Source organism: Bidens hawaiensis, unplaced genomic scaffold (assembly GCF_021521415.1).
Source record: "Bidens hawaiensis isolate Kalapana, Puna unplaced genomic scaffold, B.hawaiensis_p1.1 tig00038002_1, whole genome shotgun sequence".
NCBI lineage: Eukaryota > Viridiplantae > Streptophyta > Magnoliopsida > Asterales > Asteraceae > Bidens > Bidens hawaiensis.
This window is the reverse complement of record NW_027505511.1, coordinates 258-72,346: the sequence shown is the minus strand read 5'-3', so window position 1 is coordinate 72,346 and position 72,089 is coordinate 258. Positions and strand designations below refer to the sequence as shown.

Here is a 72,089-nt window from a genome sequence, read left to right as displayed (position 1 = left end):
ACCATTTTTGGCCAAAACGGAGCATTAAATTCACCAAATATTCATCCTTTATCCAAAAATTACCAAAAATTCACAGATCTCATATTTTCATGTGTAGATCATCTCTGTGAAATTTCGTGACCCAACTCTATGTCTATCACAATCTGTCCAAATTATCTAAATCATACGAAAACCAAACTACCTTGTGTTTTCTAGCGTTAGATCGCAAAGATCTTGGTTTCTAGCCTTTGCTAGCCACTAGATACAACACCTACAAGCACAAAAACACCACACCAAGCAAGTTATACCCACAATCAAGCCATTTCTTTCATGGTTTCGATTAAAACATCAAAACAAAGATTTTGACCGTAAAAATTCGTTTTTGACTCTTTTAACTACTTTCTTGGACCAAGATCCTTTGTATAACTTGTATACATCACTTGATCCTCCAAGAATTGGTTTCATCTCGGGTTTTCACCCATTTTTCATTTGAAACCTCATTTTCTCAAGATTTGGAATTAAAAACCAAGATTAAACCATGACAACAAGTTTATACCTTGTGATTCTTGCTTAAAAAGTTGAATTTAGGATGGATGTGTAAAAGGGTTGAAAGGATTTGGAGAGTTGAGATGTAGAAAAAAGAAAAATGAATGTGTAATGTGGATGCATAGGACCGATCGGTCCATAATGGAGGGTGGGGTGGGACCCACATCTTCATTCTTGGCCACAAACTTGGATTGTGTAATCCGGATAATGTTGTGGATAATCTGGTTCAGTTCGTTTTTCAGTTAAACGTTTAATTCGGCTTAAAACGAGGCTAAAACGGTCGTTTTTCGGCTTAAAATTTAAATTTATATAAAACCGATTTAAAGACTTTAAAAACTTAAACCATGACATTTGTTGACTCAACACATCATATTGTCGGTAATTGTGCATCTTTTTCGGCTTGATCGATCGTCTCTTGCTTGGTTTGATGTTAAAGGTTTCGTTTATCGTACCGACGTACTAATAAATCGAAATCCTTTTTCTGTGCTATAATTCACTTATCCCGAAGCTTTAATACTTCGTAAACATCACTAAACATTATATATTTCGTCTATAATGTAATTCCCGATTCGTTCGGGTTTCAATAGCCGTTCATCGATTAATCGTAATTTCAATACGACTAGCTGTATATTCGAGTATAATTCTTACTGTGAATCTTATATACTCGTATAAACACATTATAATTCATATATTCAGTATTGAATAACACGTAAATAGTATATTCCGGCTAGGGTATACCTGAATTTGCCGGAATCGTTACACGAACTTTGGCAATTGCCATTGGGTGCACCTCTGTCAGATGAACACCGTGTTTCTCCAAAACACGGTATACGAACTTCGTTAATGGGAATCTTAGATTCCCATATACAAAGAACGAAGCGTAAACCCCTATCTTGCCCTTAGGGGCGTCGTATACCGTCTGGTCGGCCTCCGGGAACTCTGGCTCATATGGCTTCAGCATGAACTTCTTGACGATGTAATGGTATACATCGACAGAAAGAGTACACTGACACTCGCCAGCAGTACTCTTATCGTCCTTATCGGACGTGGACGTCGGGTTCTCGGGGTAAACGTCGGACTCCTCGACGTTAACCTCTGGGTCATGAGAAGAAGACATTTTTTAATGTTGAGGAAAGAAAGCGGATTCAGGAGAATGCTCGCCGGAAAAGATGAGTATTCGCCGGAAATCGCTTAAAAGGAAAAGGAGAGTGAAGTGAAGATAATGGACGAAATACACCCTCTCCCCCTTATATACTCATCGCAATGAATGCGATGAATTTAATGCGGATAAGAGAGAAAGCGCAGGCGCAATGACACGGCGACACGTGTGGATAAAGCAAGCTGGCAACAGGTGTTGGAATGGCGCGTGTCATGAAACTCGCGCCCACGCGCCTGAAAAAGCGTCCTGATTGACCACATGCTGTCACGTCGTCATAACTTCCTGCACATCCTGAAACCGTCAGAAGACGCCAACGTCCCTTCAACCGTTTGGACTGTCCTTATCCTTTCACCAACTCTTCGAATTTCAAAAAGATTCAAAAAGATTCAAAAATAAGAGGGAATATACCCCCTTACCTTGGAAAGCAAGAAACCATAAGACAAGTGCGGGTACAGTGTCAAGGCGAAACCCTTCACATACTTAGCACTTGCAGGGAATTGAAGCCAAGAAGATCGATCTTATGGGCCATGCTTGCGGAAAGAGAAATAACACCCCCGCATGGCGGGAACGTTGAGAACTAGATTGTTTGAAGCTCCAAGGTGGAATTGGTTGTTTAACATAACTGATCACTATGTCTAAAACTACCAAAACCTCGTGGAGAATCTACACAAGTGAAACTCAACGCTCCCGACTTGCGAAGAGGTTACACCTACCCGCATCATACCCAAAGATCGGGCAGAAAAGTCGGGAATTTTCTGCAAGTGACATTAGGAAAACCGCGGGAAGAATCCCCACGGAGAACCTTAAAAAACAAAAACCCCTCTTTAAAACCCCTTGCTTAAAGTCCAAAAGTTCCCCTCAATTATTAACAATTCATGAGAAGAACAATGGACTGGGGGGACTTGAAGAGGTAGGTCCCCGCAAAGCCCAGTTGGACCCGCAAGACTCACCTTGAAGAGGTACGTCTGCGCAAAAACCAACTGGATCCGCAGGACCCACCATGCTCAGAGATGAAGACCTTACACGCAGTAAGCCAGCTGTTCCCGCAGGAAAGCCTCCCTTGGTACAGTACCCTGCCTGTCCCCGCAGCTGTGGGTACAAACCAAGAAGGAAGGCTACCCGCACTAATAGTAAGGCTACACGCATAAGGCGCTAACTCTTATACTTCAGTAATGTCACCTGAAGAAGGAATGAGCAGGGCGGGAATATTCCCGCCCAAAAGAGTCAGTCCGTACGCTTCTAGAAGATCTTTTGTACTATACCTACCAAGGTATGGACAAATAGACAAGATCTGACAAAAGCAACCCATGAACCAATCACAGGGTGACAGCTCACCGACAATAGTACGAGGAGGAGCACGCTCCAGTACAAAATGTCACTATCAGCCGCTGCCTACCCACCAACTCCCATCGTGGCACGAACGTAGCCCATAGTTGGTGGAAAAGGAATATTATATACAGCTGGCCGTACCTGCTTGGAAACCTACCTTCGGCTATAAATTCTCCAACACCTTGGAACGGTATCATCATCTTCTCTCTAGCTATTTCTCTCTATATACACATATTCAGAGCAACCTAGTCTGATTCTCACGCCGGAGGATGGTCACAAGGAGGAACCCCCCCCCCCCCCCCTTCTCAGTGACGAGCTTACGGTGTCTGTTTTGCAGGTTGAGAAGAATAACCATCTTTGCCGGACCTAACCCTCGTGGGAAACATCTACTTAACCCTAAGATTATCCTTAATCTGTCGGGGTCACTTAGTGTTTCTTTAAGACCCAAAATTTAATTGCACAAAAAAAAATAAACATGTAATAATAGCTTCTAGGATGCTAGAAGTTGTTTGATAGCCTTTAAATGATTATATTAATATGCTATCTCCGAATCAATAAGACGCTGAATATGTTAGGTTATACTATTCAATGGTTTTTTGGCTTTTTAATGGTTAAGTTTTAAATACATATTAAATGATTCGAATATTACCACTTAATTAGTTAGACTTCATGTTAGTTCAATCTTTAATTGCCAAACATGTCCTTACCCACATATACTAAAGAAACAACTAAAAGTCGAATTAGACCTAAAATTAAATTGCACAAGAAAAATCGAACAGAGTCGTGAATAAATTTATTTATTTTAACAACTAATATTTTCTTAATGTCTCAAATGATATTATAATCCGTGATTTTTCAGTTAAGGGTCATACAACTTTGCTATTTGACCAAGATAATGGTTGTTTGTATAAATTCTTCTAAATAGTGGTGTGGAAATAACTTATTAGAAAACTAGAAAATATTTAGGGAAAATTCCCAAAATAACTCATTTAAAGAATGTGTTTCCAAGATTATCCCAACTAATTCAAGTTTTCAACTTTGTCCCTTTGTTATTTCGTCGCCGACGACATGATAGTGAACACCGACGATGCGTTACTGAAACAAATAGGATAACGACATGTGGCCGGAATAGGTCGTCGACGATGCGTTAGTGGATAACGCATCGCTGCTACCCTACGTTAGCACCATAACGCATCGCTGCTACCCTACGTTACGTATAACATAGGGTTGACGATGCGTTATATTGCTAACGTAGGGTAGCGACGATGCGTTATGTTGCTACTACCTTGTTATGACAACACAAGGATTCCACGATGCGTTAGTGATAACGCATCGCTGCTACCCTACGTTAGTAACATAACGCATCGCCGCTACCCTATGTTAGCAACATAACGCATCGCCGCTACCCTACGTTAGCAACATACCGCATCGTCAACACAAATTCCGGCCATGTGTCGTTATCATGTCGTCGGCGACGAGATACCAAAGGGACAAAGCTGGAAACTTGAATTAGTGGGGATATACTTGAAAACACATTCTATGAATGGGTCATTTTAGGAATTTTCCCAAATATTTAATATTGTAGCATAACACGACAAACAAAGAGACTTGTAGCATTTAAAAAAGAAGCTGAAACCATGACCATCATAATTACTCTCGGTGATAAAGAGTTGTGTGTATCTTGGGTTTATTTGACATCTAAAAAGGTATGATTTTAATGATCTGGTTAGGTGTTGGAGCAAAGTCAAAAGACCAAGACCAAACTTTAATGTCCTTTTCGCTTTGATACATTGAGGTTGCTCGCATTGATAATGTTGCTTGCCGTTCAAAAAAAAAAAGAAAAAAGGAAATGAAAAGCAGTTCATATTTAAAGGTCAAAACTCAAAACTTATCACTTATCGACTTACCGATATGTAAAAGCATTTAGATAAATATTTGAAGTAACTTTATTGCCATTTACTTATTACATATTTACGTTAGATCAAAAGAATTTTAGGTTAAGGTATAATACATATTTACTTTACATGTTAGATTTTAGGTTAACTTATAATACGTTTCACAGTTAGAAATCAGTGATGAAGGCCATCTTTACTCTGGTGGGTGTCACGGAGGTTTCCTTAAGTGGGTGACTTGGTTTGAGTCTATGAGGACAAAAATTTGCCAAAAGTAACCTTCATTGGTCTCTCAGGTATTTACGGTTAAAAAAAATAAGAAAAAGAAATCCGTGATGGAGAAGTTTGAATCCAATCAAAACTTCACATGAAAATCAAACATTTTATTATTCTGAGGATAAAATTACACTTTCAATGTTGGATTTTGTAATCAAAGGACATCTTTGAAAATTTATCGGCCGCTCCGGTCATGTTTTATATGATTGGTTTTCTATATAAACTGCAACGAACTGTTTGCTATTGTTTGACAATTTAGAAACCCCATGACAAAAAGTTAAAGGAAAAAACCAACAATGCATGAAACCAAACTGATGATTGGTAGTTTAAACGGTTTCAAAGTTTCAAATAAACCATGAACATCTAGGTAGCGTTTGTTATGCAGTAATGACAGACGGAATGGAATGATTCATTACGTGGGAATGAAATAAGAGGTGTTTGGTTGCACAATGGAATTGAATCATCCATTACACATGAAATCTCATTCCATCAAAAACATTCCTTCCCACCCCTCTTCTTTTTTTTTCATTTCATTCCTCCTTCAACCTACTTTCTCAACAACACCATCATCTAACAACCACCACCACCACCACCATAGCCACCACCATCATCTGACCACCACAGCCACCGTCACCACCACCACCTCCGTCACCACCACCGTCGTCGCCGCCACCACCTGACCGTCACCGTCGCCATCACCACCTCCACCACCACCACCTTACCACCAAAGCTACCACTGCCACCATCGTCGCCATAACCACGGCAACCACTATCGCCGTCGCCACCCGGCCATAACCGCCACCACCGCTATCACTGCCTGGCCGCCATCACTGTCATCACCACCCTACCACCGCCATCACGACTAATGCTACCATCGCTTGACCACCACAACCACCACCCTCGTGGCTTGACCGCTACCACCACCATTTTCATCTCCAGAGCTACCACCACCGTCACCATTTCAGTTTTTTTTTTTTTAAATATATATATTTTGGGATAGGAATATTTTTATTATTTCTATTTCATTCCTAAAATTTTTTTCGGATACCAAACAACATAAATTAATTATTCATTTCATTCCCATATGTTAACCAAACAAGACAAAGGAATGGTAATGATTCATTTCATTCCTTTGTCCATTCCATTCCTTCTCTCATTCCATTCCCCCTTCACCATTCCTTTCAACCAAACATACCCCTATAATTGTTACGTGATTACTAGAATTTTGGTGTTACCGGCTACATTGTGCGAACACCGGTCTGGTACACTTAAAAATGGTTTGGATGGCCTAATATCAATTTCAACGTGTGTGCCAACTTGTGTGACCCATTTCTAGTTTTAAGTTACGCAGCGCAAATTAGTGTCTACCAACCCACCTCTTTGGCTATCAAATACTTTTTTAGTAACATCAAATATTCATATTCGAGATTTTTTTAGATTTTCTGTATTACTGATAAAATAAAAATAACATGGTGAAAATGAAGTGGCTAGACAATGAAGTTGATGGTACGCATCTTCCTTTGAGTTGATCCATTGAATGTGCCTTACAAAAAGACAAAACGTATAATATCTTTCTTTCATCATTGTTTTCCCAAGTTGAATAAATCGTGAAATAGATATTATACATTAGGCTATTACGGTATTTCCTTAACTATGCTAAGGTTGTTTATATTTTCACAAAACTAAATTGTCTACTTGAATACTTTGAATTTGGCTATTTGGTTTGGATTCTTAGTTTTTGGATCGGTAGTAAGACAACTGAATTATATGTTTGGTTTGGATTGGATTTAAGTAGTGTTTAGTATAAGGTAAAGAACGAGGAAATGAAATAACACATTTAAACGTAGTGATTCATTTTCCCCTCTTTTTTATTTTTATTATTCATCCTACCTTTATTGATTATGCCCTCTTATTCTATACCTTCTTCATTGAGTGGATGATTTTTTAAATTTTGTTTAGTTGGCAAAATAGAGACACGTAAGGAAACCGAACTCTGATCCAAAACCGGTTCTTAAACCTGCTAAAAAACCGGGTTGGAAACACTGGCACGCCACATGTTGACCACCGGGGTTGACCGAACCCCGGTCTTTTTCGGTTTTACACATAACATATGGTAACAAATTAACAAGCGAACACAGTGTCATTACAAAATAAAAAGTTCGAACCCATGGATTATGAAAAATATAGTAAACTTTTTTTTTAGAAATGAATGTATTCTTTATAAAATATAAAAAGCTTTGAAAAACTATAAAAATTACTAACAAACATCATAAATTGACAAATAATAACTCGTATTTAAATTATAAAAAAACTCAAAGTTATTAATAGAATTGGTCAATAAGCCCAACTCAAGTAACATTCTTAAACATAACACAAAAAATAAAAACTAAATATAAATGATGCGTAATCGGATGGGTGATGAACTGACGATTATATGGATGATGCTTTCATTTGCTATATTGAAAATGAGTTTTTTTTAAAGTCACAATTGAATATGTTATGAATCGTTTTTAAAACATGAAAACACGTATGAAACAATTATAATATGTTATATACATATCATTTTTTATTTGATGAGTTTGTATTTTATTAAATGTTGACGATATACTTTTGTTATAATAATGATATTGCATTTTATTTATTCAACATAATGATTGACCTGACCCGACCCGATACATTCGTGTCTGAAAACTTTGACGTCCGGAAAAAATCAAGCACCGAAAAATCCCGAACCCATAGGATAAAATTTTTGGCTCTGTCACTGGTTGGAAAAGACTGTTAAATTGCTGATACATAAGTTTGAATCCATATGAGAATATATAAGTTGAAACCAGCCGAATTGAACATGAATAAAAACGGCTTTGAAGAAACACGGATCTACTCCATTTAACGGGTCCTAGATCCAATGAATGCACAAGGTAGGATACGGATAGCAACCAACAACGATATGAGCCCAATCTCCCAAAGTCCAGTGACAAGAACCAACAAAACAGACATCGTGAGCTCGTTACAGGAAGGACAAGAGGGGGGTCTTCCCGTAACCACCCTCCGGCGTGAGAATAAGTACAATTCTGATAGAGAGGAAGCACTTAAGTATTTAGAGTAGATAGTGTGGAGTGAATGAATACCTCATGGAGATTGAGAGGGTATTTATAACCGAAGAGTGTGAGAATGTAATTGGGCCAGTTGTCCCTTTCTAGAAGATGCTCTCGTAACCACCTAGACACGTGCCCTCATATGATAGGTTGAGTTATACGTTGCATATGCATGGGCATAACAACCTGGACACGTGTCCTAATATGATAGGACGCTATGTAACCCTGGCCATGTGCGCGGTTATAACAACCTGGACAACTGTCCTTTATTTATTGGCTGAGATATCACGTATTGCCCCCGAAAGCATCTTGGTAAATTTTCTAGAAGACAATTGGTTAATTACAGCTGTCCTGTTGGCATTGCCTCCTTGTCATTTTGGCGGGTGAATGTGTTATCACGCGGATGACGTCTGAGGGTGCCTGGATGCTTTCGCGTGATATAGGAATGTTCTTCCTTTACAAAGTTATGTGGGCGATCCATATGTTCCGCAGGTGCCTTGTGAGGAGTGTTCCTCTGACCCGCGGGTATCATTTAAGGGTATTTGGGTCTTTTTAGTACCCTACCTCTATAGGCTTCAAATCGAACCCAATTATATTCTTTAAAAGCCGGTTCAAATCCGAATAGGTTTGGACCCAAAATCTGATTTTGTCCACCTCTACAGCTGTACCAAGAACTTTTGTTCATAATTAGCCCATAAATGAAACAACAAAAAAATATTTGACCGAAAGGAATGACCCAAACACTCCGCGGGTATCATCTTTTGATCCATCGCGTAGCACGATGGGTCAGGAAATCAGAATTTATATTTTTGTCCATTGTGTTTGGAAATTGACGAATTTGGACCATTGACTTTTGAAACTTGGCATTTTTTGCTCGAAATTCCCGTGATGTTACATTTTTCTTTGTCGTTCAAGTTATATACAAGTTATGAAGTTATTAAATTTGTATTTTTGGTATGTTTTCTACATGTCTTAGGCTATGGTCTGCCGTCACGTGGCTGACATGTGACATCTGCCCCGATCCGACCCGACCCAGGTACCCGTTTCCCTTATCCGATCTCTTTCTTTTATGATTTAATATATATTTATACTTATATTTTACTTTTAATAATAATATATATTTTCCTTCCCGCCTCTTTCTCTCTCTTTCTTTCCGCCGTCCCGTCCCTCTTCTCTCTTTCCGCCTTCTTTTCCCTCTTGTCGCCGTCCCGCCCTTACGCCTTGTTTCCCTCTTTTTCTTCTAACTCTTTGCTTGTCCTTTGTTCCTTCCCGCCTAAGGTTGTTTGCGCAGCTCCACGCGCCAGACCCCTTACAAGGAATCCTGCGTGAAGACCACCTGTTTCAGCGATACGCGAGACGAACTCTTCTCGCAGCGCGCTAAGAATTGTAATTCTTCTCGCAGCGCGCTAAGAACGGTAGTTCTTCCCGCGACGCGCTAAGGATTTGTAGTTCTTCTCGCAGCGCGCTAAGAATCGTAGTTCATCCCTCGACGCGCGAAGAATTATAGTTCTTCCCGCGGCGCGCTAGGAATCTTAGTCCCTCCCGCGGCGCGCTAAGAAATGTGATTCTTCCCGCGGCGCGCTTAGAAATGTAGTTCTTTCCGCGACGCGTTAAGGTTGGTTCTGTCTGCCTTCGCGCTCGCGCTCTCTTGACCTTCTGTGTCTGCCTTCGCGCTCGAGCTTTCTCGCGCTGAACCCTTTGAGTTTTCTTCTGTTTAATCTAGCTGTTTGCTTTTGTGTTGTCTTATCTTTTGTGCTGTTGACCTAATCTGCTTTATGTCTGAAAAGTTACTTTCGGCGCAGCATGCGCACCAACCCCATTGGTTGGCAGAAAAAGTGACTGACATTATCTTTTGAGATCTGCTTTTTCCATGCTTGACCAGTACCTTTTTCTGAACTGCCCATGCCTTTTTACTGTTCCCTGTCAGCTTTTCCTTGTTCCCTGCAGCTGCCATATCTTTTGATATCTTTTGCTTTTGGAATCTTTTACTTTTTGGAGATCTTTTCCCCTTTTCTAGGGATTGTGTTCCCTAGGGTTTCTCTATAAATAATAATGTTATTTTCCTAACACTACACACACAAAGCACTTAAACACTCCTGTTCTCTCTTGCTCCTTGCTCTCTCTGCCGCCTCCCTCTCTTCCTCCGTCTTCCTCCCTGTTCTGCCCTACTTTTCCGGTAATATATATTATATATAATAATTTACTTATTAATTATGCTAACTTATAATCAAGACTTAAAACCGATCATTAAAACAATAATCTTATTTATAGGTTAACTTGTGCTTGTTTAAAGTTGGTTCTTGCTTTATCTTACACCGCATCGTTTATCAAGTGAGTAATCTCGTATCTAATCCCTTTTTGCTTTTAATGTTTTGGGATGTTCATGTGTTCATACAAACTTAGAGTCTTAAACTGTTTATGAACTTTAGTCGCGCAGTATCCCATGTGTTGAGGACGTAGACTTGGCTGTTATTTGTATGTGTGGATCATTAACCGTCTTGTCGGTCTATTCCGCAGTTCTCATGGTACCATTAGATGAACACGGGAGAACTATCGTTTATGATTTTCTCTTTTGTTTGCACATGCACAGTTTGTCTTGTTTGTGAGCTCAATTGTGAGCACTGGCAGTCTATGAATCTTAGAGTTGGTCCCGATCAGATTACACCCTTGTTGAAAACCAGACATACACATGTTGCGCGCAGATTTATTGTTATCTATGTATTGTATTAAACTTGATTTCTCACCAACACGCAAGTGTTTGACGTTTATTTTAACACATGTTCAGGTTTGCTGTAGCTACATTTGGAGCTTGTGGACACGTAGGACGTTTTTACTTTTGGACCTAGATTAAAATGTATCAAGACAAGTTATTGTTGTTCGAATATTTTGCCTTATAATATATTGAATTATGTTGCTTTATGTTATCTTGTGTTTACTCTGCGCGTGCGCGAATGAATGTATTTATTAAATATTGACACCCAATAGTGTCACGAGTAATGAAACAATATGTGGCGCCCCGATGTATAATCCGCCTTTGGTCGGGGTGTTACAGATTGGTATCAGAGCTCGTTGACTTTAGGGTAGGTGGTTAGACGTAACGGCCTAGAATACCTAAGAGTCCCTTCTCGCGCATGAGAGAAATCTCATGTTTGCGCGCTTATTGTTAATTACTCGTTATTTATAAATATGCTTGCGCAGACGCAGTATATGATTTTATGTTTTATTTCGCGATATTTCGATTTTTGCTGAATTTCGATTTTTATTGATTTTACTTACATATTCGTTTGTTGGGATTGAAAATCCGAAAAGTCATGGTGATACATGAATAGTTGATTTTCAAATTCCATTTACGATTATGTTCTGAGGTTGGAGACTTGAAAAGTCATGGTGATACATGAATTGTCAACCTCCAATACTCATTTTCTTGTATATTTTATATTGAGGATTGAAAAGTCATGGTGATACATGAATCGTCAATCTCCAATACTCGTTTACTAGTCATTTTAAATTGAGAATTCGGAAAGTCATGGTGATACATGAATTGTCGATTCTCGATTCGAATTTGTTATCTTTATTAAGTTTGCATTCAAATTCATGTTTTACTTTAACTGTTGATGGTATCTAACCCCGCGAAACCAAGCTTTATAAGATTATACTTTGCGCTAAGATATTAACTAAAACTAAAACTTTTATAGAATGCCTCCGCTATCTCGCCGCCATCTGAGGAGAGAAGCCTCGCGCAGACGTTCGCAGCAACGTTCCCAGGAAATGGCCGCCGCAATAGCCCAAGCTTTGAGCCAAAACAATACCAACACCTCTGGTTACAACATTAAATCCTTTAACGCGGGTAACCCTCCAAAGTTCACAGGTCTTGAAGGAGCCACCGTGATGCTCCAGTGGCTTGAGAAAATAGAAAACACTTTCCTCCACACCCAATGCCCCTCAGACAGACGAACCCTGTATGCTTCCAGTGTCCTGGAATCTAGAGCGCTTACATGGTGGAATGGAGTAGCTCATGCGCGTGGCGCAGAAACTGCTTCTAGCTTGCCCTGGGAGGAATTCAAAGAAATTCTGACGCGAGAATTCTGCCCTCCCAACGAAGTTAAGCGCCTGGAGGAAGAATTTTGGAATCTTAAGCAGTACAGCGGTGAAGCGCGCGAGTACGCGACGCGTTTCCATGAACTAAGCCTGCTTGTCCCTCACCTTGTTACCCCTTCCCGCCGAGCCATAGAGAAATTCCTTGGGGGTCTCCCCATGGAAATTCAAGATTCTGTATGGGCCAGAAACCCAGTTACCCTCTCTGACGCCATCGAATTGGCCGCTGTGCTCAGCGACAACCATGTCAGAGCAGGAACCCTGTTCCTGCGGGGAACTGAGAAGACCAAACTCACCAAAACTGTCCCTGAACCCGCAGAAACCAAACCAGAACCCTCAAACCATAACAAGAAACGTAGGCGCAGACAAGTTTACGCGCTTACCAACCCGCCCATTGTCCAGCAACCCATCTACCAACCTCCAGTTTACGCGCCTAACCCACTGTCAACCTACCCAACACCTCCTGTAGTCCACAACTATGCCTTAACCAATCCCGCACTCCCTGCCCCGCCACCTAAGAAACCTTACACAGGAAATCAACCCTTTTGTCCAACCTGTAGACTCCACCACCCAACCCAAACCCCGTGTCGACAATGTAACCGATGTGGCCGCGTTGGTCACTCTGCCGAATACTGTAGAGTCCCTCTCGCCAACCCAATTGCGCCAACACCACCAGTCTACCCGCAGAATCCACAACCAACCTACCAAAACCCACGACCCAGATCGTGCTATAACTGCGGTGATCCCAGTCATTTCCGGAACGCGTGCCCAAGACTACAAGTGCAAATCACACAAGCGAATCCGGTGAACCAGATTTCGAACCAAGTGACGCGTGGACGAGCTTTTAACATAACCGCGCACCAAGCGCAAGCAAATAATGACGTAGTTAATGGTACATTTTTGCTTAACGGATTTTATGCTTCTGTACTTTTTGATACTGGCGCCGATCGAAGTTTTATTTCTCGCGCGTTTGAGCAGAAGCTTGCGCGACCGCGCGATAACTTAAAAGAAAATTTTTCAGTTGAATTGGCTAATGGCGAAACTGTTTTAATTAACTCTGTGGTTAAAGATTGCACGCTTAACCTTAACGAAAACGATTTTCTGATCGACCTCATCCCCATGCCTCTTGGAAGCTTTGATGTTATCATTGGTATGGACTGGCTTACGCATAATCGCGCCGAAGTTATTTGCGCCAAGAAGATGATTCGCATACCTCGAGAAAATGGTGATCTTCATATCTACGGCGAAAAACCCTCCAGTGGTCTTAAACTTATGTCTTGCGCCGAAGCCCGTAGGCTCATGCGGAAAAGGTGTATTGCATTCTTAGCCCATGTGGTCAAACCTGCTGAAGAGAAGAAGCTTCGCGATATCCCTGTTGTGCGTGATTTTCCTGAAATTTTTCCTGATGATCTTCCTGGTATTCCTCCCGCTCGGGAAGTCGAGTTTCGTATTGATCTTGTCCCTGGTGCTTCCCCCGTAGCTAAATCTCCTTACCGTCTTGCGCCCGCTGAGATGCAAGAATTGGCAAGCCAACTTCAAGAGTTGACAGCTAAAGGATTTATTCGCCCTAGCTCTTCGCCCTGGGGTGCTCCGGTGTTGTTCGTTAAAAAGAAAGATGGATCGTTTCGCATGTGTATAGATTACCGCGAGTTGAACAAACTCACCATTAAAAACCGGTATCCCTTACCGCGTATTGACGACCTCTTCGATCAACTCCAAGGTGCCTCTTATTTCTCGAAGATTGATCTCCGCTCTGGCTATCACCAGTTGCGCATCCGCGATGAAGATGTTCCGAAGACTGCTTTTCGAACTCGTTATGGCCATTTTGAATTCTTGGTCATGTCCTTCGGTTTAACCAACGCACCCGCCGTTTTCATGGATCTAATGAATCGGGTGTGTAGGCCTTTCTTGGATAAATTCGTGATTGTGTTTATCGATGACGTTCTGATTTATTCTAAGACCAAGGCCGAGCATGAGCAACATCTCCGATTGGTATTGCAAAAGCTTCGAACCGAGCAGCTATTTGCTAAGCTTTCCAAGTGTGAATTCTGGTCTGATGAAGTACAGTTTCTTGGTCATGTTGTAAACAAGATGGGTATTCATGTCGACCCATCCAAAATTGAAGCAATCAAGAACTGGATTACGCCATCTACTCCTTCTGAGATCCGTTCCTTTCTGGGCTTAGCTGGTTACTACCGGCGATTTATTTCGAACTTCTCAAAGATCGCTTTGCCTTTAACAGCTCTAACGCACAAAGGTAAACCGTATATTTGGGGCTCGAAGCAAGAAGAAGCCTTTCTGACGCTCAAGCGTTTGTTGTGTGAAGCTCCTGTTCTTGCGCTACCTGAGGGTAATGAAGATTTTGTCGTGTATTGCGATGCATCCAACCAAGGTCTCGGTTGTGTTCTTATGCAACGAGGCAAGGTTATCGCTTACGCATCAAGGCAACTTAAGGTTCATGAAAAGAATTATACAACTCACGACCTCGAACTTGGTGCAGTTGTTTTTGCCTTGAAGATCTGGAGACACTACCTTTATGGTACTAAGTGTATCCTCTACACTGACCATAAAAGCCTTCAGCATATCTTTGATCAAAAGGAACTCAACATGAGGCAACGCCGATGGAACGAACTCATCAGCGATTACAATTGTGAGATCCGGTATCATCCTGGTAAGGCTAATGTGGTAGCCGATGCGCTCAGCCGAAAACCCTGCCAACTTAACTGTATCTTGCCGCGCACGCAGCTTCACTTCGCGCCGATCCAAAGCAACCTTGAATCGCGCATTCGTGACGCGCAGCGCGCATCCATCAGTAACGGTAACCTTCGCGCCGAGTTAGCGTGTGGCGCGGAAGCGCATTTTGTGCCCAATCTGAGTAGAATTCTCTGCTACCTTAATCGCATCTGGATTCCCTGTGATGAGAATCTTCGCGCTGATATCCTGAGTGAAGCGCACAAATCTCGGTATTCTATTCATCCTGGCACTGATAAGATGTACAAGGATTTGCGCATTACTTATTGGTGGCCCGGTATGAAAAAGGATATTGCTGTGTTCGTAGCTAAATGCCTGACTTGTTCTAAAGTAAAAGCTGAACACCAACGCCCATCTGGTTTGCTCGAACAACCAGAAATTCCTACGTGGAAATGGGAATGTGTAGCGATGGACTTTATTACCAAGTTACCTTTGACAGCAAGCAAACATGATAGCATTTGGGTAATAGTGGATCGTTTGACTAAGTCTGCTCACTTTCTGCCCATTCGTGAAAGCTACCGTGTTGAGCAACTCGCGCAGCTTTATGTCAAGGAAATTGTCTGCCGCCATGGTACTCCTTTGAGCATCATATCCGATCGCGATGGCCGTTTTATATCTCGCTTTTGGAAATCTCTCCAATCTGCGCTAGGAACTCGCTTGGACATGAGTACGGCATATCATCCCCAGACTGACGGTCAGTCTGAGCGAACTATTCAAACTCTTGAGGATATGCTCCGATCTTGTGTTCTTGATTTTGGAGGTAATTGGGATTCGCACCTGCCTTTGATCGAGTTCTCTTATAATAACAGCTATCATTCCAGTATCGGTATGGCCCCATTTGAAGCACTTTACGGTCGTAAATGCCGCTCCCCGATTTGTTGGAGCGAAGTGGGTGAAACTCAAATCACAGGACCCGAACTTGTTCAAGAGACAACCGATAAAATCGCCAAGATCCGTGATCATCTGCTGACTGCCAGAAGCCGACAGAAGAGTTACGCAGATCGTAGGCGGAAGCCTCTCGAATTTCAAGTTGGTGATCTTGTTCTCCTCAAAGTGTCGCCCTGGAAGGGTGTTGTCCGCTTTGGGAAGAAAGGTAAGCTTGCTCCTCGATATGTTGGACCATTTAAGATTCTCGCGCGTGTAGGAAAAGTTGCCTACAGACTTGACCTGCCGCCCGCGCTCAGTAATGTGCATCCAACGTTCCATGTATCCAATCTCAAGAAGTGTTTAGCTGACGAGAACCTTCACATACCACTTGATGAAGTTCAAGTTGATGAAACTATGCATTTCGTGGAGAAGCCTGTTGAGATTATGGATCGCGAGGTAAAGCAAACCAAGCGCAGTCGTATCCCTATCGTGAAAGTTCGCTGGGAGTCCAAGCGCGGAGCCGAGTTTACATGGGAAAGGGAAGATCAAATGAAGATCAAGTACCCGCACCTGTTCTCTGCGCAACCTACTTCGAGATAAATTTCGGGACGAAATTTCTTAAAGTAGGGGAGACTGTGACATCTGCCCCGATCCGACCCGACCCAGGTACCCGTTTCCCTTATCCGATCTCTTTCTTTTATGATTTAATATATATTTATACTTATATTTTACTTTTAATAATAATATATATTTTCCTTCCCGCCTCTTTCTCTCTCTTTCTTTCCGCCGTCCCGTCCCTCTTCTCTCTTTCCGCCTTCTTTTCCCTCTTGTCGCCGTCCCGCCCTTACGCCTTGTTTCCCTCTTTTTCTTCTAACTCTTTGCTTGTCCTTTGTTCCTTCCCGCCTAAGGTTGTCTGCGCAGCTCCACGCGCCAGACCCCTTACAAGGAATCCTGCGTGAAGACCACCTGTTTCAGCGATACGCGAGACGAACTCTTCTCGCAGCGCGCTAAGAATTGTAATTCTTCTCGCAGCGCGCTAAGAACGGTAGTTCTTCCCGCGACGCGCTAAGGATTTGTAGTTCTTCTCGCAGCGCGCTAAGAATCGTAGTTCATCCCTCGACGCGCGAAGAATTATAGTTCTTCCCGCGGCGCGCTAGGAATCTTAGTCCCTCCCGCGGCGCGCTAAGAAATGTGATTCTTCCCGCGGCGCGCTTAGAAATGTAGTTCTTTCCGCGACGCGTTAAGGTTGGTTCTGTCTGCCTTCGCGCTCGCGCTCTCTTGACCTTCTGTGTCTGCCTTCGCGCTCGAGCTTTCTCGCGCTGAACCCTTTGAGTTTTCTTCTGTATAATCTAGCCGTTTGCTTTTGTGTTGTCTTATCTTTTGTGCTGTTGACCTAATCTGCTTTATGTCTGAAAAGTTACTTTCGGCGCAGCATGCGCACCAACCCCATTGGTTGGCAGAAAAAGTGACTGACATTATCTTTTGAGATCTGCTTTTTCCATGCTTGACCAGTACCTTTTTCTGAACTGCCCATGCCTTTTTACTGTTCCCTGTCAGCTTTTCCTTGTTCCCTGCAGCTGCCATATCTTTTGATATCTTTTGCTTTTGGAATCTTTTACTTTTTGGAGATCTTTTCCCCTTTTCTAGGGATTGTGTTCCCTAGGGTTTCTCTATAAATAATAATGTTATTTTCCTAACACTACACACACAAAGCACTTAAACACTCCTGTTCTCTCTTGCTCCTTGCTCTCTCTGCCGCCTCCCTCTCTGCCTCCGTCTTCCTCCCTGTTCTGCCCTACTTTTCCGGTAATATATATTATATATAATAATTTACTTATTAATTATGCTAACTTATAATCAAGACTTAAAACCGATCATTAAAACAATAATCTTATTTATAGGTTAACTTGTGCTTGTTTAAAGTTGGTTCTTGCTTTATCTTACACCGCATCGTTTATCAAGTGAGTAATCTCGTATCTAATCCCTTTTTGCTTTTAATGTTTTGGGATGTTCATGTGTTCATACAAACTTAGAGTCTTAAACTGTTTATGAACTTTAGTCGCGCAGTATCCCATGTGTTGAGGACGTAGACTTGGCTGTTATTTGTATGTGTGGATCATTAACCGTCTTGTCGGTCTATTCCGCAGTTCTCATGGTACCATTAGATGAACACGGGAGAACTATCGTTTATGATTTTCTCTTTTGTATGCACATGCACAGTTTGTCTTGTTTGTGAGCTCAATTGTGAGCACTGGCAGTCTATGAATCTTAGAGTTGGTCCCGATCAGATTACACCCTTGTTGAAAACCAGACATACACATGTTGCGCGCAGATTTATTGTTATCTATGTATTGTATTAAACTTGATTTCTCACCAACACGCAAGTGTTTGACGTTTATTTTAACACATGTTCAGGTTTGCTGTAGCTACATTTGGAGCTTGTGGACACGTAGGACATTTTTACTTTTGGACCTAGATTAAAATGTATCAAGACAAGTTATTGTTGTTCGAATATTTTGCCTTATAATATATTGAATTATGTTGCTTTATGTTATCTTGTGTTTACTCTGCGCGTGCGCGAATGAATGTATTTATTAAATATTGACACCCAATAGTGTCACGAGTAATGAAACAATATGTGGCGCCCCGATGTATAATCCGCCTTTGGTCGGGGTGTTACATGACACGTTGTGACACGTGTCTGACACGTTGTGACACGTGTGCCACGCGGCACACGGTGGCATGGTCTGCCGTCACGTGGCAACACGTTCGCCACGTGTCGCCACGTGGCGCGACGCCTGCCACATGTCGTCATGTGGCAGGTCTACCCTCTGACTCAGCAAGCCTATATCGCGCTACGCGATGGGCTTGCCAGGGAACCCATTGCTTAGCGCGATGGGATCCAATTTCATGTCTATAAATAGAAAGGTCTGGGTTCTCCATTCCACACACGAAAATTCACACATTACTCTCTCTCTCTAAACATCTCACTACACCTCGAAAAGCGTGCCCTCGATACACCTCGATAAACGTGCCCGAATCCTCGTTTTCCGTGCCATACCTCAATATTCGTGCCACTCCTCGACGACATTACAAACAAGAAGGAGGTGCTGCCCCGACGTCCCGATGATCAACTCGAAGTGCGTGCCGTGAAGAGTTGGTGTCTCGATTCGTGTGCCCAAGAGAAAGTGTTGATCAAGAAAGATTGATAAAGAAAATAGAGTCGAAGGGATGCCCGAGTGTGTAGGGTATATTGAGCCAAGAAAGGTAGGCATAGTGCCCGAATAAAATAATAATAAAATATCTTAAAGGCTTAATACCCCAAGTCAAAGTTATTCTCGATAAACAAAGAAATATATAACAAAGAAAATAAAGAAAAAGGAAAAAGGAAATATATATGTGATTATATATATATATATATGATTATTCTTTGTTATAAAATATATTATTTAAGTATAATGAGTATACTTAGATAATAAAGAAAGGAATACGTTTCTTAAAAAAGAAGAAACGTAGGGTTTTTATAAATATACTAAAGGTTTCTAAAGATTACTTTTTAACTAAAGGTTTTAAAGTAAAAAGAGATATTGAACTAAAGGTTCATCGAGATAAATAAGATTAAAAGTCTTAAGCCGGATCGTGTATCCGACTAACAAAAGTTATACTCGTACTGTAGGTGCACGGTGTTGGAAGCCGATCCCATTGAAAAGGTGAATACGCCCCACTGTTACAAACTTGTTTTCAAAACAAACAAACGTGTTATGTGTAAAACTTTACATGAGACTAAGTGTCTCTAAAAACATTGTAAATAAGAGTATAAGCCTGACCATCAGACTGTGGTATACGTTTGTCTGGATCCTTACATATGTGGAATGCGGTGGGCACATCGCACCACGCTTGGTCACGACCTCCAGCCATGATGGGCCGGACCTAAGTTACGTCCGAGTGAGACTGACCATGTGTATATTTATGGTACCTAAGTTATGTCGAAACAATACGGTGTTTTGCTGAGGTGACCTAGTGTAGAGACTCGAGTTTATGATGATTGTTTAACTTGATTATTCCTAAGCCAAGATGGGCCGAGGCTTACGTGGTCTCGAGGGGTGATTAAGTAAAGAAAATATTTTTAGCGTCAGCATATTCACCAGCATTCGTTGCTGACGTATTTATAACATTTTGCAGGTAACCAATAATAGAGCTTGAAAGACGAAGGGCTGAAGAATCCGATGGCTCGGATAATTTTGTTTGAATATTAAAATATGATCTTTTTGTTAAACATACAAACAAGTAAATACTAGACGAGACTTTCGTCTCGTCTTTTGTAATGTAAAAAGTTATAATTTGATCCTCATGTTATATAAAGTCTTCCGCTAATAACCATAACTCTGATTTATTTACAAATGTGGTACCAACTAGTGATCACACTCCTAGGCCTAAGATGGGGGTGTGACAGTTTGGTATCATAGCCATCGATCTTAGCGAATTGGGTATCATAAAACAATACCCAAGCTTCGATTCAAGCATAGGAAATATTTACTTGTTTATTTGAATAGGGATAAGATTGGTTGGTAACCCTTTCTTTCCCTCTCCTCAATTTAAACCACCCAAAGATGTCTTTCGAGAAATTAATGGAGTATTATGATAATGAAGCAAGAAGAGCAAGGAAATATTACAAATTCCCAAAGGACATCATGAGTAAGGATTACTTCGAATCATTCTTCAATTCCAACGAAGGACACGACCAACACCCCAATTTGATCTAAGTCCAATTTACAACACTCCACATCAAGTGTACCAAGCACCAAGACACTCAAGTTATCATCCGACAAGTCTACCTATGTACCAACCATCCGAAGTCCCGACATATTATCCTTCCGAGATTCCGACTTACCAACCAACTGAAGTTCCGCCATATTACCCATCCGGAGGTTAAACACAGTTACCACCAAATCCTCATCCTTCATACGCTTTCCTCTCCAATTTACCCATTAAGGAGGAACCAAAATCATCTTCATCCGACTGGATGCAATGCCACTCCGATCAACGAAGATGGCATACCGGCACTTCAACTATGGATTCTGCCGATTCCCGCATCAATAAAGAAGGGCCATCCCGCAAGCCCAAGATGAGAGTAGCAATGCCATACGAGAAGATTTACATGCCGACAATGACCGAAAATGAACCAGAAGAGGAACCGGAAGAGGAAACCGACCCCGAGGAGGAATATCCTGACAATCCAAATGAAGTAACCACACCAATGGAAGAACAAAACTCAACTCCAAGCTATGGTTCTGTCGACCCGTGTATGCAATTCCTCCATGAACTCAAGGGTAAGGCGTCATCAAGTTTTCCACTATACCAAGGTGAGATTCCATCCATTGAAGAACAGGCCTATGAAATCCGTGAGCAAAACGAAGCAGCCGATGCATTCTTCAACTATCCCTCCGATGTGCAACGTCCCCGTATCCAAACCCGAAGAATCATTATGACATAGTGATGATGGGTTACCGCGACCCACCTCCAAGGTACGGGTATCCTAATGACATTTCACAGTCACAGGAAGAACATCTAGATCGAGCCTTACATGAGACGGATGAACTAAGAAAGAAGATTTCTATTGATGGGAAGAAAAAGAATAAGATAGGAGAGACGCTTCTTCGCAAATGCAACAAGCTAACGAAGGTGGTGAAGAAATTCATGAAGGATTGAGAGGATGATGATGATGATGATGATGATGATGATGGAATGTTTTCAAGAGATGAAGTTTATATGTTAAGATAGTCTGTGTGATATGTGTAACATATAATGTAATAAGAATAGGAATTTATATATCGCTTAAACGATATATAAGTATGTTGTAATAATATATATATATATCATTTTATGATATATATATATGTATGTGAAATAAATAAAATTGTGTATTAAGAAGAGAAATATGTTAAAATTTCAGATAAAAAGTAAAAGATTGAAAAAGAATAAAAGATAAGAATGTCTAGACAAAGTGATAACCGAGAGGTTTCCCGAAAGGAAGCCGCGAAACGAAAAGAAAAGGGGAAAGGTCCCGAAAAAGAACAAGTGGAACCAATCCCCGATAAATATATGAATCAAATCCAACAAATGATCAAAAAGGCTGTTAGGGAAGAATCTGAATTCAGATCACAATCTAGACAAACCAAACATTCCCAATCTGTTCACCCTTCCCAAAAATCTGTAAAGTCTCGTCCGAAACCATCTCATTTAGAAGAAAGTGTTCATGAGTCGAATGCCGATGGAGGCATTAGACAATAATTTAAGAAACTTAAGATCGGTGGGTGTTCATTTAAAGATTTCAAGTACTATGGGCCGAAAGAATTCCATGTTAATAAGGGAGCCATCACAACCGTGAGGTGGCTTGAAGAGATGGAGACGATTGTGATTACAAGCGAATGTTCGGACGAAGTGAAGATTCAATATTCTGCCTTGATGTTCAAAAGCGAAGCGCTCGAGTGGTGGAACACGTTAATCATGAGTAAAGGAAGGGAGGTGATGTACAACCTGACTTGGAACAAATTCAAAGAGTTATTGATGTCAAAATTCTGTCCGATGCACGAGACGGACCAAATTTAAACCAAATTCTTGGTTCACAAGGTAGTTGGAACGAACCTTCGTGAGTACAACATAAAATTTCACGAATACTGTCGTTTGGTTCCCCAGCTGGTTATCCCTGAATCCAGCAAAGTTACACGCTATATTTGGGGACTACCATGAGAAATTCGTGACATGATGAGGTCACACTTGCCACAAACCGCTGACTCCGCGACGGAGTTGGCTGGATACTTGATGGGCGGAATGATCCGCAATAAGGAAGAGGATAAGAAGGTCGTAACAACACACGACTCAAGGAAATGAGGAGACACCCGCTTCAAGGGTAAGGGGGTTGACCAACGAAGGTCTGGCTCCAACCTCGTCATCCCTCAATGTAAAATTTGTAATAAATATCATAGGGGTAGATGCAACTTTGCTCCTCGAGTCTGTGAATCGTGCAATAGACCCGGTAACGCAACGGCCGATTGTTGGAAGAAGATGACCTGCTACAACTGCAAAGAAATGGGACATCTCAGCTTTGAATGCCCCAAGAACAAACCCGCGACTGGTGGTGCGGGTGGTAGCGGTCAAAAGAACGAGCCCAAAAAGGGCAACGCAAGGGTCTTAGTCCTAGACACAAAGAAAGCGGCCGACATGCCGGAAACCATTACCGGTACGTTCCTAGTTAACAATACTTACGCTAGGGTTTTGTTTGATTCGGGTGCCAACTTAAGTTTTATAGATTATAATTTTTGTAGTCTATTAAACGAACCTTTAATCAAACTTAATAAAACTCTAAGCGTCGAGACCGCTAATGGCGAAATCGTTAAAATCTCCGAAGCTTTAGAAAACGGAAAGATCTTATTAGCCGGTTATGTTTTGCCTATTCAATTGCTACCTATGACTCTTGCTGGTTTTGATGTTGTATTGGGTATGGATTGGTTATCCGACAACCATGCTCGTATCCTCTGCAATAGCAAAACTGTTGAACTTCTAGCCCCTGATAAACGAACTATTCGAATTGAAGGGGATAAAGACGCTGGCCGAGTTAGGCTAATCTCAATGATAAGGGCTAACAAATGTTTAAATCAAGGATGATTAGCATTCATGGCCTACGTCACCGAAGAATCTAAACCCAAAGAAATCAAAAACGTTCCTGTTGTTTCCGATTATGCCGATGTCTTTCCCGACGAACTTCCTGGCATTCCTCCCGATTGTGAAGTAGAGTTTAAGATCGATCTTATTCCCGGTACTGCTCCGATCGCAAAAGCTCCGCATCGCCTCGCGCCAACTGAGATGAAGGAACTGAAGAAACAACTTGACGAGCTTCTTGAGAAAGGTTTCATACGACCAAGTTCATCGCCATGGGGAGCGCCGATATTATTTGTCAAAAAGAAGGACAGATCCATGCATATGTGCATCGACTACCGAGCTCTCAACAAAGTCACAATCAAGAATCGTTATCCACTCCCTCGAATCGATGATCTTTTTGACCAACTTCAAGGTGCTAGCTTCTTTTCTAAAATTGATCTTCGTTCCGGCTATCACCAACTCAAGGTTCAATCCAAAGATATCCCGAAAACCGCCTTTCAAACAAGGTATGGTCATTATGAGTTCACCGTTATGCCATTCGAACTTACTAATGCGCCAGCTGCGTTCATGGACATGATAAATCGAATTTGTAAGCCTTACTTGGATAAATTTGTTATCGTTTTCATCGACGACATACTTATTTACTCTAAGTCTAAGGACAATCATGAAAATCATATTCGAACCTTACTTGAAATCCTTAGGACCGAGAAGTTGTACGCCAAGTTCTCGAAATGCGAGTTCTGGTTGCATGAGGTACAATTTCTTGGTCACATCCTCAATATCAATGGTATTCAAGTGGACCCCGCTAAGATTGAAGCTATCTCTAAGTGGGAGATTCCAAAGTCGCCAACCGAAATCCGAAGTTTCTTAGGATTGGCTGGCTACTATCGAAGGTTCATTGAAAACTTTTCCCGAATCGTTGTTCCCTTAACTTCTTTGACTCGTAAGAATATCAAGTATGAATGGGGAACAAAGCAACAAGAGGCGTTCAATACACTCAAACAAAAGCTTACCCAAGCACCTATACTGGCCTTGCCAAAAGGTACCGAAGACTTTGTTGTGTTTAGTGATGCATCTCATTCCGGATTGGGATGTGTACTAATGCAACGAAAGAAAGTAATCGCCTACGCCTCTCGTCAACTCAAAGTGTACGAAAAGAATTATACAACTCATGATCTAGAGTTAGGCGCCATAATCTTTGCACTTAATATATGGAGGCACTATCTCTATGGAGTAAAATTTATCGTGTACATTGATCATAAAAGCTTGAAACACATCTTCGATCAAAAAGAGCTTAATATGCGCCAACGACGCTGGATGGAAACTCTTAATGACTACGACTGTGAGATCGTTTATCATGAAGATAAAGCCAACGTTGTGGCTGAAGCCTTAAGTCGTAAAGAGCACGAAAAGCCAAAAAGAGTCAGAGCGTTAAGGCTAGAACTTCAAATCGATCTTATTGACCAAATCAAATCTGCTCAAATTTAAGCGATCAATGAAAACAAGATCTCCGATGAAAAACGTAACGGCACCATTGACTCGCTAGTCAAAGGTGACGATGGTATCCTTAGAATGGGAAACCGAATTTGGGTACCAATAATTGGGGATTTACGTGAAAAGATTATGAACGAAGCTCATAAATCCAAGTACATGATGCACCCCGGTAGTGACAAAATGTATCAAAATCCTAAACCCAACTACTGGTGGAATGAGATGAAAAAGGACATCGCTTTGCATGTTGCGAAATGCTTAACTTGTTTAAAAGTCAAGGCTGAACACCAAAAGCCTTCGGGATTGCTTCAGCAACCCGAACTTCCCGTATGGAAGTGGGAATTAATAACCATGGATTTCATAACCAAACTACCAAAGACGACTCGACAACATAATGCTATATGGGTGATTGTGGACCGTTTAACAAAGTCTGCACATTTCATACCTATCAACGAGTCATACTCAATGGATAGATTAGCGCGTATTTATGTGAACAACATTGTTGCTTTGCATGGAGTACTGCTTTCTATAATCTCTGATTGGGACAGTCGTTTTACGTCTCACTTTTGGAAAAGCTTCCATCAAGCCTTAGGCACCAAGCTAAACCTTAGCACCGCCTATCATCCACAAACCGATGGGCAAAGCGAAAGGACAATTCAAACGTTGGAAGATATGCTCCGCGCTTGTGTGATAGACTTAGGTGGAAGTTGGGATGACCACTTACCCCTAATGGAATTTTCATATAACAATAGTTATCACACGAGCATTCAAGTCGCACCATTCGACTGAACACCAAAAGCCTTCGGGATTGCTTCAGCAACCCGAACTTCCCGTATGGAAGTGGGAGTTAATCACTATGAATTTCATTACTAAACTCCCAAAGACAACTCGACAACATAATGCTATATGGGTGATTGTGGATCGTTTAACAAAATACGCACACTTCATTCCTATTAATGAGTCGTACTCAATGGATAGATTAGCACGTATCTATGTGAACAACATCGTTGCTTTGCATGGAGTACCGCTATCTATAATCTCCGATCGAGACAGTCGTTTCACGTCTCATTTTTGGAAAAGCTTCCAACAAGCACTCGGTACAAAGTTAAACCTTAGCACTGCCTATCATCCGCAAACCGATGGGCAAAGCGAAAGGACAATTCAAACGTTGGAAGATATGCTCCGCGCTTGTGTGATAGACTTAAGTGGAAGTTGGGATGACCACTTACCCCTAATGGAATTTTCATATAACAATAGCCATCACTCGAGCATTCAATTCGCACCATTCGAGGCGTTATATGGTCAAAAATGTAGAACGCCAGTGTGCTGGTCTGAAACCAGAGATAATCAATTTTCTGGACCCGAGATAGTCCAAGAAACCACCGACAAAATTCTTCAAATCCGCGAACGACTTAAGACGGCACGTGATCGCCCAAAGAGTTACGCCGATGTCCGTCGTAAGCCGTTAGAATTCAATGTTGGTGACAAAGTTCTATTGAAAGTCTCGCCATGGAAAGGCGTCGTTCGTTTTGGCAAGAAAGGAAAGCTAAGTTCTCGATTCGTTGGACCCTTCGAGGTACTTGAACGAATCGGCACTGTTGCATATCGTTTGCGACTGCCCGAGGAAATGCAAGGGATACATGACGTATTCCATGTTTCGAATCTGCGTAAGTGTCTAGCCGACGAATCTCTTTCGATGCCATTAAAAGATGTAGAAATTAACGAGAACTTAAAATTCATTGGAAGACCATTTCAAGTCGAAGATTCAAAGTTAAGAAAATGAAAAAACGAACATTGAAAATCGTGAAAGTAAAATGGGATTCCCGAAGAGGACCTGAGTACACATGGGAACTCGAGTCTGAAATAAGAAAGAAATATCCCCACTTATTCTCGTGAAGCAATCTCGAGGACGAGATTTATTTCAAGGTGGGGAGGATGTAACATCACGGGAATTTCGAGCCAAAAATGCCCAAGTTTCAAAAGTCAAGGGACCAAATTCGTCAATTTCCAAACACAAGGGACTAAAATATAAATTCTGATTTCCTGACCCATCGCGCTACGCGATGGATCATAAGAGACCTCCATCGCGTATCGCGATCGGGTGTCTGACACGTTGTGACACGTGTGCCACGTGGCACACGGTGGCATGGTCTGCCACCACGTGTAAACCACGTGGCAACCCGTTCGCCACGTGGTGCGACGCCTGCCACGTATTGCCACGTGGCAGGTCTACCCTCTGACTCAGCAAGCCTATATCGCGCTACGCGAGGGGCTTGCCAAGGAACCCATCGCGTAGCGCGATGGGATCCAATTTCATGTCTATAAATAGCAAGGTCCGGGTTCTCCATTCCACACACCAAAATTCACACATTACTCTCTCTCTAAACATCTCACTACACCTCGAAAAGCGTTCCCTCGATACACCTCGATAAACGTGCCCGAATCCTCGTTTTCCGTGCCATACCTCAATATTCGTGCCACTCCTCGACGACATTACAAACAAGAAGGAGGTGCTGCCCCGACGTCCCGATGATCATCTCGAAGTGCGTGTCGTGAAGAGTTGGTGTCTCGATTCGCGTGCCCAAGAGAAAGTGTTGATCAAGAAAGGTTGATAAAGAAAATAGAGTCGAAGTGCTACCCGAGTGTGTAGCGTATAAGGGTGGCAAACCCAACTCAAATGGATTGCTTTGGGTCAAGATGGATAAACTTAAAAAGTAAAATGGGTTAGGATGGATCATAAAACTTTTTCAAGTGGGTCAGGATGGGTTGAAAATATACAAGTGACTTTCATTAATAGGTTAGAATGGGTCAAAACAAAATATCCAAGTTATCCAAAATTTATCTAATTCAAAATACCCAAACTATCACGTGTGAAATAAAACTCATCCGAAACCCAAAAAAACGATCAAAACAAAACAAAAACCCCGAGCCGACTAAAACGAAACAAATAAACAAAAACGAAACTGAACCGAAATAGAAAAACGACCAAAACGAAACAAAAAAAATTGGAATGAAACCAAAAAACTGACCAAAACGAAACAAAAAAAGCGAAATGCAACCGAAAAGCTAAACAAAACTAAACAAATACACCGAATCGACCAAACCAAAACAAAACTGAATCGAAATAGAAAAACGACCAAAACGAAACAAAAAAACCGATATGAAACCGAAAAGTTGACCAAAACGAAACAAAAAAAAAGCGAAATGCAACTGAAAAGTTGACCAAAACAAAAAACAAAAACACCGAACCGACCAAAACGAAACAAAAAAACGAAACGAAACTGAAATGAAATAGAAAAACGATCAAAACGAAACAAAAAAACGACATGAAACCGAAAAGCTGACTAAAATGAAACAAAAAAAACCGAAGTGCAGCTGAAAAGCTGATCAATACATAACAAAAACACCAAATCGACCGAAACGAAACAAAAAAACCAAAACGAAACTGAACCGAAATAGAAAAACGACCAAAACGAAACAAAAAAAAAGCAAAATGCAACTAAAAAGCTGACCAAAACAAAACAAAAACACTGAACCGACCAAAACGAAACAAAAAAACCGAAACGAAACTGAATCGAAATAGATAAACGACCGAAACGAAACAAAAAAACTGAATTGAAACTGAAAACTGACCAAAAGGAAAACATAAAAAAACTAAATGCAATTTAAAAACCGGACAAAAACGAATCAAAAACACCGAACCGACCAAAACGAAACAAAAAAACTGAAATGAAACTGAAACGAAATAGAAAAAAGACCAAAACGATAAAAAACCAATATGACACCGAAAAACTGACCAAAACGAAACAAAAAAAACAAAATGCAATCAAAAATCTTATCAAAACGAAACAAAAAAACTGAAACGTAGCCGACCAAAATAAAACAAAATGAATCGAAACGAAAAAAAAAAAAGAAATGAAACCGAAAAAACTGACTAAAACAAAACAACACTGAAACCTAAAAAACCGGGAAATCGAAACCGAGCAGATACCGAAACCGACCGAAATGAAAAAAAACAAAAACGAACCGAAAAAAAAACTTGAAAACTCGAACCTAAACCGGTACAAAACGTTTTTTTTAATGAACAAGGATGACGTGGGAAACATTTTAGTTATTTTACATTTTGCATTTCTTATTTATATTTTGAGTTATTATTTTTTAATAGTTTTTTTGAATATTTTTTTGAGGGGTTTTTAAAACCCTTTGTATGTCAATCTTTACTTGGGTCAAGATGGGTTAGCTTTACCCATCTTGACTCATATCCATCCTAACCCTCTATTTTAAAACCCATCCTAACCCGTACCCATCCTGACCCATCACCCAAATCCAACCCAACCCACTCACATTGCCACCTCTAGTAGGGTATATTGAGCCAAGAAAGGTAGACATAGTGCCCGAATAAAATAATAATAAAATATCTTTAAAGCTTAATACCCCAAGTCAAAGTTATTCTCGATAAATAAATAAATATATAACAAAGATAATAAAGAAAAAGGAAAAAAGGAAATATATATGTGATTATATATATATATGATTATTCTTTGTTATAAAATATATTATTTAAGTATAATGAGTATACTTAGATAATAAAGAAAGGAATACGTTTCTTAAAAAAGAAGAAACGTAGGGTTTTTATAAATAAACTAAAGGTTTATAAAGATTACTTTTTAACTAAAGGTTTTAAAGTAAAAAGAGATATTGAACTAAAGGTTCATAGAGATAAATAAGACTAAAGGTCTTAAGCCGGATCGTGTATCCGACTAACAAAAATTATACTCGTACTGTAGGTGCGAGATAGCAAGAGAAAGACTCACAGACGGTGTTGGAAGCCGATCCCATTGAAAAGGTGAATACGCCCCACTTTTACAAACTTGTTTTCAAAACAAACAAACGTGTTATGTGTAAAACTTTACATGAGACTAAGTGTCTCTAAAAACATTGTAAATAAGAGTATAAGCCTGGCCCTCATGTTGTGGTATACGTTTGCCTGGATCCTTACATATGTGGAATGCGGTGGGCACATCGCACCACGCTTGGTCACGACCTCCAGCCACGATGGGCCGGACCTAAGTTACGTCCGAGTGAGACTGATCATGTGTATATTTATGGTACCTAAGTTATGTTGAAACGCTGCGGTGTTTTGCTGAGGTGACCTAGTGTAGAGACTCGAGTTTATGATGATTGTTTAACTTGATTATTCCTAAGCCAAGATGGGCCGAGGCTTACGTGGTCTCGAGGGGTGATTAAGTAAAGAAAATATTTTTAGCGTAAGCATATTCACCAGCATTCGTTGCTAACGTATTTTATAACATTTTGCAGGTAACAAAGAATAGAGCTTTAAGGATGAAGGGCTCAAGAATCCGATGGCTCGGATAATTTTGTTTGAATATTAAAATATGATCTTTTTGTAAAACATATAAACAAGTAAATACTAAACGAGACTTTCGTCTCGTCTTTTGTAATGTAAAAAGTTATAATTTGATCCTCATGTTATATAAAGTCTTCCGCTAATAACCGTAACTCTGATTTATTTACAAATGTGGTACCAACTAGTGATCACATTCCTAGGCCTAAGATGGGGGTGTAACAAAAAAACATGATAAATCACATTGGCGGAGCTACACTTGTGGGATCAAGTTCGCCAAATCCCGGTCTATTTTCGGTTTTATATATACTTATAGTTCATATTAACGTACGAACCTATTCTTTTCCGGCAAGCAACCCCATTATCAATAAAAAATCTTTGACAGAATAATTTGATCATCCTAAACGATTAATGGTAGAGATCGAAACTATCTAAGGTGAAAAAAAGAAAAGTGAAACCAATATAGTTGAGTTTATCTTTTATATTTGGAGTGACTCTGTTTAAAAATGTTATCGGGTAAAGAAAAATGGAAAAGAATTAAAGATGACCTAATCATAGTAGGCCTTCTTTTATAAATTCTATAATCTAGGCCAAGGTCCATGGACCCATTGTAAATAAAAAGTTACAAAGAGTTTTCTAGGTGTAAAGTTTAAAAAAGGAAGGTAAAAATTTAATTTTTTTTCATCATCAAATTAGAGTTTGAAATAGCTTGAATTATGTGATTTAAATCGCTTGAATTACGTGTTAAAAATATAAAAGGAAAGGATTTTGAAATAATCTATTTACATAATAAAATTAGGGATCTATGAAATATAGTAATTGAGTATTTTTAATTTTTTGTTACTAACCATTTAATTAGAATTTAATTTGATTTGTATGTGATTTAAATCGTGATTCACTAATGTTTTTAACACGATTAATTACAATATAATTAAAATTGATATGCTGAAATCTACGATTAATTACAATAATAAATTAGAAAATTCGGAAATATACTAATTGAGGATTTTTAATGTTTTGTTTTTAACACATTTAATTAGAATTTAATTTGATTTGTATGTTAATTATATTTATATTTGGGTGATATAATGTTTTAAACACGATTAATTACAATATAATTAAAATTGATATGTTTAAATCTACACCATATTTCAAGTTAGAGCATAAAGTTAGTAATGTACAAGAATAAGTTAGTAATTGATATTTATTACCATTAATATAATTAACCATATGAATTAAATAATCCCGTAACTGATATGAATTTTGGTAAATGGTATGAATTATCAATTCCTATACATCTAAAATTAGACCCAATTAAAATAACATAAATAATTAAGCCTAGTATATAGCTTTGTTTACCTTTATACAAAAATAATGTATACTAATTAAGCCTGCATATTAAAATAATTTTTACTAGAGACATGATATGGAATTGAAATTTTTAATTGGGTCAACTAATTAAAAATAAATGTATAAACTAACTTCAAATGATATTTATTATACGGGATATGGTACAACTAAGTAAGCCTATATACACACACACTATATTCTTTTTATTAATATGATACTAAAGACGAGATAATATAACATTCCTGTATAACATAAGATAATAATAAACAAACAAAAATATAAGATTTTTAGTTTAAGGAATACAATATATTTTATTATGTTGTACCATATTTTGAATCTCCAAGTATTTGATTTAATAAACAATTCAGTAATTAAGCATATATATTAAAATTATGTTTACTAATGTCAATTAAACTAAAATACTTACGTAATAATAAATGTAGAATAATATAAATTAATTAATAGAAATTAATAATCATTTAATAGAATTAATTGTATAGTATTTTAATTTATTTTAGAATTATTTTATTCACATAAAAAGTAGAGAAATGCTATATACATAGAAAAGTTAAGAATACACAAATAGAAAAAGATCATGTTGAGTTAAACTCTATTATTTTAATAATATAGTTAGATTAGATTTTTAATATACTCGACTCACCTTTTATATTTCGTTACTGTTTTACTTAATATAGATGGAACACTTAGCAATTTTATTTTTATTATATTTTCAGTTTATCTTTTTATTATTTTATTCAGTTTAATGCTAATTAAATATCAATTAGATTTCTAGATTTATATTGAATAACATTTTTTTATTAGATGAAGATATCCTTTTGTTATTTATTTTTTAAATTAAAATATTATTTATCTAATCGTTTAATACCAATTATTTCAACTTTCTAAAAACGACCCGCGCCCGAAAATTTTAATGCCTAAAAATAATGATTTCAAACACAAAAATTATAAACCCGTATGATATAAATTTTGGCTCCATAACACTTTAGAAACGAAGAAAAATAAAATCATGTAACATGGAATTCAACAATTATGTTCTCATTCACCTACCCAAATAAATGCTTAGTTGAATAACAAGACTCGATTTCAAATTAAAACTACACACAAAATCACTAGTTTACATTATTTAATTAACAAAATAATACTCTCACATCCAACTAAACATTTGGATGTTAACTCAAATGTCTTTGTTAAGTTAGGCCAAAATAGCACAATCTAGTGAGTAACCACACTCTCTCTTTCATCAATTCAATTTCAATTGGGGGAAAGAGAAAGAAAGAAGGCAAGCAGTTGGGACAATAATCTTGACATGGTGATCCAAGTGCTCAGTTTCAACATTCTACTACAATGGTAACATTCAATTTCATAATATCTTTTTTACCTATTATTATTGCTAAAGTTTCGAACTTTATGTTTTTTACCCTAATTTTTTGCTCTGTTTTTGGTAGAATCTTAATCAAATTATGTTCAAGATCCTCCCTTTATTGTTGTTCTTGAGGATTCGGGGTCTCATAATTATAATTGATGATTATGCTTGTAATTGAGTTCAGTTTCTTGGATGATTTCTCGGTTCATCATCTTCATTGGTTTCTGTGGATTCTTTGAATTGTTTAAGGTCAGATTTTTGACACCCAGAAATATTGTTTATTTATTTACTTATCCTCATGCTGACGTCATAAATGAAAAAAAAAAATTATCCGGAAGATTCTTGGTTTATTTCACTTTTCAAAGTTGTTGTTGACCCATTTTAATACTTGATGGTGTTGGTGGAAGTTGAGATCAATTATGGATTTTTTTTATCATAAAGTTCTAAATGTGTCCAAAAAGAGTTTAGTTAATTTGATTTTAAGCACTATTATGTTCATGTTGTTCATCTTTTACGGGCTTTTGAAATCACACGCGGTAAAGGTGTTAGCTTTATCAAATTTTTATTTGTGCAACTGGAAATCTTTAGACCTTATAACTTGTTACACAATTTTTGTGTAATTACTGAAGAATGATATGGTTTGCAGAAAACGGTTAACAAGCCCGATTCTATACAATCTTTTGTGGTATGGGTTGGTTAACTAAGATATTCAAAGGGTCAGGCTTGGGCTCGAGTCATAGAGTCACCGAAGGGCGGTATCGTGAGAGATATGAAAGTGATGGAGTTTGGGAGGACCCGCCTACCACAACGGTATTTTATGCTTTTTTTTATTTGTTAAGGAATTTACGATTAGGGAGTGTTTGGCATTATGTTTTGAAAGTGTTTATGTGATATGGAGTGATCAGAATTAGATAACCAGATAATCACTTTTAAAATGAAATGCAAAACACTCCCTTCCGAAAACATTCTGTAATAATATTGTACTTTATTTCTCTACTTCATGTAGGATGAATTGTTGGACTTTGATAATGAAGAAATTGATCGAGCTATTGCACTTTCACTTGTTGAAGAAGATGAAAGAAGTATGTGTTCTGTTGTAGAAGATGATACAAAAAGTGCGTGTTCAAGTTTAGAAGAAGACGAAGACGAAGAGAAAGAAGAAGAAGAAGAAGATCAAAAGGATGAAGTTCCATCTCATACTGAAGAAGATCACAAAGGAAAAAGAGTAATTGGTAGGTTGTATTTTCTGATGAATTCTCATTCGTTTACAATATATTAATATTACTGCATGTATTTTAATTGAGAGTGCGTTTTATTAGATGACGATTCTTATCTCAAGGAAGATGAAGAGCTCGCGAAGGCTATTCAGTTAAGCTTAAACGCGGATTCGCCACCGAGGAATAATAACTATGGAAGCCTGTTTCCTCGTTTGCCAAGCTTCTTTCAAGGTGTACAAAGGTAGATAATCTTGTATTATAACCTTTTATTTTCTTATAAATAATTGAAATAATGTTTTAAAATATGCGATTGTAGGACATGTGCTGGTTGCAATGGTAGAATAGGTCACGGGCGGTTTTTGAGTTGCATGGGAGGAGTTTGGCATCCTGAATGTTTCCGTTGTCATGCTTGCAATTTACCGATATCTGATTTTGAGGTCAAACTCTAATCCAAGTTAAACTTATTATAAACAAGTCAAACAAACTTACCTTCAATTTTGTAACCTTAACCGCTTTAGAAAGATTCATATTTTGAAAAAAGATGTCAGCTTTAGATTCAGAATACAGATCACATATCACTCTTCATCCATGAAAAATATGGCATTTATTTGTATTGTTACTTTGATTTTGACTTTGACTTTGACTTCCCTGTTTATCTGTGTAGTTCTCCATGTCTGAAAACCGCCCCTTCCACAAATCCTGCTATAAAGAACACCATCACCCGAAATGTGATGTTTGCAAGAACTTTGTAAGTTCATGTTTTTATATCACACAGATACTACTTTATATACGATTGTAGATAAAGCTAGTATATTTTACCTTTTCTCATTTTATACGCAGATACCAACAAATAGAGGCGGTCTAATCGAGTATCGGGCCCACCCGTTTTGGCTACAAAAGTACTGCCCAGCCCACGAGCATGATGGAACTCCTAGATGTTGCAGCTGTGAAAGAATGGAACCTAGAGATACAAGATATTTATTGCTAGATGATGGTCGAAAGCTATGCCTTCAGTGTCTTGACTCTGCAATAATGGATACTCATGAATGTCAACCTCTTTATCTTGAAATTCAGGATTTTTATGAAGGATTAAACATGAAAATTGAGCAACAAGTTCCCCTGTTGTTGGTTGAAAGACAAGCGCTAAATGAAGCCATGGAGGGCGAAAAACACGTAAGAATAAATACATTTGTAGTATTACCGAAACTATATTATAAATTTATAATTGTCATGTTAGTTTCAAGATTTAGTATTTAATTTAATTATTGGCAGGGTCATCATCACATGCCTGAAACTAGAGGACTTTGTCTTTCAGAAGAACAAACCATCAGCACTGTATGAATTTTGAATCTTTTTTACTTGAAGTAGTGAAAGTTTGCAGCTTTCATTAAAAGTTTTTTTTTATTATTTTAATGAAAATACCAGATAATAAGGAGGCCGAGAGTTGGTGCGGGACGGATAATAGACATGTTTACAGAGCCTTATAAGCTAGTTCGTAGATGTGAAGTGACGGCTATTCTCATATTATATAGTCTCCCTAGGTAAATTCTTCATATATGATTTTTATATACTTATAAATAATGCTTTTATATACAATTAAAGATGTAAAACTTAATAAATTCAGGTTGTTAACGGGCTCAATTCTGGCTCATGAGATGATGCATGCGTGGCTCCGGCTTAAAGGTTCTTACTTTTTTCTCTCTATTTTGGAACACATTGACGAAAATGTCCTCTATCTTCCAACTTTCTTGTTTCATAACTGAGGTTAACTTATTACAACAGGGTACTCTAATTTGCCGCCCGATGTTGAAGAAGGTATCTGTCAAGTTCTAGCTCATATGTGGTTGGACTCGGAGATTATGGCTGGAGCTAGTGGTACTAGCGCTGCTTCATCTTCATCTGCACCCGCACCTGCATCATCAAAAAAAGGCAAAAGGTCGGAGTTTGAGAAGCAACTCGGTGAGTTCTTTAAACACCAGATCGAGTCAGATACATCTGCAGCTTATGGTGATGGATTCAGAGAAGGAAACAAGGCTGTGCTAAAGTATGGTCTCAGAAGCACTCTTGATCATATTCGGCTTACTGGAAGATTTCCTTGCTAGTTAAACTTCACCATCAACGAATCTTGATTATTATTTTAAAAAAAACATAGTATTTATAATCAACTATTTATAATGGTGGCATTACAGTATGTGTTCTGTAACTGTTGATATATAGGGAAAAGAATAATCAACATAGTATTTTCATTACAGAAAAACATTGGTTCTTTTTTTACATACCAGACTAGGGTTTACTGCTCTAAATCCTACTGCTTTTAAATTTCTTGAAATGCTCTTTCAATTCTCTAGCAATCTTGGCATGTACAAATATAACACATCAAGATTATTTTTCTTATACCATTTTGATGTATTTGTTGCCATAAATATTATCTTTAAGAAAACCGGGTGGGGAACCATACCCGGTCGGCCGGTCCTCAACCCGAACTGAAACGAACCCGAGTTTGAACCCGCTTTGAACCCAACTCAAACTAAACCATAGGGTTGAAACCGGTTTGTGATCCTATACATTGAAACTTGAAAGTGGTTTGAATCTGTCAAATCTGAATATAACTAGTTCAAACCCGGCTTTAACCTGGTCAAACTCGATCATCCCCCCTTCAAAAAACCAAGTTGGAACTTGAAACCTTTTCACCAAAAATGGGGGTGCCTTCTCGTCAAAAACGGATTTGACATTCTTTGACACAACACGACCCAATTTTAACTCGAACCAATTTGGGCTATAAAGTAGAAGCCCGATTTGTGCACCTTTACGGGACAGCCTTTTTCTCTACAGGTTTAATCGTTTTTAAGTCCCTTTTACAAGAATAATGTGGGTCAAACCTTAATGGATCCACTTGGAGTGGGTCGGGGCACACTAGTCCTGTAATATTATTCCAAAGTTGGCTTTTTCTGGTTAACTTGTGCAAATACGTTAACACTTTATTTATGGTGTTTTGAAAGCTTCTAACCATTACCAGACAGCCTTTAGTTAAGATGTTGCAGATAATGTCATATTAAGCCGGCTAGACTTGGTTTATTGGTCAATTGAATGAATATTTTATATGGTTTTTGGAGTTATCTTAGTTAATAAATCAAAATGGCATAAAGGTATGTACATATTTTATTTAGGCACACTTTTATATTAAGGACTGAAAGCTACATAATACTAGTTATAAGTAGTAACAATATAATAGCACCTGTGAATGAAGGTCATTTGCATGGCATTCTCATTTCTTCCATTGCTAGCTCTTTCTGTATTCTTAATCTCTCCAAATAATGTCTATGCAACAACACCTGCAGACACTAACTTCACGTGTTCTGCTGACTCACCGCCTTCCTGTCAAACCTACGTCACATATCGTGCCAGGTCGCCTTACATGACTCTCGGCAACATATCTGATCTGTTTGGTGTCAGCCGTTTGAGTATAGCAGAAGCTAGCAATCTCACTTCAGAAAATGAAAATATGCTTTATGATCAGCTTTTGTTGATACCCGTTACATGTAGCTGTAAAGGGAGTCATTATTTTTCTAATGTCACATATGAAACACAAAAAGGTGATAGCTTTTATGTTGTTGCATCTTCTGTGTTTCAGAATCTGACAAATTATCATGTTGTTGAAGATATGAACCCTTATTTAAACCCGACCAATTTGACGGTTGGTGATCAAGTGGTTTTCCCTTTGTTCTGTAAGTGTCCTAAACCGTTACAAAATCAAGAAAGATATCTTATAACTTATGTATGGCAACCAGAAGATAATATCTTGAATGTGAGCACTATGTTTAACACAAGTTCTTATGATGTTGCTAACGAGAATAACTTCCGAAATTTCACTGCTGCTTCGTGTCTTCCGGTTATTATACCTGTCTCTAAATTACCGACCTTCCCGCCACCTCATCATCTCCCCGGTCCTGAAACTCAAAAGCCAAAAAAGGTTCAGATAGTCTTTGTTATCTTTGGCACAACTGGATCTTTCTTAGTTATTATTCTGTTATGGTTTCTGACTTACAAATACCGTTCACGCAAATTGAAAAGAATATTGGCTCGTAACGAGTCGTCTTTTGAGTTCACTGATCTTCTTTACATGAAGAAAGCTGCAAAACTTGAACCGATCGCGCCCATGAAGAAGAATCAAGACAAACTGCTTCCAGGGGTTTCAGGCTATTTAAGCAGACCAGTCATGTATGACACGAAAGAGATAATGGAAGCAACTATGAATCTCAGTGAACGGTACAGAATTGGTGGGGCGGTTTACAAGGCCATGATCCATGGTCAGACTTTGGCTGTGAAAAAAACCCGAGATGCAACCGAAGAACTCAAGATTTTACAAAGAGTACACCACACAAATTTAGTGAAATTAATGGGAATTTCATCTGGTAATGGTGGGAATTGTTTTCTGGTTTATGAGTATGCCGAAAAAGGCTCACTCGATAAATGGCTGTTTTCAAAACATATATCTTCTTCTTTGGGTTCACATGTTAACGTTACTCTCTCATGGTCTCAAAGATTGAATCTAGCATTAGATATTGCTAACGGTCTTCAGTATATGCATGAACATAGTCAACCGAGTATTGCACATAGAGACCTCAGGACAAGTAATATACTTCTAGACTCAAATTTCAAGGGCAAAATTGGAAATTTCTCAGCAGCTAGACCTGCTATAAGCTCCATCATGTTAAAAGTTGATGTGTTTGCGTTCGGCGTTATTCTATTAGAATTGCTTTCAGGCAAGAAAGCCATAGAAACTAGAGATGATGGAGAGATTTGTATGGCGTGGAAGGAAATTAAAAAGATACTTGAAGTTGAAGATAAAAGAGAAGAAAGTTTAAGGTTATGGATGGATCCAAATCTCGGTAGCTTTTACCCGATTGATGCTGCTTTGTGTATGGCTGCGTTAGCTAGAGCTTGCACATCTGAGAAATCTGCAGATAGACCAGGAATGACAGAAATTGTGTTTAATTTATCGGTTCTTAGTCAATCATATTCTGAAATGTACGAAAGATCTTCGACTTCTTCAGGTTTAGAAACCGAAGATGTTCATATAATTGGTGCAGTTATAGGTCGTTAAAACATTTAAATCTCATAGGCCACATCATGTTTATTGAATATACTTTTAGTCTATTTGTATATTCTTTGAAATCCTTACACTTTTTATTGATGAAAAATAGATTACAGCATAAGACTATATTATATACATAACAAAGATACACTGTGAAACATTTTACAAAATTATTTCGTTTGAACTGAAATGGCCAGTGAAAGATCTCCAGCCTGTGAGGTGGTCAGAACTCTGGTAAGACATTGCGAAACATCATTCATATCCGGGCGAGCTGATGGATCTTTATCGAGGCAGCCGTCAATCAATTTGATCACAGACATGGCGAGTTGCGGAGGATAATTCCCTCGGAGGCGTTGGTCAATGAAACCGGTCAACTTTTCGTTTTTGTCAGCGTTTTCTTCCTCAAGGACATCATATAAAACCTCAGACAAATTCTTGTTCACCTTCTCGTATAGATCAGAAACATGTTTTCCTGTAACTATTTCAAGCAACAAAACGCCAAATCCGTAGACATCAAGCTTTGTGGAGATCAAACCGTTTTCCAAATACTCGGGTGACATGTAACCTCTAGTACCAACAATGTGTCGGGTCAGTGCGAATTAACCTTCTTGCCCTTCAGCAGACCTTGCAAGATCAAAATTTGTAATCTTGGCTCTGAAATCACCATCAAGAAGAATATTGCTGCTTTCTAGATTCTTGTAAACATACGGAGGCGTGGTATAACTGTGGAGGTAATCAAGCCCGTTTGCCACATCTAAACCGATTTGCATTCTCTGCATCCAGTTTAACAATTTGTTGCTGCCTTGTGCATTATAATAGATCCAGTCGCTTAACGGTCCATTAACAGCAAACTCATAAACAAGGTACCAATGACCGTCACTAAAACAAACGCCCAATAGGCTAACGAGATTATGATGGTGAATAGTGTTGAGTAAGCGAATCTCGTTTGACACGTCACCATGCATTTTCTTGATAGCAACAAATCCTCCTCTGATTGTACCTTGGTAAACAGACCCTTTAATTAAACATTTAGAGCTAAAATCTTGTGTGGCTAATTCAAGTTCTTCAACTTTGTACACTTTAAGGGATTGAGCTATGCTACTTAAACTCTCCATAAATTCCGAGTCTTCATCAACATCCAACTTCTTATCCTTATCCTACGGTTTCTCAACGGCTTCAAAGCTCTGAGAAGCAGAAGGAACAACCACCACGGGTGGAAGCACTTTCTTTTTCTTGAAAAAGACAACGCACAACCCGATAGCAAATGCAAGAAAAACCCCTCCAAGGACTCCTACAAGCACATACACCCATTTATGATCACTGGCAGGCGTACCAGGCGATGGCTCTAACGGTGATGGTGGAGGCGGTGTGGACGGTGGAGGCGGTGGTGCTATGGTTTGAAATTTTGAAGGCGGATTCGAAAGCGGGATTAAAAGAGTGGTAAAGGGGTAGATCATATCATCCTGTTCTGATAATCCATTAGCTTCAAGAGTCATCTCAGTATCAACACCGAAACTATCACTTATAGCCGAAACCCATTGTCCCCAAGTGACCAAGTAAGATAACAAATACTTAACACCATCAGCAGCTTGTTTTTGAGTTGGACAAGCACATCTTAATGGCACAGTTAGTTTAGAACCAGGATAAATATTAACAGTCTTACTGTTTCTTTCAGTTTCAATAGCTTGACAAGTGGACAGCCCTCCGAACATGTCGTTAGCGATCAAAAAGACCGTGTCTCCAGACCGGATAACATACGTTGCGTTCGCTTGGTACATCTGGCCTAAACACGAACACCGGGTGGGTACAAGCACGGTTCACCGGTTGCAAAAGTGTAGGTTTGTGAGACAGAGTTGAGTTGTGAAAGCTGAGTTTGGTTTGCATTTAACAGACTGGAGATGGATGCAACAGTGTTGTAAGGCGGGTTGGACCGGAAAGTGAGGTAAGCTTGACATGTGTGATTACAACCGTTACAAGTATAACCATAAACAGAAGTTGAATAGCGGCGAGGAACCAAGGATTTATATTTAATAGAATAGGCTTTGCGATTCAAAAGGGGATAGCGGCGCAGCTTGTTACTCGCTTACCCATTATCCAGACGTAGTTCGGTCTGTGTTATATATAAAAGGATCAATATTTTCTAAAAAAAAAAAAAGAAGTTGAAGTGTTTCTGGTTTCACAGTCTGTGTTGAACTCCTTGATGTATGGTTGTTGGGCTTGGATTAAAACATGTGGATTGAGTGAGAGGAAACAACAAATGAAGAGGAAACGCAGGGATGACATGTTTGGATGAGTTGACTTTGGGTGGATGAAGTGGTGGTGATAAAGATGAAAGATATATATATTGTTTTGAGGGAGTTGAAGGTTTTGAATTGAAATGGTCAACGTGATTTGATTGGAGTGAATACGATAATTGGTGGTCAATGGAGAAGTTTGTTGGGGTCAATGGTTCAAATGCTAGTGGGAAAAGTTAATTCAGCGTGCTGGCATCTTGTTACCAAGGCCCACGCAAGTTGGATCCCCCCTCTACTTTACGTTTTGAAGGGGTGTGCATATTCGTAATATAATTTAAACGTTTTTAAAGGTTTGAGTAACGACTCGTGTTAGTAAGGATAAAAATGTATATATGAATTATTATTGATATTTAATGAAGCGAATAGTATAATATGATTATGTGAAGGTTTAATAATTATATGATAATGTAAGTATAGGAAAGATTTATATGAAAGATATGAGGGATGACCTTGGCTTGCCAAGGTTTGAGTCCTGATCTCATCCGGTTTTACCGACTCCTTGCTGTCGTGTCGTTTGGCGGGCGTGGGGGTCGGATTTAATCCGAGGAATCCCTCAATAGGTGGACCACTATGGGCTCCGTCCGTCCGGACTCGTGGCCGGCTCGGGCTACCTTTAGCCAATGAGGGTCGTGTACGGAATACCCGGCGTTACTTAGTTGGCTGTTCAAAAAAAAAAGCATCGGGAAGATGTTGACCATGTATGTATTACTAATTGGTCTTACGTGACAAATGAAATGATGAAGACGATGGTCATTGCCCGATGGGCTGCATCGGCTTACACGACAATGGAATGGTTAAAGCGTCACTCATCGTTCAAACGAGGCTGAATGGTCTTACATAATAAATGAAATAATGATTACATCTGTCATTGTCTGAAGGCTAAACTGTCTTACGTGACAAATAGAACACATAAATTAACACCAACGTCTCATCGTCGTCCGTTACAAATTTGCCTCTAATTTACAAAAAAAACAACTCGTATTTTTCCAATCACATTTTTATTACTTGGTAATTTCCAATTTAATTACTTGTATACGGTATCGATACTGGTTGTTTGGCAGGTAAAATACCGGTACGGTAGCCGTACCATTTGCTAACCCATGGCTTATATTATTTGTTCAAACCACAACCACACTCGATGATTTAATAATAATGGAAGTTTCTATTCCGTTTGAACCGGGAAGGAATGGAAATTGGTTGCTATGATCTGGCAGTTGTTCGTTTTGTCGCATGGAGGCGATAACATCACTGTGAGTTCTCTTTCTATGAATTGTGCATGTGTTTTTGTTAGATTTAAATTATGTTATTTGATATAGAATTAGGGCTCAATCGTTCATATGTACTAGCAAGTTAACAGTTACAAGTTTCTAGGTTACGATATCTGCACATTATACACGCAAATACATAGGGCTGTAAATGAAGCCTTGTTAATGTTTGTTTGTTTAGCATTTAACTTGTTCACGAACGCCAACCGAACGGAAAATCTTCTTCGTGTTCGTTCGTTAAGGAATTGAACTTGTTCATGTTCTATATAAGAAAAAAGAGCAAAAATTCTTAATCCAAAACATTTGACCTAATTACCTTAATTACATTTAAAGTTAAGCACTTGAGATAATAATAATAATAATAATAATCATAAGCATAATCATCCACTTATAATGTCAAGTTAGATTTGTTGTAAGTTCAAGTAAATAAAACAAATCATTAATGAAACGAACTTAACATAATCAATAAAATTATAAATTTAAATGTCAGGCTGGCTATTACAAAAAAAATATTAACAAACCTTTAACTAACGAACATAAACGAACATAAATGAACACATTACCGAACGTTCACGAACACAAATGAACGAACGCAACCTATGTCCATGTTCCTTCATTTAACTAAATGAACAAAATTTCTTTTTTGTTTTCGTTCGTTTATTAAACGAACAAACTTAAAAGAACTTCCCTCCGAACGGTTCACGAATTGTTCACTGAACATTTGGTTTGTTTACTGTTTACTGTAAACAGTACGGGGCATTGGTAATCAAATAAAAAAAATAGAAATCGACGGTTTACGCAGATTTACTTCGTCGTCTCGAACACCTCTCTCGGTTTTCCGGCGATGGAGCTGTTCTTCGTCACCATCTCCTTTGTTGTGCCTGAAAACGTGAAGATCGCCTCTGTTTGCGTTGTGGTGGTGCCGTCCATGGCTGTTTGGTGGTAGAGGAGTTGTGTTGGTGGTGAAGAGGATGAAGATGATGGCGGTGGTGGTCATAGGAGGTGGTGTGACGGTGAAGATGGATTGGGGAAGTGGTGGTTGTGGGCCCCACTATCATCCACGTCAACAAAAACTTACGGAGTCAAGATTCCGTTAGCAAAAACGCTCGGTGGAGAAAAATAGGTTGAAAGTTGGAACTGTTCTGGTACATTTCTTAAGTTGGGCTTAGCAATGAGTCAAGTTGGGATTATTAAATTTCAATATCCCTTTATAATAATGTCATTGTTTGGTTTTAGAACATTGATTAGTTCTCATAAGCCAACTTTACGATAGGTGTTAGCGTTCATTAGAGGTGCACAAATCGGTTTTTTTGAAAAAACCGGTTCGGTTTTTAACCGGACCGGTTTTTTTTATCCAGAAAAAAACCGGTTCGGTTAATAACCGGACCGGTTATTAACCGGTTATTATTGCTGAAAACTCAAACCGGCCAAACCGGTTTGGACCGGTTTAGAAACCGGTTAGAACCGGTTATTAAACCGGTTTTTTTATAACCGGTTTTTAAAAACCGGTCTAACCGGTTAACCGGTTTTTTTTTTTTTTTTTTTTTTTTTTTTTTTTTTTTTTTTTTTTTTTGCTTTAGGGTTTAGGGTTTCGTTGTTAGCATTCTTTGCTTGGAAGATTAAAAACACATAACTTTCATTTATAGCTTTTACATTAAAAATACAAACATTAAATCGTTATCGCATATTCGTAACTCAAAAATACAAACATTAAAGAATGTTTAGACACGATTACATTAACAAGTTGATGTTTGTTACTCATTTTCTTCGCTACCTGTAAGGCCCCGAACCCGGTAGCCCTACTTTAACGTCGGATTTACTCATAAACACAGTCCTTCAAATCAGAGTTTATTAAAAACTTTTCGCGGAATATAAAACGTCAATCATTTGTTACAAAACATTAAATCTTTTCTTTGATACCATAACACAAAACTTTATATTTAAAACATCTTTACTTCTTTCTTCAGATGCCAGCCGTTCAATCCATGCCGTGTGTCATCCTCATGCTAGCTCTATAATCAGCTCACCTGCGTGCATACTAAAAGTCAGCTACGCTGAGTGAGTTCTAGTTAATCATACAATATCATACAATACCTTCTTACATACATTCGTACTTAACCTCATAACTTTCTTTCATACACACATAAGTACTCATACCTTCATTCTTACTTACATACTTTCTTTCTTACTTACATACTTTCTTTACATTCATAATCATACGTTTTAAAGAGCCTTTCGCCCTATAACCTCACAGATATTATAAGGGTCTGGTCCCTAGTTTTCGAATATTAGAAGGGTTCGATTCCCTAACATCACAGATATTATAAGGGTCTGGTCCCTATCATCACAGATATTATAAGGGTCTGGTCCCTATCATCACAGATATTATAAGGGTCTGGTCCCTAACATCACAGATATTATAAGGGTCTGGTCCCTAACATCACAGATATTATAAGGGTCTGGTCCCTAGTTTTCGAATATTAGAAGGGTTCGATTCCCTCTTCGTCACCATACAACCATACATCATACCTCGAGTATTAGTAGGGCTCGGTACCCTTTTCGTAACCATACATTATCATTTCTTTCTTCTATTATCTCTATCATGTTCATACACATAAACATACATATCATACTTACCTTACACATAGTGTTACAACCTGACAGTACGTGCAATATCCGAAGATCGTTCACGTACCATCAAGCAATCATTCCTATATATCATATCATTCACATAAGGCATACACTTATCTCTTAGGATAAGCGTATTAACAAACATATCGAGTATGCACACAGCCCCGAAAACATAACACATAAATGGGGCTAGAAACTCACCTGAACACGGTTACGTTCTCCGTTGATTGTAATTCCTTTCTTTAACTGGGCTCGGCTAACTGTATAATATTTACACATATCAATTAACTACTACTACTCGTTTTCGATAACTGCCTTAACACATTTTCCATTAGGTTTTTAATTCATTTTATAAACGAACTTCACTTCAGGCGAAGTTAAACCTTAGGCGAACTTGGAAACAACTTGGTTCTGGCTTGATTCGATCGAATAGGGACATATTCGATCGAATCTGAGGCACACTCGATCGAACTAGACACACACTCGATCGAACCAGCTGGGAAAACTCGTTCGATCGAACATGGCACTCGTTCGATCGGATAGATACTCGTTCGATCGAATACGGATCTCATTCGGTCGAATGAGGCGGAGACCATTCGGTTGCTTTCTTATTCGATCGAATGGACTGGTTCGATTGACTCATTCGATCGAATGGACTGGTTCGATTGACTCATTCGATCGAATGGACTGATTCGACTCCTTCAAGCTGGGCGACGGAGAAACCTACGGGTTTTTCCGGATTTTCCAGATTTCGACCCAAAATCGAAGTTTTTGACATGGAAATGCTCGGGATTGAAAGGGCTATCGATTCCTAGTACTTTTAAACACAAAAGCTTGCATTTTGACACCAAAACAAGGCGGTTTTTGACCCGAAAACTCAAGTTACGAAAATGGGAGTTTTTGCTCGATTTGAGGTCGAAAATGGTTATGAAAACGGATGATTCTCGAGAGGGACTTACCAAAAACGATTAGGAACAAGATTGTGGACTCGGATTTGTGATTTGAGAACTTTCTCTCTCTAGCTTCTCTCTCTAGAAATGAGAGTGTTTGGGTGGGTGTAAGTGAAGGAAGATGGTGAAAATGGTGGAAGTGTCAAGAACTTTCGTTTATATACTACGGGTTTGGTTAGGCTCGGGTTGGCTTCCTACGGGTCGAGACAGGCCGAGTTCATAAAATAACTAAGCCCAAGACCCGTTCCTTACTCGACATTAAATAACTAAACATAACTTTCTTTTATTTATTTCCTGATAACCCGAGTAAACTTCCCATCTATTAATAAGTAATATAATTAATATTACCTTTGAAATTTCCGGATGTTACAAGTCTTCCCTCCTTAAAGAGGTTTCGTCCCCGAAACCTAACTTATTCCCTATAAAAGGAAAAACTTCTTACATTTACACGTTTTATAGAATTGCCTTCGCTTTCTGAGTTACCCTTCCTACTTCCGACTTTACAGCCATCGAATGGTGGTCATGTGTTTTAGCTATTTAAGGTAGCTTGTCCATGAGACCCTCGATGCACCAAGACTCATCTCATCCTTCTAAGGGTTTCGATTAGTACTTTTAACACTATTGTCTAAATCAACATTTCACCATAACATGATAATCATTCTTAACCAAACTCAAAATAATTACACACCACAGATAAACATAAGTTTTAAACCTTAACACAAAACAAGTTCTTAAGCAAATGTAATTTAATAGAACCATTGCATGAGCAATTATTCCTTCATCAGGTGTTCCTCTCTGCAGTTTCCCAAAGTCTTCATCCTTTCGCACCTACCGCCCCTGATTCCTTGCAATCCCTAGCCATGTGGTCAGCTTTTCCGCATTTGAAGCACTTTGGACGATCAGGGCATTCTCGAGAATAATGCCCACTCTTTCCACACCGATAGCACCTGTCTGTCCCAGTCTTACATTCTCCCAGGTGCACTTGCCCACACGTCTTACATGCATCCTTGTTCCCAACTTTGGCCTTCCTCTCATCAGTTGTTGTCACCATCTCGCCAGACCGCTTAGCAGAGGTAGCCCATTTCTTCTCCTTCTTTTCTCCTTCATGTCCTTCCTTTGGCTTCTTGCAATCCCTTGCTAGGTGCCCACGTCCTCCACAGTTGTGACACCTATGGTAATCATTACATTCCCCAGAGGAATGTCCTGCTCTTCCACACCTGTAGCAAACACCTAATCCCTTTCTGCACTCTCCGGGGTGTCTCTTCCCACATTTTTCACAAGCAGTGAACCCCTCTTGCCTTGCCTTCTTTTTGCGTGGATCCACCTCATCGGCTTCCTCTGGTTCTGGAGTTGGGTTCTTTTTCTTCTTTTCCCCCACCGTTCTTGCTCCCCCACAATCCCTAGCTAAGTGACCCGACTTACCACACTTATAACATTTCTGGTTCTCGGTGCAATCACGAGTTATGTGTCCCTTCTTCCCACATCGGTAGCACTGATTTGGACCAGCCTTGCATTCTCCTAGGTGCATCTTCCCGCACACTTTGCATGTTTCCCTTCCCGCGACCTTTAGTATCTTCTTCCCCGCATACTCCACGACATCTACAGATCCTTTGGTTCCTTTCGCTCCTCCCTTATAATCATCACCCTTCTTTCCGTCTCCTCCTGCCTTCTCAGTGGCCCTTGCATGGTTTTCGGCAGACTTGTCAGTACGAAATTTCTTCTCTGCAGCAGCTACAGCGTAAGAAATGGCAAATTGAGTAACAGGATCCAGCTGATACCCTTCATTGCTGCTTGGTCCTTGCAAAGTTTCACTTTTATCCTTTTTCGTGGTAGTAACTAGTTCTTCAGAAGGTTCTCGGACAACGCGTATTCCAAGAGGACGTCCAGTGTGACCTCCCTTACCAACAAACCTTTTTGCTCCAGCCATCGTAATCTAAAAGGGAAAACACAAACATCATCACTCAAGGAACTATCTAGTACAAGGATAGTAAGGCTAACAGGTAATAACAGTGGCCAGTTGTGATTAGCTGATCACGTTACTTTCCGTGTCCTATACACTTCCCTTTATGAGTCTATTTGTGCTGGTTCTACTTAAGCAGTTTGTCAAATCAAACAATCAATTATTCCTATCCCTGACGTTCTCATATCTTTCCTTTCTCATTAACATATATCATTTAATCATACACCTTACCTTTACTGATCTTGCTTGAGCGACACATGGCATTCTTGAACTGGCATCTTCTTTCCTTTCTTACTTAAATCCCATTTTCTGTTCGAGTCTAAGCATGTAGGATGCTTAAATCTCTCGAACTTATGCTCTGATACCAACTTGTAAGGCCCCGAACCCGGTAGCCCTACTTTAACGTCGGATTTACTCATAAACACAGTCCTTCAAATCAGAGTTTATTAAAAACTTTTCGCGGAATATAAAACGTCAATCATTTGTTACAAAACATTAAATCTTTTCTTTGATACCATAACACAAAACTTTATATTTAAAACATCTTTACTTCTTTCTTCAGATGCCAGCCGTTCAATCCATGCCGTGTGTCATCCTCATGCTAGCTCTATAATCAGCTCACCTGCGTGCATACTAAAAGTCAGCTACGCTGAGTGAGTTCTAGTTAATCATACAATATCATACAATACCTTCTTACATACATTCGTACTTAACCTCATAACTTTCTTTCATACACACATAAGTACTCATACCTTCATTCTTACTTACATACTTTCTTTCTTACTTACATACTTTCTTTACATTCATAATCATACGTTTTAAAGAGCCTTTCGCCCTATAACCTCACAGATATTATAAGGGTCTGGTCCCTAGTTTTCGAATATTAGAAGGGTTCGATTCCCTAACATCACAGATATTATAAGGGTCTGGTCCCTATCATCACAGATATTATAAGGGTCTGGTCCCTATCATCACAGATATTATAAGGGTCTGGTCCCTAACATCACAGATATTATAAGGGTCTGGTCCCTAACATCACAGATATTATAAGGGTCTGGTCCCTAGTTTTCGAATATTAGAAGGGTTCGATTCCCTCTTCGTCACCATACAACCATACATCATACCTCGAGTATTAGTAGGGCTCGGTACCCTTTTCGTAACCATACATTATCATTTCTTTCTTCTATTATCTCTATCATGTTCATACACATAAACATACATATCATACTTACCTTACACATAGTGTTACAACCTGACAGTACGTGCAATATCCGAAGATCGTTCACGTACCATCAAGCAATCATTCCTATATATCATATCATTCACATAAGGCATACACTTATCTCTTAGGATAAGCGTATTAACAAACATATCGAGTATGCACACAGCCCCGAAAACATAACACATAAATGGGGCTAGAAACTCACCTGAACACGGTTACGTTCTCCGTTGATTGTAATTCCTTTCTTTAACTGGGCTCGGCTAACTGTATAATATTTACACATATCAATTAACTACTACTACTCGTTTTCGATAACTGCCTTAACACATTTTCCATTAGGTTTTTAATTCATTTTATAAACGAACTTCACTTCAGGCGAAGTTAAACCTTAGGCGAACTTGGAAACAACTTGGTTCTGGCTTGATTCGATCGAATAGGGACATATTCGATCGAATCTGAGGCACACTCGATCGAACTAGACACACACTCGATCGAACCAGCTGGGAAAACTCGTTCGATCGAACATGGCACTCGTTCGATCGGATAGATACTCGTTCGATCGAATACGGATCTCATTCGGTCGAATGAGGCGGAGACCATTCGGTTGCTTTCTTATTCGATCGAATGGACTGGTTCGATTTGACTCATTCGATCGAATGGACTGGTTCGATTGACTCATTCGATCGAATGGACTGATTCGACTCCTTCAAGCTGGGCGACGGAGAAACCTACGGGTTTTTCCGGATTTTCCAGATTTCGACCCAAAATCGAAGTTTTTGACATGGAAATGCTCGGGATTGAAAGGGCTATCGATTCCTAGTACTTTTAAACACAAAAGCTTGCATTTTGACACCAAAACAAGGCGGTTTTTGACCCGAAAACTCAAGTTACGAAAATGGGAGTTTTTGCTCGATTTGAGGTCGAAAATGGTTATGAAAACGGATGATTCTCGAGAGGGACTTACCAAAAACGATTAGGAACAAGATTGTGGACTCGGATTTGTGATTTGAGAACTTTCTCTCTCTAGCTTCTCTCTCTAGAAATGAGAGTGTTTGGGTGGGTGTAAGTGAAGGAAGATGGTGAAAATGGTGGAAGTGTCAAGAACTTTCGTTTATATACTACGGGTTTGGTTAGGCTCGGGTTGGCTTCCTACGGGTCGAGACAGGCCGAGTTCATAAAATAACTAAGCCCAAGACCCGTTCCTTACTCGACATTAAATAACTAAACATAACTTTCTTTTATTTATTTCCTGATAACCCGAGTAAACTTCCCATCTATTAATAAGTAATATAATTAATATTACCTTTGAAATTTCCGGATGTTACACTACCCGATCCCGAGCTATTCCTTAGGTAATCGTCGTACGCGGCTTCTTCATCGGTCATTGGTTGAGTGTGTCCTTGATTGACCTCGTCTTCATACAAGGCCGCCTCATAGTCCATTTCCCCCTCGAGTGAGCGTTGATGTTGTGCCCTGTCTAAAGAGTCCAAGTAATCCTTGTAGCAAATCGACATCTCTACAGCTGGTGGAGTGAGTCGAGTCCTCCTAATCGATATAACCCTGCCAGAAACAGAAAAAGCAGACTCCGAAGCTACCGTGGAAGCTTGGACCGTTAGTAAATCTTTGGCCATGGCGGCGAGGATCGGAAACTCATCCTCCTTACCTCTCCACCAAGCCAGCAAATCAAGACTTCTAAATTCATCCGGAGTCATGTGTTTCACAAAGTTGGTACCACCATACCTTCCAAGTTCACTGCTTGGGGTGTTTACCCTTTGACGTTTACCGGCGTCTTCCCAAATCATGTAGTACATCCCCATTTCAAGGTCGGTTTGGGATTGGGATTGGGCAACAGCTCTTAACGAGTCATGAATTTGGGAAGACGACCCGTATCTTGTAAGGTAAACATCATACATGTTTGCCAAGGTGGTGTTGAAATCATTCTTTAAAGTTTGGCTATAATAGGGGTTTTGATCGTCGTTTAACCCTAGCTCATCACAAATTTTTTCTATTAAAGCTTCAACACCACCAACATTGATGCAAGGGTTTAACGCAGCAGCACAGGTCAAAACAGCGGGTAGTTCTTGAAAATATTTTTTAAATTTTTCTTTCATTTTTACACCCATATCAAAATAAGGTGCACCCCTACAATGAAGGTCACTCAACTTTGTGCACATGACAGCAATTTTTGGTAAAGCAATGGGGCTTGTTGGATAGTAAACCCCGGATAAACTACTTGTGCAAGATTTAAAAATTTGAAGAACCTCCGTAACGATCTCAATCAATAACCAGTTTCTAGGATCGTACGGTGCACATTTACCCCTATTTGACAAAATTTGATGAAACGCAATTAACGATTGTTTTTGTTGGATGGCTTTCTCAAACATTTCACAAGTCGAGTTCCATCTTGTTGGACAATCCCAGTTAGGCCCCAACCATTGACAGTTAGCTTCTTCACAAAATTTTTTGTATCTTGAAAATGTTGAATTGTTGCTAAAAACATCTCGTAACATTCTTTTAAAATTGTTTCTTTGCGTTTCGATCACGTTTAACCCATCTTGCACGGCCAAGTTGATAATATGTGCAATGCATCGGCTATGAAAAAACGCTCCATCACAGATAGGTTTATACTTTAATTTTAAATGGCCAACCGCGGCCGTATTGTTGGACGCGTTATCAAACGATATTGAAAAGATTTTATCTTCAATCTTGTATTGTCGAATGACTTTATCCAAGAGTTTAAAAATATTTCTACCCGTGTGCGGGTAATCAAACAATTGAAACGCAACGGTTCGTTTCATCATTTGCCACGACCGGGGGTCAACCCAATGAGCCGTCACACAAATGTATGAGTCGGGCGAACCATTAGGTACCGACCACACATCCGTGGTTAAGTTCACACCAGTTTGTAAGTTTGAAAAGTATGAAATTAGTTCGGATTTAGCGTTTTTCCATGCTTTAAGCATATCTCTTCTAAGGGTCGAACGACTTACGTGTTGGTAGCGTGGTTGAACATACGTTTGCATCATCTGCGTGAATTGAGGGTTGTCGAAGTGGTTGAAAGGAAGTGATTGTTGAATCACAAAGTTGCCAAACTGTTGACGTACCGCTTCAAGGTCGTACGTAAACACCGTTCCTTGATTCGTCATCTCCGGCTGCGAACTACTTCCGGATTCGTCCTTCAAGACCTTGCAAGAGGGCTTTTCTACATGAGCTCTTAAACTGGAGTTTGCTTCTTTGTTATAAAACTTCAAACAATGTTTGCATCTAGCTTTTTGGGTTCCGTTAGACATTTCGCATAGGTCGAAATGTTGCCAAATATCTTGGTTTCGTTTCGTGGGGATGACCCGAACGACGGTTTCTCCCGTGTTCGAGGCACCCATGTTGACCGATGAAGCAGCACTTTGGGAGGCCATGATAATCGACTACGAATTAAGAGTGGTATACTCGAGTATGAAATAAACGACTACGAAAGAAGAGCGTTTGGAGTTGTATAATCGCGTATGAAATAAACGTTTAGAGCTTTTGGAGTTGTATAATCAAGTGTGATCTAACCAATACCCAACCTAAACTATATATAGATGTTTGTGGGGGTAAAATGGTAAAAAAACCAAAAAAAAACGGCTAAAAAACGGTCAAAAACACAAAAAAAACGGCTATAAGGCCGTTTGGTAACGTTCGAAAACCGGTTAAACCGGTTAACCGGTTATTAAAAAACCGGTTAACCGGTTTTTTTTATAACGGTAATAACCGGTTATTTTAAAAACCGGTTAACCGGTTTTTTAATAACCGGTTATTAAAAAAAACCGGTTTTTTTTATAACCGGTTATAAAACCGGTTTTGGGTCCAAAACTTATAACCGATACGTAAACCGGTTACGTAAACCGGTCAAACCGGTTTTTAAAAAAACCGGTTTTTAAAAAACCGGTTTTCGGTTAAACCGGCCAAACCGGTTCCGTAACCGGTTTTTTTGACCACCTCTAGCGTTCATGAATATACGATCCAGTCAATTTCCGGATATAATAAATGCGTACTTATTTTTTAAATCGACCACGTAGATCTGCCCCTATATATTGTAACCTAGAATTAGGATTTAAAATAGAGCTAGAGGGTAATCTACTCACTGTTGGTTGTATTCCTTCTTCACACAGGTTTTAGGATATTATACATCTAAAGAAGTAAGAAGACATACCCAAGACCAACTTAGTAAATAGAATTAGAGATGTCTGTCATATTGTATATCATAAATTTGTCTTGTTATATTAGGTAGAGTAGCATATTTACAGATTTCAGTATTAGAAATTGTTGGTTAAAACAGGCAGCTATGATTAGACATGATATTATTCTTGTAAATTTCTTTGTTATTATGTTTTTTTAATATACTTTTTGTCTATTTGATAATACCTTACCGTTAGATGAAAAACAAATGAAAGTACAAGAAGATATATATGTCGAGATCATATAATAAAATACACAATCTAACATTTTACCAAATCATCTCCCTTGAACTGAAATGCTCTGCGAAAATTCTCCAGCCTGTGAGGCGGTTAGAACCCTAGAAAGGCATTGTGAAACCTCATTCATATCCGGCGAGCTGATGGATCTTTATCGAGGCAATCGTCAATCAATTTGATCACAGACCTGGAGAGCTGCGGAGGATAATTCCCTTGGAGGCGTTGGTCAATGAAAGCGGTCAACTTTTCGTTTTTGTCAGTGTTTTCTTCCTCAAGGACATCATATAAAACCTCAGACAAATTTTTGTTCACCTTCTCGTATAGTTCAGAAATATGTTTTCCTGTAACTATTTCAAGCAACAGAACACCTAATCCGTAGACATCAAGCTTTGTGGAGATCAAACCGTTTTCCAAATACTCGGGGGACATGTAACCTCTAGTACCAACAATGTGTCGGGTCAGTGCGAATTGACCTTCTTGTCCTTCAGCAGACCTTGCAAGATCAAAATTTGTAATCTTGGCTCTGAAATCACCATCAAGAAGAATGTTGCTGCTTTCTAGATTCTTGTAAACATACGGAGGCGTGGTATAACTGTGGAGGTAATCAAGCCCATTTGCTACGTCTAAACCGATTTGCATTCTCTGCATCCAGTTTAACAATTTGTTGCTGCCTTGTGCATTATAATAGATCCAATCGCTTAATGGCCCATTAACAGCAAACTCATAAACAAGGTACCAATAACCTTCACTAAAACAAACACCTGATAAACTTATAAGATTATGATGGTGAATGGTGTTGAGTAAACGAATCTCGTTCGACACGTCACCATGCATTTTCTTGATGGCAACACGTCCTCCTCTGATTGTACCTTGGTAAACAGACCCTTTAATTAAACATTTAGAGCTAAATTCTTGTGTGGCTGATTCAAGTTCTTCAAATTTGTAAACTTTGAGGGATTGAGCTATGTTACTTAAAACTCTCCATGAATTCTGACTCTTCATCAAAATCCAACTTCTTATCCCCCGGTTTCTCAATTGCTTCAAAGCTCTGAGAAACAGAAGAAGTCGTAGGCAGAGCCGTTTTCCTTCTCTTTAAAAAGAAAAACCAGAAAGCGCATAACCCGATACCAAATGTGAGAACAACCCCTGCAAGGGTTCCTACAAGAATATACACCCATTTATGATGATTGGCTGAGGGCGGAGGTAGTGGCTGTATTGGTGTTGGTGGTGGCGATGTGGCTGGCGGTGGCGGTGGTGCTATGATTTGCAATCTTGTAGGCGGATTTGTAAGGGGAACTAAAAGGGTGGTAAAGGGGTAGATATTATAATCCTGTTCTGATAATTCATTAGCTTGAAGAATCATTCCAGTATCAACATCAAAACTAGCACTTATACCCGAAACCGTTTGTCCCCAAGTGACCAAGTAAGATAACAAATACCTAACACCAGCAGCGGCTTGTTTTTCAGTCGGACAAGCACATCTTAATGGCACAGTTAGTTTAGAACCTGTATAGATATTAGTAGTAAGATTACTTCTTTCAGCATTAATAGCATGACAAGTGGACAGCCCTCCGAAAGTGTCGTTAGCGATCAATAAAGGTATGTCTCCGGACTGGATAACATATGTGGCATTCGCTTGGTACACCTGACCGACACACGAACACCGGGTGGGCACAAGCACGATTTCACCGGTTCCAAAAGTGTAGGTTTGTGAGACAGAGTTGAGTTGTGAGAGCTGAGTTGGGTTTGCATTTAACAGATTGGAGATGGAAGCAACAGTGTTGTAAGGCGGGTTGGATCGGAAGGTGAGGTAAGCTTGACAGGTGCGATTAACACCGTCACAAGCATAACCAAAAACCGAAGTTGAAGCGTTTTTGATAGCACAGTTTGTAGTCAACTTCCTGATGTATGGTTGCTGGGCTTGGCCCAAAACATGTGGACAGAGTAAGAAGAAACAACAAACGGAGAGAAAACGCAGGGACGACGACATGTTTGGAAGGAGTTGACTTAGTTGGATGAAGGGATGATGATAGAAATGAATAATATTGTTATGTGGGGATTTAGTAAGGAAGGTTTTGAATTGAAATTGTCATGGTGGGAAGGTATTGGAATCAAGTGATTTGATGAATTGATTGGAGTGTATACGATAACTGATTTGAATTGAATTGGTGGTAAATGTAGAAGGCTGTTGGGGTCAACGGAGGTTGAGAGTGAGACAAAAGACAGCAATTTCCTGGTAAACGTGGAAGGTTTGTTCAAATGTTGGTGGAAAAAGTTTATTTCAACGTGTTGACAACTTGCTACCATGGCCCACATAGGAAAGAATAAATGAATACTTTTGGTTGAGGAAATGATAATCAAAATTCAAATAGAATAAAAAGATTAATATTTTAGGTGTGTATGTATTATAGTACTATTATAATAAACGTTGAAGCCAGCATGAGCCGGCTAAGACATAGTCTGGTCGGAGTGGGGCAATGAGCCGGTTAAGACAACATAATTTGGTCAAAGTGAGGCAACGGTACTTTTCAAATTGGAGTGCAGTGGCCTAAAAACAGCATCGTTCTAAAAAAAGAATAAACTAGAGACTTATGTGTTATATTTTACTAGTAGTAAACCCGAATAATTTTGTGGTGTCGAAAATTTACAACACAATTTTTTCAATTAATAAAATCATAATTTAACCAAAATATGCATATGTTAGGTTAATTCCACTCAATACTTTTGGTCAATTAAAAATCTCTTGGAAGGATTCTCAATTCTTATTGATCAACCTTTTTATAAAAAAAATATTTTTGTGAGTTTGATAGAGGTTTTTTTAATTACTTTTTCTTGTTAAGGTGAGAAGGATAGCGTATGTTGACAATAAAAATATCCTTAAATAATATATATTTTCAAATCAAAGAATATCAATAATTAAAAAGAAAAGACAAAAAAGACTAATATCAACGCAGTCTGATCCAAACAGCATGACCTGGTACCCCATCGTGTACCACAAACAACATATAATACCCCGGAGGCGCAACATTAGGAGACGAAGGCGCCCGCACAGTAACCTTATACCCAAACAACGATACTTGTTCCACAACCACAACACGCAAAACCAAAACCCTTTGGTTCATCGCGAAGGAGTGAGTCGTAAACGAGGGCGCAACCAACGTTACCGTGACCCTCCGATCCAAACCACTCAAACTCATACTCAACGTGACACCAAAATACTGACCGTACGATACACTTTCATCAGCACCGTATTCAACGGTCAAGATTGAAGGTTTATAATAAGCGAATCGCTCGTCCATGTACGGAGGCGAAAACGACTCCAAACTTAGATCAGTTGGGTACTCTACTCCAGTGAACTCGTACCCCACGTGTGGATTACTTCCACCCACTAAGATCCTGCCATCTGGCAATAATGCAGCTGATGAATGGTACATCCTTGGTCTTGTTGTAGGATTTAACACAGTGAATAATCTTTTTCTCGGCTCGTAAAGAACCGGATGCAAAGCCGGTTCAACCGCATTCTCCCAGCCGGCAGTTCCTCGTGCGGCTCCGTTAATAATAAGCACATCTCCAGTCGGTAATAATATCATATCCGGCATCACTCGCTGGAGAGGCATTTCCTCCATGACCCATTTCGGCTGAGGCTCAACAAGGTTCATACGCCCGCATGTCCGTGAAGCCGCAGCGTAAACGCCATTCTCCGCCATCGAAAACGACCCCCCTAACACGCCTCCGCATATCATAACCTCTACCGCCACTGCAGCAGCTGAAGACTCTACGTTTAACGAAATTGGAAGTAAAACCGACGAACCGGTTGATGGGTACGATCGTTTTTCGCCGGGAATGGGCGGAAACTCACGAACAATTTTCCCGTGAATGTAATCGAGCAAAACCGAACGTTGGTTCGCGAATATAAACAGGTTTCCGTCTGGTAAGATGTGTAGAAACGGGTAAAGATTGTTTTCTTCTTTGTAATCAGTTGTTTCGAGTAAAAATGTGAGGTTAAATAATAATAAAGGAGAAGCTCCGGCAGGGTTTTGTGGGAAGAACTCGTAGCTATATGCTCTACGCCCGCCGACGATAATAATATTCCCGTCGGGAAGAATATGATTCGAAGCGTACCACCGTTGAACGTTTAGATCTCTTCTCAACTCAACCCAATCACACGTTTCATCACGATCATCACACGGAGTGAATGAACGTATTTTGTGATTACCGGCGTGGTAACCGCCGGTTTGGACAAGTGTGCCGGTAGGGTTAACGGCTCCTGAGGAGCACCATACGTCGGTTTGGACGTAAAGTGGGCGGAATGTGTTTGATGGGACGTCGTAGAGGATGGAATGAGCGGTGCAGTCGGGTTGGATGAGTTCGTCATTGAGCCGGCAGGGTCGACCGAATGGTAGACTTAGGTTTGATGGGCCGAAGTCGGTCCGGTCGAAGATGACGACTTTGTTATTATGTAGGAGTTGCATGTGCATGGCGGATATGCCTATGTTTTGTTGTAGAACAGCCCATGTTCCCAAAGGTTTTCTTGATTCAAGTTTTGTTGTGTTAAATATCAATGGGTCATTTGGTGTTATGGGTGGTTGTGGAGGTAGTGTAGGTGGTGGTGCCGGACTCACGACGCCGTGGCGGTGGCCGGAGATAGAAACATGGAGGAAGATGAAGATGAAGATCATGAACATTAATGCTGCCATACCAATTTGTAGAAAAGGTAAAACTTGGTTTTCTTGTGACCCCTCAATGGAAGCTTAAGGGCGTCGAAGAGGCTGCCGCAAAGGAAGTTTTACTTGCCAACCTTAACAAGAGCGAAGCCGAACGCGCCCATAACGAAGCTCAAGCTGCCCTCCAATGGCTTCTTCGAGAAGCGTTGCCTCAGGTATGTTTAGTTTTATCTTCACGCTTTTCTTTTGTAAGAAAAGGTTCTAATACTTGTGTTTTCTTTGTAGGTTGTGCGTCGGGTCTTTTCAGAGACCTCTTACGATGATGCTATGACCGCAGCCCTCAACGCTTCTCATGAGGATGGGGAAAAGGCCGGCTTCTTGCTTGGTCTAGGGTTTGTTGAGAAAGGCGTCCCGCCTTCCAACTTCCCTTTGTTCAATGTGGATACCGAAGCCATTTATGACCAAGCATTGAACCAATACGCCGCCTTCCCGCATCCAGTGGTGGAGAAGGTGGACGAAGTAGCTGCTGCTGATGATGGGTTAGCTGTCCTCAAAGCGTTCCTCGAACCACCCCGTTCTTCTGACGGAGCGGGTCCAAGTGGAAGCGTCCCTGAAGCTTGATCCTGAAGATCCCTTCCCATTGCTAAGACTTGTATAGTTTTTTTTTTTTTTTTTTTTTCTTTTAGGCGGGTAGTTTCCCGGCCATCCTTGTAATATATTCTTGAAATATTAATCTTTTTGCGTATGAGATTGTTATTTCCTTCTTTGGGTTCCTTGCTTTATAAACTTATGACTTGCATACTTAGTTTAAATTAGCAATTTTCCAAGTGTTTAGAATAAGAACCTTTGAACGTGGTTGATAGTGGGTTAAAGTTTCGCTTCCTCCTTCGTGATTGTGCGGGTGGAACCGTCACTTGCACTTGGTAGGATGGCTAAACTTTAACTTATATCTGACCTGCGTGTAGGTTTTCCTTTTCGAAATTTCTAAGGCATTAAGATAAGTTGACCTTTGAACGTTGTTGATAACAGGAAGTCTTGCTTCCTCTTTCGTGATTGTGCGGGTAGAACCGTCACTTGCACTTAGTAGGATGGCAAAACTTTACCTTTATCTGACCTGCGTGTAGGTTTTTCTTACCTTTTGAGGATAAGTTAACCTTTGAACGTGGTTGATAATAGGTGTGAAGTTTTGCTTCCTCTTTCGTGATTGTGCGGGTAGAACCGTCACTTGCACTTAGTAGGATGGCAAAACTTTACCCTTATCTGACCTGCGTGTAGGTTTTTCTTATCCTTTTTAAGAATTTTGTTTTGAACCGTTCGACGCGCGGTTGTCGATAGGTTAGTGTTCATTTTCCTTTCGTGATTCATGCTGATAGACCGGCACTTTCATTTAATGGGATAATTGAATTCTCCTTCAACTGACTCTGCGTGAAGGTTTGCCACGTTATTGGGTTCGTGCGGGTAAGACCGCCTTCCCACGCAACGACTTCACGTAATGTGAATGCCGTCACCAGTGTTGGATAGTTTAACCGTTCGATGCGCGGTTGTTGATAGGTTATTATTCAGTTTTCTTAATGATTCATGCGGATAGACCGGCACTTTCATTTTTGGGTGCTGAACTTTTTCCCCTTCAACTGACCTGCGTGAAGGTTTGTCACGTTGCTGGGTTCGTGCGGGTAGGACCGCCTTCCCATGCAATGACGACGTAATTATGCGGTGAAAACCGGCATATTAGTTCAGAAAAGTATAAATGTAAAATCATCAGCTTCGGTGTTCTTAAAGAGAATCATTTCCATTAGAAGTGGCTCTTGGCCTTTTCTTTACAAATTGGAATTGATTTACATGCAGACTGTGTAAATGAGCTCCCTTCCATGTTGGGATGGGAGTGCCATCGAGCCGATACGCACCTGGTTCGGGATCTCGTTCTTTACGCAGCATGTAGTCTCGATTTTGAAGCTGGAATTGATTCGTGTTTTCCCCAGCTGGGGTTCTATACGCACTCGCCTGCTCAGCCTTTATTACGCCACGAGGTGCGCGAGCGTCCCATCTCTGACAAATGCTTCGACCATATCTTTTACATCTATGCATTCTTCAGTGTTGTGGCCCTTTGTCTTGTGAAAGTCACAGTATTTGCTCCGATCAGCATCGTGACGATGTCGGATTATTGGAGGCTTTGGCCATGGGAGCTCTTCAGTGGCGAATATCTCAGTGACGCTTTTGGTGAGTGGCGTCCATCTGGAGTTCCGGTGCGACTGTACATTATCCCTTCCGTCCAACCGATGTTGCAAGCCGGATGAGGTGTCAAAGTTTACCCTTGACTGCCAAATGCCTAGCTTTCGTTTTTTATTTAGTCGGGCGGTGAGGACGTTGTCTTCTCTCGTCCTCTGGGTGTAGAGGTTTGTGCTCTGTGGGAGATCTCTACCCAGTTGCTTCTCTGTTTCCGCATAGCGTTTTGCTGCTGTCATGATGCCATCCCATGTGGATGGCATGCCATCTTTACCCGTTAGGGTGCGGATGAGCTCTGGGTCATGTGCGCCCTGGATGAAGGCAGCGCGAACGAGATCTTCGCTGATATTGCCCAAACTTAGCTTCTTTGAGTTGAAGCGAGTGATGAAGTTTGGCAGAGATTCATCTTCCTCTCGTATGCATTTGAGGATTGTCCATTGCTCCTCGGTATACTTTCGTTGCTGGCTGAAGTGTTGGCTAAACTTCTGTTGGAAGTCTGCCCAGTCGTAGATGTGGTTGACCGGTAGACGATCGAACCATGCTCTAGCAGCCCCCACCAGCGTCATTTGGAACATGTAACACCACGTGGGTTCCGTCCAATTACTGACGGTTGCCCCCGCTATGAACCTGTTCAAATGATCGTCTGGATCAGATATACCGTCATATGTGCCTATGTTAGGCATTTGTTTGGCACTCTTTGGGGCGATTGCTTCAGCAATGTCCCTTGCAAATTTGGACGTTCCTGCATTTGCAACGTTTGGTCTGAACGTTTTAGAGAAGTCCCGTGGACTTCCACCTGTGCTTTTTGGTTTGAAGGCTTGTCCAAAATGCCTTTTCGGTTGGGATTCCGTTTCCTTACGCTTCCCTTTTGCCCTATGGCGAGGGTTCGCGTCGGAGTCGGATTCCTCCGAGTCATCCTCCCAGTATTCGAATTCGTCGGCCTGTTGCACGGAACGCAAGCGTTCGTCCAACTCAGCCTGGAATTCCTTTTGTCGTGCCTCCGCCCATGCCTTAACTTCATCGAGAGTCTGGCGGGGGAGTCTTCGTTTCTCAAACTGGATATCGGTGGATCCCAATAGGTGATCATTTACTGCACTTGCCCCAGCTTTGGTAAGTGGGGTAGTGTTCGTAAAATTTACTTCACTTGCCCCGGCTTCGGTAGCCGGGGTAGTGTTCGTAAAAACTGTGTTGCCGGTGTTCATCCCAGTAGCTGGGGTTGTGGTTACCGGAATTTCTCTAACCATCTTTGTAGAAGTTTGAAAAAACTGGAGAAAAATAAAGTTCTAGCTTTATGCACGGATGGCGCCAATGAAGAAACACTAACCTGACCCCGGGCAGATTACTGGTAACCTGGGGGTTGGATAGCTGTTTCCCACGAGGGGTTAGACCCTTGGAAGATGGTTCTTCTGATAACCTGCAAAACAGACACCGTGAGCTCGTCACTGAGAAGGGGGGGGTTCCTCCTTGTGACCACCCTCCGGCGTGAGAATCAGACTAGATTGCTCTTTAAATATAAAAGTATATTAAGAGATTGCTAGAGCAGATATCAGGTATATTATGATGATAATATGATAATGTAATGTGTGTCGATGATCATACCATTTGGGGTATTTATAGCCGAAGGTAGGTTTCCAAGGAGGTATGGCCGGCTGCAACAGTGTTCCTGTTCATCAACAGTAGCCTACGCACGTGCCCTGCTGGTAGTTGGTGGGTAGGCAGCGGCTGATAGTGACCAGGCCTGCTGTATACTGTTCCCTTTCCACCAACTGCCGGCTACGCACGTGGTATGACAGTAGTTGGTGAGTAGGCAGCGGCTAATAGTGATACAGTACAGGAGCATGCTGCTCGCCATGCTGTATCAGTGAGCTGTCGTATCTCTGATCAGATCTTTCGCCCATACCTCGTCAGGTACAGTAAAAGGTCCTTCAGTATACAGACTGGCTTATTTGGGCGGGAGTATTCCCCCTCCCGCCTCTGTGCGGGATTGCTCCCGGCTTTGCTCATTCTTTCAGGTGACACTGAATGATCGAGAGCTAAGTACCTAGTGCGTGTAGCCATGCTGCGCGGGTGGCCTTCCCTCATGGCTTGTATCCGAGGCTGCGGGAACAGGCGGAGTCCTTCACCATGGGAGGCATTTCCTGCGGGAACAGCTTGCGTACTGCGCGTAAGGACGTCACGTCTCTGAGCATGGTTGGTCCTGCGGATCCAGTTGGTTTTTGCGCAGACGTCCCTGTTTAAGGTGAGTCTTGCGGGACCAAATGGGCTCTACTGGGACCTACCTCTTCAGTTTTGTTGTAGAATAGCCCATGTTCCCAAAGGTTTTCTTGATTCAAGTTTTGTTGTGTTAAATATCAATGGGTCATTTGGTGTTATGGGTGGTTGTGGAGGTAGTGTAGGTGGTGGTGCCGGACTCACGACGCCGTGGCGGTGGCCGGAGATAGAAACATGGAGGAAGATGAAGATGAAGATCATGAACATTAATGCTGCCATACCAATTTGTAGAAAAGGTAAAACTTGGTTTTCTTGTGACCCCTCAATGGCATTTGTAATCAATTAGAGAATGCAAATTATAGTATGATAGAAATTGACATGTTTAAATTTGGATGAATTCATAAACAGTTGGCAAATATGGTCAAATCTTCCAAAATTTCATTTTTATATGAATGCTGTCTATTGCTATTTATATCTTTGATTGATTTTATTTTGTGGGATATTAAGTTTTGGATTTGTATTTCTATCGTGATTCTCACTTTCATGGGGTGGTCAGGACTCGAGTTTTACTTTAGGTTCTCTTAAGGATTTTATTTTTTTATGTAGTTTGATGTTGTAGGTTCGAATTCCACTCGTGTGCCAAGTTCTTGGGTCTAAACTTGGGTAAAGTACCACAACGTGGATTAGAGCTCGCTACATTGGATCCCCATGAGAGTATTCCAAGTGTTTTGTTTGTGTTTGTCGTTAAAAATAGGATTTGCATTTCATAGGAATTGCCAATCACCTATCAACAACCATATAACCATATATATATAAGTTGTATGTTTTTCAAATTCTTGTTTGAGTTGTGAACAAGCTAACCGTGTCCAACCTAATCTGCTTTATACACCTAAACTTCTTTTAAATGTATTTAATTGGTTGATGTTGATACACCAATCTATTTACAAGAATATTCACTGTTCAATAAAAAATGATCTTTTAACGTATTGTGAAAGTTTTAGAAAGCGTGTGGATTTATATTTTTAGATAGACTAAAAATAAAATAAAAGTTAAACTAATGTAACCGGGTAATGAAAGTTGTGATTCTCTTTAGCATACCCATCAAGAAGCATGGAAGAAACAATCTAAAAAATGAAATTTGTTTTTTATCCTTGTGTTATATTAGTTTATTTGAGAAAACTGAAATTTAAAACATTAATATTGATTCTTACAATAGCTAAGAAATGAATAAAACATTAATTTGAAATTAAAGTAAAAGGGACAACGTACTATATAAAAAACAAGATTTGATGAAGAAAAAAAATGAAAGCATGGAAGAAACAATCTAAAAAAAAATATGAATTGGTTTTACCTTGACTCACACCTAAACCTTGATTATCACACAAACGTGAATGTTCTTTGAAGCTCAGCGACTCATGGCACCAATTGTGGGGGCATGGGGATGCTGTAGACCCCAAGTGCACAACAATACTCGTGACGGTGGTGGTAGTAGTTGAGAGGCTTTAGCTGCTAAGCTTATACCGAGGACATCCTTTTGGCATTGTCCCCAATGTGGTAATCATTCTATAACAAATGTCCTATGTTATCAAGCCAGCAAGGATCTCAATCGATCCACAATACAATTTAGCAACGACTTGTCTAATCTCTCGCAAATCTAACCCATGATACCCAAGAACATGACAAAAGAATCTATATAACTCATGGCTTATCCCACATAGGCTTCTTTGAACTTGGCTCTACTTCTCCACGTGTTAGTAATGCTAAAGATCTGTCATTTCTACATGACTACATGCAACCTAAGTAACACTTTTACTGATCTATACACATCTTTTTCGTTATCAAACATCTTACGTTTTCCAATTTTACTAAAAAAGCCTTTTGCCCGTATAAGACTCACAATACTCTCCTCATGATTTGTCTTTACAAACTAAACCTTACATAACTCTATTCAATTAAGCAATTTAAGTCGCCTACACCGATACATGTGTCTCATCTCATACTTGGAATCCATGATTGGGTCATCGTCATTCACAATTATTACATAAGTTGTGTACCCTGTGTCAACTTAGAAAGCTTTCCAAACTAACATTCCATATTTCTCCCTTTTTTCTCATGAACGGCTTTGCATGTTTCTCCTGTAATCTTATTAAGTGTCAACATGTTTTAGATCCTTTAGATCCAAAATCTAGTGATGTGTGGGGACTTACAACATGGTATGCAACGATAGTTTTTTGCTTTGTGGTTTTGTCATTCTTATTAGAGCATCTACAACAAGCCACGCCCCTCTAAGGTTTGAGTGATGTGACAAGGAAGCAAACTTGATGTGGCAAAAAAACACCATTGTGGTGCCAGGTCCAAGGAAACAAAGTCCATGGCTGCAAAATGCTTCAAACTTGCATAGTGGGTCCCTCCCCTCTTATACACACACATACATACTATATATACATATACATATGCATACATATTTAATATTTTTAATAAGGTTTGTGGATGTTTGATGTTGTGGAAGAAAGTTAAGGTTTTTAAGAAAAGTTTGAAATCTGATATGGCGATGATGTGTTGGTTTGTATGAGTTTGTTGTTGTGAATACTCTTATACATTAACTCTTTCTTAAAGTATGGAGTTGGGTGTCAAATGCTCATCTGTCTTTCAACTTGTACATGACTTGAAGAACAATTGCCGCATTTCAAAAATCAATCCCACTAACTTTTTTTTTCTAGTCGTAGCCTACTATTTTTATCTAGCTAACTTAAAGATTAGTTTAGTTAATGTGGTAGGTGAAACTCATCAACTATTATTACACACTATTGTGGGGTTTGTTTTTTTAACGTGACAAAACCGTTTTTACTTTATCATGGCTTTCCTTCGAATACCTTAACAAAGTAACATTGTGTATAAATTTTTCTTCTGCGCTATCATAAGCCCCTTTGGTAAACGAGTCAGCTACTCTTAACCCAATACTAATATTTGGCATTTTCATCGTCCCATGTCTAGAGGTGTACAAATTGGATAATTTCAGGAACTGAATTCGGTTTCGAGTTGGGTCAACAAAATTAAAAAATCAGGACAAGTAGGAACTAGTTCCTGATATGATTGGCTATTAGACCGGGTCGGATCCGGCGCGGATCAGATAGTACCGGGTCGGGAATATGTGATTATATAAAAGTTTAGATCCAGGAGTCTGCGGAGTTATGGAAGTGTTACGATTTGCCCCTGGCACGAGTGGCAGTTTCCAATACCGGTTCAATCCAGTGTCGGAAAACAGGTACTTAAGATTATCTCCTGCTGCAGCGTTTCGTAATAATAATAGTGAAAGTGAGAATGGGCGGATGTTTATACTGGGCATGGGTTACGTTGGAGAGTTTGTTGCTCAACATCTCATCAATCAAGGATGGTAGGTTAGGTTAGGTTAAACATTATCTACTGCTTAATTAATCAATTAATTCGATGGTTTTTTAATTCACTCACTAGTTATTATTAATTGGTAGGGCTGTATCTGGAACTTGTACCAGCGTAGCCAAGCAGCAGAAACTAAACAAATTGGGATTCGATGTCCCCCTTTTTCATGCTAATCATCCAAAGATAGTCATTTCTTCTCTTCTCTTGTTTATTGGGGATTTTAGGGGTGAGCAATAACTGAACCGTTAACTTAAACGAAAACCGACTAAACCGAACCGAAATTAACGGAAAAAGCGATTATTGGTTATTTTTCGTACTGAAATTAGCATAATTGTTTATAATATATTAATATGCAGTCCTTCATGGCTTTGATTTTAGTGAAATTTTAACAAAGGTCAACAAAAACTTCGTCCATGTTAAAAGTTTGGGTTTTGCGGTTAATTAATCGAACCGAATTAACGCTAATAACTGATTAATCAAATGGTTATTTTTTTTTAAACCGAAGTGTTCGGTTATGGTTTCAGTTATTGGCTTGCCAATAACCGAACCCCTAGTTGTTGAGATTTTATTTGGAACCCATGTTGTAAAACTCATTAGGAGCTAGTTGGATGGTGGAGTACCGGCATGCGACTTAATCAGGATTAATAGGACTGGAATTTTTTTATATGCAATTTTTCAAACTTATAGATATATTTATTATATGCAATTTTTCTTGACAATTATATTTTGTAAAAAATATATACGTGCAATTATATTTAATTTTTCAAATGTTTGACCCATTTTTGACCGGAACTTGACCGCTTTTGACCGATTACCTATTTTAGAAGGCGATTAGTTAAAATCACGTCACCGCCCATCGATTAGCGATTAATCGGCTTACAACACTGTTCGGAGCAAAAGTAGATTAAAGTCTTAACTAAACAAGCTTTTAAACCATGGTATTGATTCTCCAAAATATTATGACTTGAAATATAATTTATATACTATCCAGGCTTGAAGTCATAAATATCCTGAACCAGCATACACACCTTCTTGTATCAATCCCTCCTTGCAAAGATATTGGTGATCCGGTAAACTTAAATCTAAATTCCCATCCTAAGTTCCATGGGTATTCAGATAATCAGATTGACATTTTCGCCACATGCTTTGGTGGTTCTTTGTTTCTATCATGTAGATGCTTCAACACGCTGAGCTTTTAAGAAGTAATCTAAACAGTGGATGCCTTCAATGGTTGTGTTATCTATCTACAACAGGTTTGTTTTATTCATACTTTTTGGGATTTGCATAATTTTAATTTGTTTCACTAATAACAAGGTTTGTAATTTTGTATTGTATTTTTTCTCGAGTTTTGTAGGTGTTTATGGTGATTGTGGCGGTGCATGGGTGGATGAAGAGTAAGTCCAATTTGATCTCACTATTAACTGGCGTGACAAGCCATGGTAACAGTTAGTATTCTGCTGCAGCTATCAACCAAATCCTCCAAGTGAATTGGAGAAACTGAGGTTAGCTGCTGAGGAAGGATGGTTAAGTTTAGGACATGATCTTGGGCTGGCAGCACATGTATTTCGGCTCGGAGGTATTTACGGCCCTGGTAGAAGGTTGTAATACATGCATTACAATGCAACTTTGTAGTCTTAGATCGTTACTTCTATATTTACTTTTATTAACCGTGTCATTTACAGTGCTATCGATACAGTTATCAAACCTGAGCCTTTATCAGAGGCTCAAAGAGGAAGATCATTCAAGAGATTCACGTCCCGCGTTCATGTTGCTGATATTTGTAACGCTTTGAACGGATGCATTCACAAGCCATCCCCAGGGTGTGTTTTATCTCGTTAGCTAAGCCTTGATTCGTTTCAGTTTCAAAATAATATTCTCTTGTCTTTATTTCAGAAGAATTTACAACGTTGTGGATGACGACTCGGCCCCACGAACAGAAGTGTTTTCATTTGCTTATAAATTGATCAATGAGAAATGGCCGTCCCGGGTGAAGAAAATACCGCCTCCAGCTATATATGAATCATTTACTGAAAAGAGAGGTTTAAGGGGAGAGAAACGAGTGGTGAATGCACGTATGAAGAAAGAACTTGGAGTAAAGCTGATTCATCCTAGTTACAGGTCTGGATTGCAGAACATTTGTGACCAAATACATGATTTGTAACCATTCCTCCGTTCAAAGTAACACCATGTAGTTTCATAACCCTTAGGATGCTTAATGGTTATATTTCTTCGGTATCTGTTATTTGTGTATCAATGGCGGTTTCTGGGCTATAGTTGTTTTGAAAGAAATGACATGTAGAACCAATTATTAATAACGCAAAGGTATTGTAATAGATAACATTAAATTGAATTGAAATGAGCCAATTTTTCTTAACACTAATTGCAAATTCTGCAAACTGCATGCATACCAATGTTTTATGCCATTTATATTCAAGTTTTTGTCTATAACATATTGAAATCTAGGTAGCTGACTTTACAAAAACTTTTTGTGTATCAGAGAAGTGCATATTGGGTTTAAATGTTCAGTGTTGTACTGTTGTTTGTTTTGGTATCGTTTATATAATTTTTAAAAAAAATTCCCTATTTTTGTGTATCAGAGAAGTGCATATTGGGTTTAAATGTTCAGTGTTGTACTGTTGTTTGTTTTGGTATCGTTTATATAATTTTTTAAAAAAAATTCCCTAAAACCAAGGATGTTACAGTAGATGGCTGACACTGTTTCCTTTTCATATAAAAATCACAACACACTAGTTTAACTTTGTTCTTCAAATAAGCATCATCCATTTCATTTGCATGCATAACTGTAGTTTTGTATCTTGATCATGGATTATCACTCAATCATGTATATCAACTTACTTGAGTGACAATAGTGAACATGCATAGAAAGGGTCATGAGTGAAAACACTAAAGGATGAAGCTAGGGAACTAAAATGTTTGTTTTCACCAAAGGATCATAAAACATTTTTACCTTTTGCGTTGGCCTAAGAAATCCGCCTTGAAGAAGCATTGAATGGACTAAGACGTTTTAATCACAAATACAAATATTTTAATATTTTTGTGTTTGTTTATTAAGTAATTTGTTGATGTTGATTTTCTATTTGTTAAATTTAGTTAGACCATGCGTAGTCAAAACTCTGCATTCTTGGGCGTTTTGCATCACGTGGCGACCAGTAAGCTTTAACAAAAAATGGTGTCGTCAAAACTATATCCAAAACTCTGCAACAATCTTATCACCACACCGATCGTCTTCCTCCGTCTACTGTCGTGCTAAGAAGGTAATATGTTGTTTTATGTGGTGTGGTTTTGTTTTATTACTTATTTTTGTTGTTCATAATTGGGGTTTCAATTAGCGTATGATTTTCAGCTGATTGTTGTGGGACTTAACATTTGGGGGGTTTCAATTAGTGTATCGATTTAGTTTATTGGTCGACTGTATATATAATCTTCTCATGATAATTGATTATTTCATCCAATTAGGCAGTGGATGAATATGGGAACGGAGCAAGTTTGATCAGCCAACGTACACAAAAGGGTAATACCATCTCTCACATTTTCTGGCATCTCCTTATTTTATTAGTTACCAAGATGATCATCTTTTTTGAGTTTTAGGGCCATATTACAATAACTAACAAGATACTGTTACTTTGCTTCTTATTTGGGTACCTTTGAAACAATTTATATGGTTGAATGATCCTTATAACAACCTCAACCCAAAAAGACTAAACCCAAAGCATTAGTTTCATTAATGAAAAAAATAGTAAGAGTTGAAAATTTGCAGGTTTATTCTCATCTCTATGTAGTAGGCTGAAGGACTGAACCACTTTTATGTGAAATCGCAGCTTCTTAGGAGGAAGTTAAACCCGGACGCATAAACAAATAGGGGATCGGTTGGGGCGACTAAGAAAAGCTTAAGGTAAAGTTGTATAAAAGCAACACAAAATGTTGAGTGGTCGACCTGACAAGATCAAGTCTGTTTTTGGTTCGCATTGAAAAGTTACATGTTTTAGCCCCAATTGTATTTCCAACCAAAAATGTTCCATTTTTTAGAGAAGTGGTGCTCAGAAAGCGCAGGTTTGCTTAAGAATATCTTTAAGCATACTACCTGAATTTATTAAATTAATAATGATAGTAATAATAGAGAGTATGGAATTTCATGAAAATGTCTACAGAAGAGAAGAGAGGCACTGATGATGGTTTTGACACAGTTATCACTCGAAGATCTGAACAACTGTTGCTGAAAGTAGCCTCAGCTTTCAAGCAATTGGTCAGGAGGTTTCCCTTGATATTGATGCACAACCGCACAGGTTATAAATTTATAATCAAAACTTTACACAAATTTTTTTTTTTTTTCTTGTTGGCTCATTTTATATTTCATAGAATACGCCTTGCTTGCGGTGCGCACATATAATGTATATATGTGTGAACCCTTGGGTGGGCAAAAGTAAAATTGCACTAATTTTGACGTTATTTTACTAATCACGTGAAAATAACTTTAAAAGTGGCGGAAGGTTAATCAGGCATCATGTGGTGGCGTTGATAGCCGAAAGACAAGGGCACATGCACCAATCAGCCGGTGTCCCGAGGATTGAGTGTTATGTGTCTTATGTCCAAGGCTTGATTCAAAACTACTATCGAGCCGGGGGTCTCACCGGAAGCAGCCTCTCTATCCCTATGGGATAGAGGTAAGGCTGTCTACATCTTACCCTCCTCAGACCCTACCATAGCATTGCTATTGGTGGGATATACTGAGTACGATGATGATGATGATTTATATTTCATAGAAACATCCAAACGATTTACAATGAAGTGGCAGGTAAGCGGGCAACAAGCTGCGCCGCAACCCCCTTTTGGATAGCAAACCCAATCCGACTAAAAACAAAGTTTTGATTCTTATGGGCTGATACGTTACTATACACAACTTTCTGAACCCTATTCAAAAGGTCCACATGTTGTGACCTCATGTTTTTTAATGTGACATGCAGAGTGAAGCGGCTTTTTGGAAGTTAAAAGTTATTTTTATGAAAGACCTACTTCATGGTCAAGGAAAGAGTCCAACGAGCATCGGCAGCACTGCAGCCACCACCACAAACAACAATCAAAATCAACGAAAACGAGAGACGAATGATGCGCCTGTAAAATCATCTCAGAAAGCTTTTGTTTCTTGGTTGAATATGTGATTATGTTAATAATACGTCTCTGTTAACATCATAATCAAGGTTAGCTCAACTGAATCTGTAATCTTTTAGTTTATATTAATTGTATTCTAAGT

At 39.5% G+C, this 72,089-nt stretch overlaps 3 protein-coding genes and 3 pseudogenes across 4 annotated transcripts; 3 read left to right on the top strand and 3 right to left on the bottom strand.

Annotated features, from left to right (window-relative positions):
* Positions 1-33,051: 33,051 nt before the first annotated feature.
* Positions 33,052-36,806, top strand: LOC143613649 (protein DA1-related 1-like). 2 transcript variants are annotated; one of them, XM_077087304.1, is made up of 12 exons: positions 33,052-33,222; positions 33,321-33,487; positions 33,885-34,048; positions 34,245-34,470; positions 34,558-34,696; positions 34,772-34,892; positions 35,120-35,203; positions 35,296-35,628; positions 35,728-35,790; positions 35,881-35,996; positions 36,080-36,138; positions 36,238-36,806. In XM_077087304.1, exons 3-12 carry the CDS (start codon positions 33,926-33,928, stop codon positions 36,555-36,557), a joined length of 1,584 nt encoding a protein of 527 aa, XP_076943419.1. In that variant the 5' UTR covers positions 33,052-33,222; positions 33,321-33,487; positions 33,885-33,925; the 3' UTR covers positions 36,558-36,806. The 2 variants fall into 2 exon arrangements, with proteins under 2 accessions (XP_076943419.1, XP_076943420.1); XM_077087305.1 differs by having other exon boundaries at positions 33,132-33,487.
* Positions 36,807-37,696: 890 nt separating this feature from the next.
* On the top strand, positions 37,697-39,583 carry LOC143613651 (serine/threonine receptor-like kinase NFP). The gene has a single exon (XM_077087307.1). It carries the CDS (start codon positions 37,697-37,699, stop codon positions 39,557-39,559), a length of 1,863 nt encoding a protein of 620 aa, XP_076943422.1. The 3' UTR covers positions 39,560-39,583.
* Positions 39,584-39,720: 137 nt separating this feature from the next.
* LOC143613652 (lysM domain receptor-like kinase 4) lies at positions 39,721-41,933 on the bottom strand (annotated as a pseudogene).
* Positions 41,934-54,263: 12,330 nt separating this feature from the next.
* LOC143613654 (lysM domain receptor-like kinase 4 pseudogene) lies at positions 54,264-56,538 on the bottom strand (annotated as a pseudogene).
* A 730-nt stretch (positions 56,539-57,268) lies between these two features.
* LOC143613656 (aldehyde oxidase GLOX1 pseudogene) lies at positions 57,269-58,857 on the bottom strand (annotated as a pseudogene).
* Positions 58,858-66,612: 7,755 nt separating this feature from the next.
* LOC143613650 (uncharacterized) lies at positions 66,613-69,269 on the top strand. Its single transcript, XM_077087306.1, has 8 exons — positions 66,613-66,815; positions 66,910-67,026; positions 67,812-67,890; positions 67,995-68,073; positions 68,175-68,214; positions 68,284-68,418; positions 68,503-68,640; positions 68,714-69,269. The coding sequence occupies exons 1-8, from the start codon at positions 66,613-66,615 to the stop codon at positions 68,979-68,981; spliced, it is 1,059 nt and encodes a 352-aa protein (XP_076943421.1). The 3' UTR covers positions 68,982-69,269.
* The last annotated feature ends 2,820 nt before the right edge of the window (positions 69,270-72,089 follow it).

What these genes read in the sequence shown, in the direction of transcription:
- LOC143613649 (XM_077087304.1), top strand. Translation starts at nt 33,926, where the DNA reads ATGGGTTGGTTAACTAAGATATTCAAAGGGTCAGGCTTGGGCTCGAGT. An exon ending in TTCTTTCAAGGTGTACAAAG is followed by an intron (nt 34,697 to 34,771) that starts GTAGATAATCTT and finishes ATGCGATTGTAG; the next exon opens with GACATGTGCTGGTTGCAATG. An exon ending in ATATTATATAGTCTCCCTAG is followed by an intron (nt 35,997 to 36,079) that starts GTAAATTCTTCA and finishes TAATAAATTCAG; the next exon opens with GTTGTTAACGGGCTCAATTC.
- LOC143613650 (XM_077087306.1), top strand. Translation starts at nt 66,613, where the DNA reads ATGGAAGTGTTACGATTTGCCCCTGGCACGAGTGGCAGTTTCCAATAC. An exon ending in GGTGCATGGGTGGATGAAGA is followed by an intron (nt 68,215 to 68,283) that starts GTAAGTCCAATT and finishes ATTCTGCTGCAG; the next exon opens with CTATCAACCAAATCCTCCAA. An exon ending in ATTTACGGCCCTGGTAGAAG is followed by an intron (nt 68,419 to 68,502) that starts GTTGTAATACAT and finishes TGTCATTTACAG; the next exon opens with TGCTATCGATACAGTTATCA.
- LOC143613651 (XM_077087307.1), top strand. Translation starts at nt 37,697, where the DNA reads ATGAAGGTCATTTGCATGGCATTCTCATTTCTTCCATTGCTAGCTCTT.